The 72,089-nt window shown below is 31.8% G+C and overlaps 1 long non-coding RNA gene across 1 annotated transcript; it reads right to left on the bottom strand.

Moving 5' to 3' along the window:
• Positions 1 to 53,647: 53,647 nt before the first annotated feature.
• On the bottom strand, positions 53,648 to 55,701 carry LOC143051244 (uncharacterized). The gene is made up of 2 exons (XR_012970668.1): positions 55,601 to 55,701; positions 53,648 to 54,069 (listed from the first exon to the last, which is right to left on the bottom strand). It is a non-coding gene; the product is annotated as an uncharacterized LOC143051244 (long non-coding RNA).
• Positions 55,702 to 72,089: the final 16,388 nt, after the last annotated feature.

Here is a 72,089-nt window from a genome sequence, read left to right as displayed (position 1 = left end):
AAATTTACGGGAACTTTTGTGGTGATAGTTAAGTACTTGCTAACAAATGCCATTGCAGTTGGAAAGCAAGTCCTTGGAAACGTCCGTTGTCGTCAAGCTTTATCAGCAACAATAGCAGGGGGGATTAATTAGGTGGCGCTACAGTCGTCCGTAACGTCAAAAAGTCCGCCAAATCAATCGGCTAAAAGATTGACGTTTAAAGTATTTTTTGCAACTTGTCATGCTTTTATTACAATTAAATTTTAAAATTTGTAGGTTTTGTGACCAATATAATTTCTTTACGACATACAAACATTACAAAAAATAGCTTGTTATTGCTATTCCTTTATCCTGTCCGTTCTAAAAAAAAATAGCCATCTTTTTTGTTCGCCAAAAAAATCGATTTTTCCTAATTTGACGTTTGCGTATCCAAATATAGAAAAGAACGGTTATAATCTTAAATGAAACCGGGAAACCTATTTCAAATTTATACACTGTTTTGAAGCCATCATTTTTTACTTTTATACATCAATTTTAGTGACCACCAGCCATGTCAATTTTTATCTGGTTTTAGCTACGTTTCTACTTCAAAACAGTAAAGTTTAGCTTCTTTTCATTGTACCTGTTTCAAAGTGCTCTAAAATACTGATTTTATTAAAGACATGAATGAAATTTTGATTAAAAGTTGTGGATTTTCACAATTCCATACGATACTTGTATTTTAAAGTAACTAAAACCCCTTTTGATCCCCTACACAAATTGACGGTGACATTGTTTTCTTTTTTCAACATACGTCATGTAACGTTTATAACTAAATATGTGTCAGGGTCATGTGCATAGTAAAAATTTACACATTGGAAAAGTGAAACAAGAAACAAAGATCTTCTTTATTGCGTTTAAAGCTAAACGTCTTGGAAAATTCTGACAGATCTGACAAATTATTGATAGCCTACTGTATGGATGGACAAAGGCACAAAAATAGCAATAGAAAATGCATTGCAAAGAAAATTCTGTAGGAAAAAAACATATGAAAAAAGAAAATGAAGGTCAGTTAATAAAATCTTGCTCATATTATTATCTCTTTACTTAGTAAGCTATATTTCCATTCTCAATTTTATGGTAATAAGAGCAAAAACTAGCTTATCAAGCAAAGTCAGCCAAACAAGAAGTTTATTCATAGAGATGTGTTCTTACAAAATTGAATTTAAATTCAAATGGCAAATTCTTGTCAAATTTAAGCATCTTTGATCATTATTGAAGTAAAATGCACAAAATTTGTCCCACCAGTTTCATTTCATTTCCTATTAGAATCTACTAGTATTCAGGTAAAGTATATACACAATACTTTGTTTATAAATATGTAATTATTTAAAGAAGCTGATACAGCAACCTGTTCAAGAGAAGAAACCCCATTTTTTCCAAAAAGTTTACTTTCATAATCTATAAAATACCCTGAGAAATAAGACAAAGGGCTACTGTGCAAGCTAATCTAATAGTTTAATTTTACAATAATAATGATTCTGAAATTCAAAATTGTGTCACTTTCACTTATAATTTAAAGAATATTTTTTTACAGAATATCTGTCAATATTTTTGTATCAAACTTATAAATCCCTTTTTTGTATTTTACTGTTCAACTAAGAAACATAGGCTTGAGTTTAAAGGCTCTCTTAATTTGAAGAAATTTGATGTGACTCTTGGTCACACTTTATAGAATATAAAATATATATGATCAGTACTATTTATTTAATAATTATATCAATTTTCAGAAAGATTATTGAAATTGTATAAACTATGTTTTATTGCATTAAATATAATCAGAAGTGTTTATAAAAAAATTCTGCTAGGAGTGATCCCACATATAAAAATTACATGTAGTATATTTCATCCGCCAGATCTAATTTCTTTCAATATAGCTAGGTTTTTAATTTTACATGTATAGGTGTCATTATCCACATTTCTGAATTGTTTTGTTTTTTTACTGCAGTAATATTTTGTCTTTTGATATTTACATTTAGTCCTTCTCTGAAAAATAGGGGGAAGTATCTCTTCTTTATATTATCATAACATAGTTATAACTCGAGTTTCGTTTATTTTCTTTCTAATTTTTGTAAAGTATGCATTTTGCTGGGTTTTTATTTTTGACTGGTGATATTAAGGGGAGATAACCACTTGCACAAATCGGCATAAAAACCACCGCTTCGGATTGAAATCAATTTGACGTTTGCGTATCCAACATTCTATTGCCGAGATATTCATATCGAATGTTTGTCTTAATGAGATGCTTTATTAACTTTAAATTCAGCCCATCATTTTTAGTTTCCTCGTAAATATTTAGATTTTTCGTTCAGGAGACTTGACAATTTTCACCCAAACTCCAAGTTTGCAGATAAAATAAAGAATAAAGGACTTTGATTTGATGTGTGAGCTTTGACGAGAATAAACTATGGATACTCAAGATTAGTTAGGTCAATAAGTTTTTATTACGACAATAGTATTTAGTGAGTTAAAATGAGGTTTGTCTCATCCGTTTTTTTACTGAATTTTCACGGTCACGTGACTCTATTGTTGCTGATAAACTTGGGGTCAAACCGTGACCTGCTTTCCAACTGATTGACAATTATGAATCATTTTATAGTACAACAAACATGGAGTAATAATGATAATAAAACCCTTCCAAATTTTCAATGTTTAAAAATGCCTCTATAGGAAATATTACCATTAATATATGAAGGTAGTGATGTTGTTGTTGGACAATTATAGTATATTTGATTCATAATTTAACTTCCTTATAAAAGTTTTGACTGTTTTAGTTATTGCATTTGTTTATTTGCCTTACATTAAACTATTGTCGGAAGTATATGATAAAGCGATTAATACATGACCTTTTCCATATCAGCCTGGGTATCATCCCTCGACTCCGTCTCGGGCTGATATGGGGGTCTTGGGATGATACCCAGGCTGATATGGAAAAGGCCATGTATTAATCTCTATGTAATCTCAGCATATTAGTTTATCGTAAAATCTTCACGTAAACATATTCACACACTAGTACAACAGAATTTAAAAAAAATGTAAAGTAAAGTTTTTCCCCCTTCGTTTTATTCATGTTGAAAATACTCTTACATGTAGGTCACAGTTATTTGTTTTAAAAATGGAACTTCAAAGTATCGTTGTATTTTTAGGAACATGTATATATTGTTTGTACCATGTGTCTCATAAGCCAAATTAATGTGGGAGGGTATTGATTATTTTATGTATGTTCTAATGTTATGGTATAAACTATATTGAAATCGATATTTGACAGATTCATAAAATAAAAAAAAGATTGTGTCAAGATTTCATGTGTAAGTCAATAAAAATATCTCTTCTACAAATCGCAACGTTGTTTTAGAAGTCGTAAGTGATGTCATACCGTACATAAATTCCACATTTGGAAATCGGAATACGGCTATTTACAAGTCACAAAACTTGGTCTCGTTTAATAAAAATGTATCATTGGCAGTTATAAACATAACAGTTCAGTGATAATGGACGTGATACTAAACTCCACAATATACACAGGAACCTAAAGTTAAAAATCATACAAGACTAACAAAGTCCATAGGCTCCTGACTTGGGTTAGGCGCAAAAATGCTGCGGGGTTAAACATGTTCTTGAGATCTCAACCCTCCCCCTTAACTTCTAGCCAATGTAGATAAAACAAACATACAACAAAACACAGAGTAAAACTCAATTCAAAAGAATTCGGATGTCAAAATAAGTAACAAAAGAAACTAAACAAATGACAATGATAAATAAATTAACAAAGGACTTCTGGAAGTTGCATACATGCCAGATCAAGACCTCAATTAAACTGATTGAAATATTATGTCTTCATCATATGCATATCGAGTACAATGCCTCCCGTTAGGAACTATTGGTTATGGCTATATCTGTGGCTATATGCTATCTTCAATGCTATCAACTGAGTTATTCCGAAAGTGACAACATTGTATATACTTGATGTAATAATACAATTGACTGTGTGCCCAACTAAATGTCAACCATATATGAAAAAAAGACTCCATAACCCCTTCAGAAGCAATATCTTGATTGAAATAACATTAGTTTCTTTTTGTTTTATGTTTTGTTAAATAATCCACAAACAGTAGACAGGATCGAATTACCAAAATAATAAGACAGTACAATGGACCTCTTTAAACAACAACAAAATATACGAACATGGTAAGACCAGCACCAACTAACACTTTCCACGTCCACTTTGTGTTTTTGTTATATATATTTCTATTTGTATCCATCTGATGAGTTTAAGACTTGTTCAACTGAGTTTTTTTAGTTTGTTCTTATGTTGGACAGAACCACAACTATAACAGGTGGATCCCGTTAACATGTTTAAACCCACCACATTTTGTATATATCTGCCTCTCCAATATCAGGAGCCTGTATTTCAGTGGTTTTCGTGTGTTGATGTGTTACATATTTGTTTTGTACATAAATTAGGCCGTTAGTTTTCTCGTTTGAATTCCTTTACATTTGTCATTTCGGGGCCTTTTATAGCTGACTATGTGGTATGGGCTTTGCTCATTGTTGAAGGTTGTACGGTGACCTATACGTGTAGTTAGTTTCTGTGTCATTTCATCTCTTGTGGAGAGTTGGGTCTCATACCACATCTTCTATTCTATATTTACAAAATATGAATCAAATAGCTTGTACATATCACAACTATGATGTGCTTACAAACCTACCATTGCAAATTAATTATTTAAATTTGATAGTTTTAACGGTTGTATGTTTTTTTTTGCCATTGTTAATTTATTAAGTACAGCTATTTGTAAGATCCAGGCAGGGGGTGATTTATGTATGTCTCAGAACTGCTTTATTCTTTTATATAATAGGCAGCTAAGATTGAAATAAAGTTTGCAAGCTTTTTTTTCAAATTTTGTTGAACGGTTGCTATGGAAACATGCAGCCATTTTTTTGAGGAATTTATGATGAAATCAGGCATGAAAATTGGAAAATGTCTACTTTTTGGTTGCAGCAATTTCATGATAATGACAATTTCAAGAAAGAAAAAAAATTTCAACATATAATTAGGCATTATTTGAAGTATATATTTTGATGTTGAGGTTGCGAATTTTTTTTGATATTAGGCTAAAATGGTATTTAAAAAGGTGCAAAAATCTGCATTTTGACATTTTCTGAAAAAAGCTTAAATATCATACTTTAAATCAAGAAAAATTGACATTGAGCAGATAAGTTCATTATAAACTATGATTGCATCTTAAAGTTCATACATTGAATTATTAAAAACAGGAAAAAAACATCTGGTTTTTTTTGAAATTTTTTGTTACCATGGCAACAAAAATTGGTAAAATTCATAAAAATGACAAAGGACAATACTTGTTCATTATCAAAATTTTGCTGTTTTTTTTATATAAATGTAATTTAACAGACAATAAAACTTATGATTTGTTTGAAAATGATAAAAAAAAAATATATAAGGTTTAATTTAAGTGACTGAAAGACCATAGCAACCAAAAGAAAGCCCTAGCAACCGGTCTGAAATTGCTGAATTAATTCAGAATCAGCATCAAATACATGGTTTTCTAGGTATTGGATGCATATAAATAATGGAGTTTGAATAATATACTCAACAGTTAGATGGTTTACCTTAATTTACACTTGATCTGCTTTTGGTTACAATGGGAACAAAAAAGTTCAGATTTGATACAAACCATTATGTACCTTATAATATCTGTTTTGCAGCCCTGTAAATGGACTTCTTTCAACCATAATCAACAAAAATCATATTTCTCTATATTTACAACTCATATCTCTTGATTTCATGCACGGGTCATTTGTTTATTGTGATAACAAAGTATGGCATAGAAATTTTAGATGGAGAGACAGAGTTAATAATGTAGGCCTGCTGAATTTGGCGCATGGTTCCCTCAAAAATTTGTATTCCTGGATTTTTCTCAATATCTCAAAATCAAATTTTATTTTGGTCTAGAATCGTAAAAGAAAACGGTACGTCTAAACACTGCTAAGGACTCCTTAGTGCACTAAAGACCTATACAATGCCAATAAGGACTAGAAGGAGTGCTGTTATATGTATTATGTTTACATATTATGGTAGAGATAGATATTTGATTTATAGAATAATAATCATAAATAAATAAGATATTCAACATTATTCAAACGATTCATTCCTCCTATTCCCACTTTTTTTTTATAAATCTGCTAAAAAAGTTAATTTCATGTGGGAATAGGAGGAAAACTTATGCAAACAAAGGATTATACTTAATCAACTTTTAATTGGCCAATGTTTTTTGGGATAGGAAATAGGTTATTTTTGTATATGTTTGAATTTTGTGTTTTTAATTCAAATAAAAATGAAAGAAATGGAATAAAATTGAGATTTGAAATTCTGAATAAGTGAAAGAGACAAAAACGTGACCATATAGCATAAAACAATCGAAATAAAGAAATGTAGCAAATTATCTAATATTTCTTTTATAACACAAATTCAAAAGTAAAGTCACGCAAGCATTATAATATGAAACAAACAAAACAAGTAAACAACACTTAAGCAAATCACACATTTTAGCACACACATCAGAAGTCCACAGTAGATTAGTCTATTAAAGTTTATAAATCTATTCAATGTGAATAAGGTGGGTGGCTGCATCGCCAAACTGTACTGTTGTTACTTCTTGGTGGGGCATTAAAGCTGCATATATAGTAAATCATGGTTGAGGCCTAGCAGATTTACCTGTACTTTTTAAAAGAAAATATAGTTGATACACTGTTCAGTGGCGGATCAAGCCATTTAAAAAAGGGGGGGGGGTGTCCCAACCCAGAGTAAAAAGGGGGGGGTTTCAACTATGTGCTCCCATTCAAATGCATTGATCGTCCAAAAAAAGGGGGGTTTTCAACCCCGGAACCCCCCTCTCCCCTTTTCCCCCTGGATCTGCCACTGAACAGTGTACCAACTATATTTTCTTTTAAAAAGTACAGGTAAATCTTAGGTGAATTTTTAATTAACCTTGCATTTTGATTGTTATAAAACCAATTTATAATTAATCAAACCATCTATTGAAGGAATAGGGATTTTTAAAAGTGCGAATTAGGAGGAATACAACATTTAGACACGTGCCCGTTTTTCTTTGATATGCCGAAAAAAATCAATGAACCAATTTACATGTGCCAAATAACATAACAACAGTTACTGATAAAACAATCATGATCTTTTTATTTTAAGTAATTTTTTTTTCAACAAGTTTGATATCTGTTTACAAAGCCTTCATATGGTACTATGTGGTATGTGCTTTACTTACTTTTGAAGGCCGTAGGGTGACTTTTGGTTATTTATTTCTGCTTCAATTCGTTTCTTGTGAAGATTTGTCTCATATCATAAGTTTCACCCATGTCCGTCAGTACTTTAGTCGAAGTTGGTTTCCATTTTCTAATTTTAGTTTGCCTCAACCAAATGTTATGAAACATATACATAATGCTTATCACCACAAAACATATTGATTGATTGTTGGTTGCTTAACGTCAAGTGGCAAATATTTCATGCATATTCAGGACGAGAACAAGTTCACAATAAATACAATAGGTAGGTTGACACAATAGAGGCCATATAGGATGATGGTCGGGGAAATTTGGACCATGTGGACTGCCACTGGAAAATGAGGGTATATTGGATAGGGACAGAAATGTTGCCTTGCAACAGGCCACCTACGGACCCCTCAAAGAGTTGTTGCAAGGGTTCTTAACGTGCAAAGAGCGTGGCACTCTCTTTATACAAGGCATCGGATTTAACGTCCCCCCCTTCTGACCGGACGTGACTGCGAACTTGATACATCCCGCACAGCCAAACGGACGCCCCACTTCGGCAAGCGTTTTACTGCCGGTCGGGAGAAGACCAAGTGACCATATTTCTATACCCCAGTCACCCTTGGGGGGACCACAAAACAGAGATCAATTTGAATTTAGTTGTCACATTAACTGTTCCCGAGTTATGCCCGTTTTGCGTTACTTTTCTTTGTTTCATACTTTAGTACTTTAGTCGTCACAAAGTTGGTTTCCATTTTCTAATTCTAGTTTGCCTCAACCAAATGCCTCAACCAAATGTTATGAAAGATATACACAATGCTTATTACCACAAAGATCAAGTTTGAATTTAGTTGGTGTCACTTTAACTGTTCCCGAGTTATGCCCGTTTTGCGTTACTTTTCTTTGTTTGATACTTTAAATAATTGTTAAAACCGAGAACCAGATCAGTTTCACAGGCCGATCCTGGGGGACACCCCCCCCCCTTTCGTGGGAAAAAAATGGTTGATTATATCGGGAATCACTGAAGTGTGACTGGAGCCTCCTCCCTTTACACAGAGTTCTGGATCTGCCACTGAGTTTAAAACTGTATAGTTTACCTCAAATGACCTGGTTTAGTGAAGAAATATCTAAAAGTGACCAGTTGATATTTAAGGAAAACCTTTCTGAAGCCCTTTTTTTCTGACATACATACCATATAATATTTTTTCGACTTTCATGTATTTACTTTTTTATCATTTCTGTTAAAATGAAAAAAAAAGATGAGGTATAATTGCCAAATTGAAACAATTCTTCACAAGAGACCAAAAATGACACAGAAATTAACAACTATAGGTTATCATACGGCCTTCAACATTGGGCAAAGCCTATGCCACATACAATGTAGTCCGCTATGAAAGGTCCCGAAATGACAATGTAAATCAATTCAAACAAGAAAACCTATGTATTTACAAAAAGTGAGCGAAAAACAAATATGCAACAAATAAACAGACGACAACCGCTGAATTACAGGCTCCTGACTTGGGACAGGCACATACATAGAGAATGTGGCGGGGGTAAATATATTAGCAGGATCCCAACTATAAATAGATTAATCCTCAAGAAAATCTTTATATAGATAAATTAGTAATGATTAAGAATTTGACATATTGTGTAGACATCTATAACTACTAGTATTGTTGAAATCTTTATGTTGCCTGCTAAATGTCATTAGTTGGTTTTTTTTCGGTTGATTGCTGTGTTATTGACGTATAACCTACATCTCCTACAGTTTTAGTTCCATTTTTGTGTACTTTCAAAAAGGTGTATGCAAAATCATAACTAAATATAGATGTATTTCTTTTCTTCCCCTAGGTTATATGTTTAGAGAAAGATGAACCAATGAGAAATGTACCTCAATTTAGAAAGAGAAATAAACTGAAAAAAAGTTTCACTTTCCAATCTTAAACTCTCCCCATTTTTTTCCATTTTTCATTCAATAAATTGTTTATATTTATTGACGAGAGTTCACTTTTAATTTGTATAAGTTTTAGGTCACGGATAAATGTGATTTTAATCATAAAAAGGGGGAATATTCCAATTTTTCAGACAATGCTTTGAGCAGTTATCATGGTTATGAAACTTTGGTGACTCCAGGTTTATATCTATTAACATAACCTCCCATTAGTTTTTCATGAATTTGTGAAATGACATTGAGAAGTTATTAGACTTTTTTTATTCTTTGAAAAAGCGACGGGCGTAACATGCGCTCATGGCGCAGCTGTTTATTTTTATTTTATGGAATTACACCCCTTTCAAAGTCTAGGATCAGTTAAGAGTACATTTGAACTTTGCAGTATATCTGAGGTAGTTAATGCACACCTTAGCTGTGCATGATCCTGATCTGTGAAAGATTCAAACAAAAACTACCCAACCTACACTCCTCTCCCAAAATGCAACATTGTATATATTTAAATTTGTTAAGTCTTTTTAATGAGCAAAGACAGTCATGACAGTACTGAGAGTGAAACAAAGCAAAGCATGCAGTTTTATTCCCATTAGAAAAATGAACATTATAAACATAATTATATGTAATTTTTTACATAAACTATATTATATATCATTTGATTGACTGTTATGGGTGATATTTGTCACCATGGCAACTGTTGTAATAATACTTAACGATTGCAGTTTAGAGCTTATATATGCTTCAATGCATGTCTTTTCATAAAGGTTTGGAAACAATTGAGAACATTGAATTCCCCCATACCGCAGAATTCAATAAATAATAACTCTGTTTCCAAGGGGAAAATACGTTAACATGGTGATAAAATTCAAGAGAGCCCCACGCAATGTTTTATTTATTTTGGTCAGGTAGTATTCAAACTTTGTTACTACAATGCTAGCTATGATTTACATTTTTTCAATTTTCGGAAAAACACACGAGGAAATTTGATAATTTCACAATACTTCATGATTTCGAAAAAAATGAATGTTTTTTAGTATTTTTTAACAAAAAATCTAAAAGTTGGGGTTGAACTGCAATACTAACTATAGTAAGCTCTGAAGCTAAAACCAAGTTATATCGATGTTATACATGCATATGAAATTTCTGAAAATAAAATTGATTCTATTCATTATCATTATTCTATTCATAATCAGGCTCTCCGACCAAACATTATCTTTTCAAGAATCTACATGTATGATTTTTTTTAAATAAACCTACCCCCCCCTTTTTTTTCCCCTTACCTTCGGTTTTAACCTCAATGTTTCATTATATATTATATACAGACAAGACTGTGAGTGAAGCAAAGCATGCAGTCATATTCCAATATGAATATAAACACCGTCTATATATAATATATGTATTTTTTTACATAAATTTCTATTGATACTTTTAAAATAGATGTTACTATGGGTAATATGTATTTCCATGGTAACTATTGAAGTCAGCAACTATTAACGATGGTAATTTAGAGTAAGCTTATGCTTAAATATATATTTTTTTTATCAGTTATGGAACAATTCAGTACATTAAAGCTCTAAAACTGCAATATTCTGCAAATAATAACTCCGTTTCCAAGGAAAAAATCGGTTGCTATGGTGATAAAACTAAAGAAAGTCCCAAGCTTTTTTCTATTTAATTTGGTAAAGTAGTATCCCAACTTCATAACTAAAGTGCTAACTATGCTATACACAATTGCTCTTTTCTGTAAAACACCACAGAAATTTTGAAAATTTTGCAAAAATCCAAAATTCAGAAAAGTTGAAAATATGCATTTTTTGCCAAAATTTTAAAAATATTTCACAAATTTGGTTTACATGCAATCTGAACTAAAATGATGCTAAAACCAAGTTGTATCAATGTTACATATGAAAATTAATGAAAAATGCTTGATTCTATTCCTAATCAGGCTCTGAATTGTAGTGATTTAGCTGATTTTTGGAAGATTTTACTATGCTTCACAACCAAAAAATAGAGTGTCCGTTACCATGGCAACCACTCGTATTTTCCCACTCATATTTATTTTTTGAGCAGTATTCAGTTACTGCTTCTTCTAGGCCATTTATAGATAAAATCTGAAACCCTCATAAATCACATGTATATGGCACCCTGCCTGGTTCTTACAAAGAGCTGTACTTAAATGTTCTCTGAAGTACAGTCACCGATATATGAAGTTAGAGGTGAAATGATTACATATGTATCAGTTAAGTATTTGAACTTGCTTTTAGTACCTACGAGCGTTTCTAGATGTCTTTGAAATTGTGTTATTAGAAATGTTGTGGCCGTGCTCCCCTTAATTATTACTATTGTATGTGTTGCAAGCCCTACAAAGAGAAAAGACACACTTGACACTAAATAGAACATTAATCTTGATAAATATTCTGAAGCCACACAAATCTGAATCGTCTTCATACTTCTCTTGACTATTGAGGGGGGTCCGAAATTTGATTTTTTTTAGGCAGCTAGTTTTATTTGGTAGAGGAAGCTTGGTGTCTGGAGAAAACAACCGACCTTCCGTAGATAGAGTCAAAGCCCATTTCCAAGTGCGGGATAACTCGTAATTTATTGAAATGTATAAGTGTTATCTTATAGATTGTCAGAACTTTGTGCACTACTGTCTCACAGTGAAATATTTTCCTCCGGATAAAAAAAATCACAAGTTCTGTAACATTTTATCCGCAGGATTGAATTTTGCTTTGCATACACAGTACGCGCAATATGATATACGTTTAATGATTATTTCCACTCATAAATAAATATTTCAATTTGGTAAGTTTCCAGAATTATATAGACATTAATGTATTTCACGATATTACGATATCATTTAAAAGTAACGTTTCGATGTTGTAAATAAGATTTGTTATACTAATGAAATAATTCGTGTATGTATACAAACAATTTACAAAATTTTATTGGGTATCATGGTGTATATGGATCTTAAATAGTAAATTGAGAAACACCTATTCAAATAGACAGACGCGTAATTTCGACCGCAGATTTCCACCATAGAAGTAGAAAAATTATCTCTCAATACTGGCACCTAACAGAAGAATTGCTTAACAAAAGCAAAATAAAAAAACAAACGAAGAAGACGGAACATTTAATAATGCATAAAAGGGAAGGTGCAAACGGTTTACTTTACGTCAGTCGTTGATTCTTTTTAGTATTGTGTGTTGAATCTTTTTGAGAGTAATCAACTGTGAAACGACATGCTATCTAGTTTTAGAGGAGACATCTGAATGTAGAGCTTATTTGCGTCATCATGATGGCAATTGGTAAAACCTATATAAAAATACCCTGTGTGTTCCTATGAAAATCCCGAGACATTTGATGTTTGTATGCCAACTTCGAGACTACATCAAGGTAAACACCATTTAAATGGAACGACCATTTTGAAGTATATCACATTCAAAAAGGTAACACTATAGTTTCAATAAATGGGACGATTTATAGTAGTATTACAAATGTATTGGATTCACAAAATTAATATAACATGTAAGTATAAAAAAACAAAAATGCAATTATTCTTTTTACATGTACACATATAACCGTGTGAAGGAGCATGCCTTACACTGGACAGTAACCTTTTAAGCTAGCATATTATAAATCTGAAAAATCGTTAGCCCATATATCCCATTGTCACTTGATGCTCAGCAAATTGTTAATTATGTGAATACGTGAAACTTAAGATTGAGTTTTTGGTGGCAGCATCCCCCTCATTCTCAAAAGGGAAAGAAAACACCGTTTTAACACAAAAATTTGAACCTAAATTACTTTGAAGTAGTATTTCGTATCGAAAGATAATACACGAAGGAACACTGTCTTTGGTTTTATCCCAGTTTTATCCCAGTTTTAAAATGACATTATCTTATGATTGCGTAAAAGGAAGAAAAATGCATGTTCTCAAATTTTTCATACAACATCTAAATAGTAAACATCTGTCTAATGTCCGATCGTATCGCGTTTACAAATAAAGATCTGTAATACGTCAGGAATATGACAATTGTTAACCAGTGCTTTTTTACTTTGCTATTTGCCTAGTAACTCTCCGTTTTGAATTTTCCTCGGAATTTGTTATAATAGTTTTTTGACTTTTTTCAATGAATTACTTTTTCTGACAACATCATTGCTTCTAACTCTCGCTAGTTGATGCCCACAAATTAAAATGAGGTAAGGCAATCAAAATTTGTTAGTGTTGGTCAATAGTTATATAAACTACAACGATAAAGTACGAACCACACGTTTGATATAGATGACGGGAAATCCATTAGTGCTTCAATGTGTAAATACATAGACAAGTGTAACTATTATTTGTTTAAACATATCAACACAAATTGAGTTTACAGTTTCATTAGAAGGCAGATTTCGATACATTATTCCAAGATCTTAATCGTCCTGAGTCTACAACATCTAACTATATATACAAATCTAAATGACACAATCAAAGATCTGCGCTGAAACACTGAGTTATCCAATTTTCGTACAACAACAATGTAGGATATTCGACAACAACTCTGGGTTTGGAACAGATGCATTCAAATGTGACTCGCTTACATTTTTTTTTAAACTTAAACCGTCATATTTTAAACATGTTAAATGTCAATCAGTCTATAATAAATAGATTTGAAACCGTACACAAAAAATAAAATTGTCGCTTATAATGACACAAATACTTTGAAAAAAATATTTATTTAGTTTATTATTTGTCAAAATATTCATACATTTTTCATACAAACCTTTCGACAATTTGTACATTAAACAATAAGACAGGATAACCCTGTACTCACGATATACAAAATTTTATTCAACAAATAATTACCAATCCTCAGTAAATAATTGTTTGTTTTGTTTTATTTAGACATTTTAATACATACACATGATATATGTAATGGTAAACAAACATTTAATACTCTGCTTGTCAATTAAAATTAAGTCAACTTATACAATATTCAATTATTGAATTTCAGCTTATCAGCTTGAAATGTCCACAAATTTAAATCAAATTGGAGGTAGGTATATGCTTGATTATTATCTCTTTTGTAAATCATATGACTTATAATGTTTCATTATTTTAATTGGATCTGTAGGTCAAATTGTCAACATGTTATAATAATTTGAACTGATTGAAAAAGAGTAATACTTGTTATAATATTAATTGTCGGTCAGTCGGTTTGTTTCATATATACTTTAATATAATTTGCATATTACAAAATATCATTCATCTATACGTCATGATAAAGGAAATTAGTATGCCCCTTTAAAAGTTTGTGCTTCAAGTGATAAAAGCCTAACACTCTTACATCTTATGTTAGGTTTTACATTTTATTTTGAAGTTATATCGGTTTGTATGCAATTATTTTTTTTAAAAGAGGATGTATTCCATCTGTTAATTTCTCATGAGAAATGAGTATATTGAAATTTATTTTGATTTATGCATTCATCATTTTTCTTACAACAAGTTCAATCATTTTTCGAGGCAATAAGGAATGAATAGATGGAACATATTCATTGTTATACTGACAAATATTCAAAACTTTGAAAGGGAATACTTGCACTTGTTTTTCATAAAAAAAAACGATTAACTATGTTTTAACAAAGTAATCAAGCGTCAGCACATATACTAAGTTTCTGACATGTTATTATTTCAGGTGACGACAACGGAAAACGTATTGGTTTTATAAAGGGTACTCACAGTTCATCTTGTTTCGGTTGTCGATTAAAATTTGAAGACATTAATATCAACTATGATGATTTCGATCAAGATACCAGACAACATGCAAGTCTTTATTATTAAATTGCTATTTCTTCTTGTACCGTGTAACTAAAACTCAAACTAAACTTTATGCAATGTGAACACAGATCAACAACTACAAGATTACAGATATATACTGAACCACAAAAGGAACGTCGCAGTAATTTAAGGCAAACATAATGAAAGAATAAATGCTATATTTTTTTTATAAATACCCTTGTTATTTCACTATTTCACATCATTTCAGTTTATTTACTGTTCTTTGATACAGTTTATTTACCACCATATCACAGATTTAATTAATTCAGGTCACCATTAGCGTTGAGTACGGGGACGATTATTTGTATTGTTTGTTGCATTGTGGCGTTCACGTAGACGTTAGGTGGTGCATAAAAATGCGACTTGAGGACGCTTTCCAGCATTCAAACGTCTTATTGCCTGTTCTCTTTGTCGTGGGTTAAATCGTGGCATCAGTACTGCATCAAACAGATTATGATGACACAAAAACTTCACCTCTTAAATACCCTTATAGAGGCACGAATTCAACGTGCATCTCTTCATCGTGAAAATTGACCGCAAAACGTGTCCCACGGACCCAGCGAAACCACTATTAGAACGCCCAAATTAATGAACGCAGTCAGCCGTAACGGAGATTTAAACATAATCCTAGCATCTAATGAAGGTAATTTACATAAACCAAAATGAATAAATATTTTTTTGAATGCAAATGAAAATTTTAGTTTTCGAAAAATACGACGTTCGTGGATTTCGTAGGTAAAGTTAACCATATTTTACACCTCACTAACGCTAAGTGTCAAATATTGACAAATATAACGCCTATCCATGTGAAAATGAGCATAGAGCATAACATGAATAAATTATCTATTAAGTAGATAGACCATTTAATTCTCAAACATATGCATATGATTACAAATAGTGCAAGAAGCACTACTTGCTCCTACTAACACTTCGATTACAATACAAAATACCAAACGGTCACTATCTATGCTTTATACATCACTTTCCCTATATGGTTGGTTCACTGTGATAGCTGCTCGCGTTTAACAAAAAAATGGTTGTAATGTATAAATAGACGCTGTGAAATTTACATCGAACAATACTTCCATGCAATATTGACTTAAAAACGGAATAATATCAAATGAAGGAAATTTTGTTCTAAACTTAGTTAGATAGTTTGATAAGTTTAAATGTGTTTATAGAAAATAAGTTTCGGTTACAAGTACATTGATATAGTTAATTTTGCATTCAAAATGATGGAAGAATATTATCATAATGTATATTAATTCATAGTTAAAAAGTCTCCCTACCTGTGTTTATACATATATATTATATTAAAAACTCAGTAATAAACACTATGCGATTATCATTTTTTAGATAGAGACGATGTGTCTCGATATAATGGATACACTAAGTTCAAAACCCGTTATGAGATGTTATGGTTTTTTCACACTGCGTCGAGAATGTATTGGAATGCTCATAATTCATTTCATCAATCAGTTATTACATTCGGCACCATAGATATCGATTAAAATAGGTTCAGGGAAAGAAATATAAACTTTTGAAACGTTAGATTGCCTGATAGACCAGACTTGTTTTATAAATCAAAAATATAATAATAGGCGTACCAGGAAAAAATAAGTGTTTATATTGTGTCTTAAAAAAAATTACTCAATGAATCGATTGCAATTCATTGTTCAAATTTTACGCAAAATTAAAATAGAAACCTTTTCACACTGGGTCAATGTATGACGGTTGATTATCATTTACACGTGTCACTCTAATTATTTAAGACCGTATCATTCATATATGTATGCGCTGCACCTATTGCAGTTAAAAGAAATTTAATTTAATGATTTTGTCAGGGCAATTAATGTTTGTTAAAACAAGTGAAGCAGTTAGAAAATCACCAGGTTAATGTTTTTATCAGCTTCCGGACTGAACAAAGAAATAACACGACGGGTGCCGTATACGGTACAGGAATGCTTACCCTTCCGGAGCACCTGATTTCACTCCCGGTTTTTAGTGGAGTTCGTGTTGTTTCTTAATTATTATTTATAACTGTTTATGTAAATGTCTTAAGGTTTTTGTGAGTCTTTGTTTACTCCTTGGTTTTGATTGTTATTGTCTTTAAATCAGTAAGGAATCCTTGAGGTAAACTTTAGGTTGAACCGAGCATAATCAAGGTTATGGATTTAAGGGGTATTAGGATTATTTCAGATATGAGTTATAATCAGCATATTTCATGTAGTTTGTCAGGGAAAATTTGTTTCTAAATTATTTTCGTCGGAGGTTCATTTCCAAAAAAAAAAAAAAAACAGTTGCAGAAGATTACTAGATAGTCTTTATTTTAATTTCCTCACTAACTCTAAAATAAGAATCAGCTTCAAAGATTCACATATTTATATTAACTTATAATATGTTTCAATAAAAACGTAAGTTTATCTTGGTATCGCGTTGTTGTTAGCTATCGGTGTACATCTTATCCATAGTATTGTTGCTAGTAGATTTGTAAATATTTGATTTGGATGTGTACCACCGTTAAAAGAACTTAAATCAGCCAATTGTGTCTTTTAAATGAAAACGTACATCATGAAGCTCAGGAAAACTTGTTATGATATATGTTTTTGTTAAAATGAAAAAAAAAAGATGAGGTATAATTGCCAAATTGAAACAATTCTTCACAAGAGACCAAAAATGACACAGAAATTAACAACTATAGGTTATCATACGGCCTTCAACATTGGGCAAAGCCTATGCCACATACAATGTAGTCCGCTATGAAAGGTCCCGAAATGACAATGTAAATCAATTCAAACAAGAAAACCTATGTATTTACAAAAAGTGAGCGAAAAACAAATATGCAACAAATAAACAGACGACAACCGCTGAATTACAGGCTCCTGACTTGGGACAGGCACATACATAGAGAATGTGGCGGGGGTAAATATATTAGCAGGATCCCAACTATAAATAGATTAATCCTCAAGAAAATCTTTATATAGATAAATTAGTAATGATTAAGAATTTGACATATTGTGTAGACATCTATAACTACTAGTATTGTTGAAATCTTTATGTTGCCTGCTAAATGTCATTAGTTGGGTTTTTTTCGGTTGATTGCTGTGTTATTGACGTATAACCTACATCTCCTACAGTTTTAGTTCCATTTTTGTGTACTTTCAAAAAGGTGTATGCAAAATCATAACTAAATATAGATGTATTTCTTTTCTTCCCCTAGGTTATATGTTTAGAGAAAGATGAACCAATGAGAAATGTACCTCAATTTAGAAAGAGAAATAAACTGAAAAAAAGTTTCACTTTCCAATCTTAAACTCTCCCCATTTTTTTCCATTTTTCATTCAATAAATTGTTTATATTTATTGACGAGAGTTCACTTTTAATTTGTATAAGTTTTAGGTCACGGATAAATGTGATTTTAATCATAAAAAGGGGGAATATTCCAATTTTTCAGACAATGCTTTGAGCAGTTATCATGGTTATGAAACTTTGGTGACTCCAGGTTTATATCTATTAACATAACCTCCCATTAGTTTTTCATGAATTTGTGAAATGACATTGAGAAGTTATTAGACTTTTTTTATTCTTTGAAAAAGCGACGGGCGTAACATGCGCTCATGGCGCAGCTGTTTATTTTTATTTTATGGAATTACACCCCTTTCAAAGTCTAGGATCAGTTAAGAGTACATTTGAACTTTGCAGTATATCTGAGGTAGTTAATGCACACCTTAGCTGTGCATGATCCTGATCTGTGAAAGATTCAAACAAAAACTACCCAACCTACACTCCTCTCCCAAAATGCAACATTGTATATATTTAAATTTGTTAAGTCTTTTTAATGAGCAAAGACAGTCACGACAGTACTGAGAGTGAAACAAAGCAAAGCATGCAGTTTTATTCCCATTAGAAAAATGAACATTATAAACATAATTATATGTAATTTTTTACATAAACTATATTATATATCATTTGATTGACTGTTATGGGTGATATTTGTCACCATGGCAACTGTTGTAATAATACTTAACGATTGCAGTTTAGAGCTTATATATGCTTCAATGCATGTCTTTTCATAAAGGTTTGGAAACAATTGAGAACATTGAATTCCCCCATACCGCAGAATTCAATAAATAATAACTCTGTTTCCAAGGGGAAAATACGTTAACATGGTGATAAAATTCAAGAGAGCCCCACGCAATGTTTTATTTATTTTGGTCAGGTAGTATTCAAACTTTGTTACTACAATGCTAGCTATGATTTACATTTTTTCAATTTTCGGAAAAACACACGAGGAAATTTGATAATTTCACAATACTTCATGATTTCGAAAAAAATGAATGTTTTTTAGTATTTTTTAACAAAAAATCTAAAAGTTGGGGTTGAACTGCAATACTAACTATAGTAAGCTCTGAAGCTAAAACCAAGTTATATCGATGTTATACATGCATATGAAATTTCTGAAAATAAAATTGATTCTATTCATTATCATTATTCTATTCATAATCAGGCTCTCCGACCAAACATTATCTTTTCAAGAATCTACATGTATGATTTTTTTTAAATAAACCTACCCCCCCCTTTTTTTTTCCCTTACCTTCGGTTTTAACCTCAATGTTTCATTATATATTATATACAGACAAGACTGTGAGTGAAGCAAAGCATGCAGTCATATTCCAATATGAATATAAACACCGTCTATATATAATATATGTATTTTTTTACATAAATTTCTATTGATACTTTTAAAATAGATGTTACTATGGGTAATATGTATTTCCATGGTAACTATTGAAGTCAGCAACTATTAACGATGGTAATTTAGAGTAAGCTTATGCTTAAATATATATTTTTTTATCAGTTATGGAACAATTCAGTACATTAAAGCTCTAAAACTGCAATATTCTGCAAATAATAACTCCGTTTCCAAGGAAAAAATCGGTTGCTATGGTGATAAAACTAAAGAAAGTCCCAAGCTTTTTTCTATTTAATTTGGTAAAGTAGTATCCAAACTTCATAACTAAAGTGCTAACTATGCTATACACAATTGCTCTTTTCTGTAAAACACCACAGAAATTTTGAAAATTTTGCAAAAATCCAAAATTCAGAAAAGTTGAAAATATGCATTTTTTGCCAAAATTTTAAAAATATTTCACAAATTTGGTTTACATGCAATCTGAACTAAAATGATGCTAAAACCAAGTTGTATCAATGTTACATATGAAAATTAATGAAAAATGCTTGATTCTATTCCTAATCAGGCTCTGAATTGTAGTGATTTAGCTGATTTTTGGAAGATTTTACTATGCTTCACAACCAAAAAATAGAGTGTCCGTTACCATGGCAACCACTCGTATTTTCCCACTCATATTTATTTTTTGAGCAGTATTCAGTTACTGCTTCTTCTAGGCCATTTATAGATAAAATCTGAAACCCTCATAAATCACATGTATATGGCACCCTGCCTGGTTCTTACAAAGAGCTGTACTTAAATGTTCTCTGAAGTACAGTCACCGATATATGAAGTTAGAGGTGAAATGATTACATATGTATCAGTTAAGTATTTGAACTTGCTTTTAGTACCTACGAGCGTTTCTAGATGTCTTTGAAATTGTGTTATTAGAAATGTTGTGGCCGTGCTCCCCTTAATTATTACTATTGTATGTGTTGCAAGCCCTACAAAGAGAAAAGACACACTTGACACTAAATAGAACATTAATCTTGATAAATATTCTGAAGCCACACAAATCTGAATCGTCTTCATACTTCTCTTGACTATTGAGGGGGGTCCGAAATTTGATTTTTTTTAGGCAGCTAGTTTTATTTGGTAGAGGAAGCTTGGTGTCTGGAGAAAACAACCGACCTTCCGTAGATAGAGTCAAAGCCCATTTCCAAGTGCGGGATAACTCGTAATTTATTGAAATGTATAAGTGTTATCTTATAGATTGTCAGAACTTTGTGCACTACTGTCTCACAGTGAAATATTTTCCTCCGGATAAAAAAAATCACAAGTTCTGTAACATTTTATCCGCAGGATTGAATTTTGCTTTGCATACACAGTACGCGCAATATGATATACGTTTAATGATTATTTCCACTCATAAATAAATATTTCAATTTGGTAAATTTCCAGAATTATATAGACATTAATGTATTTCACGATATTACGATATCATTTAAAAGTAACGTTTCGATGTTGTAAATAAGATTTGTTATACTAATGAAATAATTCGTGTATGTATACAAACAATTTACAAAATTTTATTGGGTATCATGGTGTATATGGATCTTAAATAGTAAATTGAGAAACACCTATTCAAATAGACAGACGCGTAATTTCGACCGCAGATTTCCACCATAGAAGTAGAAAAATTATCTCTCAATACTGGCACCTAACAGAAGAATTGCTTAACAAAAGCAAAATAAAAAAACAAACGAAGAAGACGGAACATTTAATAATGCATAAAAGGGAAGGTGCAAACGGTTTACTTTACGTCAGTCGTTGATTCTTTTTAGTATTGTGTGTTGAATCTTTTTGAGAGTAATCAACTGTGAAACGACATGCTATCTAGTTTTAGAGGAGACATCTGAATGTAGAGCTTATTTGCGTCATCATGATGGCAATTGGTAAAACCTATATAAAAATACCCTGTGTGTTCCTATGAAAATCCCGAGACATTTGATGTTTGTATGCCAACTTCGAGACTACATCAAGGTAAACACCATTTAAATGGAACGACCATTTTGAAGTATATCACATTCAAAAAGGTAACACTATAGTTTCAATAAATGGGACGATTTATAGTAGTATTACAAATGTATTGGATTCACAAAATTAATATAACATGTAAGTATAAAAAAACAAAAATGCAATTATTCTTTTTACATGTACACATATAACCGTGTGAAGGAGCATGCCTTACACTGGACAGTAACCTTTTAAGCTAGCATATTATAAATCTGAAAAATCGTTAGCCCATATATCCCATTGTCACTTGATGCTCAGCAAATTGTTAATTATGTGAATACGTGAAACTTAAGATTGAGTTTTTGGTGGCAGCATCCCCCTCATTCTCAAAAGGGAAAGAAAACACCGTTTTAATACAAAAATTTGAACCTAAATTACTTTGAAGTAGTATTTCGTATCGAAAGATAATACACGAAGGAACACTGTCTTTGGTTTTATCCCAGTTTTATCCCAGTTTTAAAATGACATTATCTTATGATTGCGTAAAAGGAAGAAAAATGCATGTTCTCAAATTTTTCATACAACATCTAAATAGTAAACATCTGTCTAATGTCCGATCGTATCGCGTTTACAAATAAAGATCTGTAATACGTCAGGAATATGACAATTGTTAACCAGTGCTTTTTTACTTTGCTATTTGCCTAGTAACTCTCCGTTTTGAATTTTCCTCGGAATTTGTTATAATAGTTTTTTGACTTTTTTCAATGAATTACTTTTTCTGACAACATCATTGCTTCTAACTCTCGCTAGTTGATGCCCACAAATTAAAATGAGGTAAGGCAATCAAAATTTGTTAGTGTTGGTCAATAGTTATATAAACTACAACGATAAAGTACGAACCACACGTTTGATATAGATGACGGGAAATCCATTAGTGCTTCAATGTGTAAATACATAGACAAGTGTAACTATTATTTGTTTAAACATATCAACACAAATTGAGTTTACAGTTTCATTAGAAGGCAGATTTCGATACATTATTCCAAGATCTTAATCGTCCTGAGTCTACAACATCTAACTATATATACAAATCTAAATGACACAATCAAAGATCTGCGCTGAAACACTGAGTTATCCAATTTTCGTACAACAACAATGTAGGATATTCGACAACAACTCTGGGTTTGGAACAGATGCATTCAAATGTGACTCGCTTACATTTTTTTTTAAACTTAAACCGTCATATTTTAAACATGTTAAATGTCAATCAGTCTATAATAAATAGATTTGAAACCGTACACAAAAAATAAAATTGTCGCTTATAATGACACAAATACTTTGAAAAAAATATTTATTTAGTTTATTATTTGTCAAAATATTCATACATTTTTCATACAAACCTTTCGACAATTTGTACATTAAACAATAAGACAGGATAACCCTGTACTCACGATATACAAAATTTTATTCAACAAATAATTACCAATCCTCAGTAAATAATTGTTTGTTTTGTTTTATTTAGACATTTTAATACATACACATGATATATGTAATGGTAAACAAACATTTAATACTCTGCTTGTCAATTAAAATTAAGTCAACTTATACAATATTCAATTATTGAATTTCAGCTTATCAGCTTGAAATGTCCACAAATTTAAATCAAATTGGAGGTAGGTATATGCTTGATTATTATCTCTTTTGTAAATCATATGACTTATAATGTTTCATTATTTTAATTGGATCTGTAGGTCAAATTGTCAACATGTTATAATAATTTGAACTGATTGAAAAAGAGTAATACTTGTTATAATATTAATTGTCGGTCAGTCGGTTTGTTTCATATATACTTTAATATAATTTGCATATTACAAAATATCATTCATCTATACGTCATGATAAAGGAAATTAGTATGCCCCTTTAAAAGTTTGTGCTTCAAGTGATAAAAGCCTAACACTCTTACATCTTATGTTAGGTTTTACATTTTATTTTGAAGTTATATCGGTTTGTATGCAATTATTTTTTTTAAAAGAGGATGTATTCCATCTGTTAATTTCTCATGAGAAATGAGTATATTGAAATTTATTTTGATTTATGCATTCATCATTTTTCTTACAACAAGTTCAATCATTTTTCGAGGCAATAAGGAATGAATAGATGGAACATATTCATTGTTATACTGACAAATATTCAAAACTTTGAAAGGGAATACTTGCACTTGTTTTTCATAAAAAAAAAACGATTAACTATGTTTTAACAAAGTAATCAAGCGTCAGCACATATACTAAGTTTCTGACATGTTATTATTTCAGGTGACGACAACGGAAAACGTATTGGTTTTATAAAGGGTACTCACAGTTCATCTTGTTTCGGTTGTCGATTAAAATTTGAAGACATTAATATCAACTATGATGATTTCGATCAAGATACCAGACAACATGCAAGTCTTTATTATTAAATTGCTATTTCTTCTTGTACCGTGTAACTAAAACTCAAACTAAACTTTATGCAATGTGAACACAGATCAACAACTACAAGATTACAGATATATACTGAACCACAAAAGGAACGTCGCAGTAATTTAAGGCAAACATAATGAAAGAATAAATGCTATATTTTTTTTATAAATACCCTTGTTATTTCACTATTTCACATCATTTCAGTTTATTTACTGTTCTTTGATACAGTTTATTTACCACCATATCACAGATTTAATTAATTCAGGTCACCATTAGCGTTGAGTACGGGGACGATTATTTGTATTGTTTGTTGCATTGTGGCGTTCACGTAGACGTTAGGTGGTGCATAAAAATGCGACTTGAGGACGCTTTCCAGCATTCAAACGTCCTATTGCCTGTTCTCTTTGTCGTGGGTTAAATCGTGGCATCAGTACTGCATCAAACAGATTATGATGACACAAAAACTTCACCTCTTAAATACCCTTATAGAGGCACGAATTCAACGTGCATCTCTTCATCGTGAAAATTGACCGCAAAACGTGTCCCACGGACCCAGCGAAACCACTATTAGAACGCCCAAATTAATGAACGCAGTCAGCCGTAACGGAGATTTAAACATAATCCTAGCATCTAATGAAGGTAATTTACATAAACCAAAATGAATAAATATTTTTTTGAATGCAAATGAAAATTTTAGTTTTCGAAAAATACGACGTTCGTGGATTTCGTAGGTAAAGTTAACCATATTTTACACCTCACTAACGCTAAGTGTCAAATATTGACAAATATAACGCCTATCCATGTGAAAATGAGCATAGAGCATAACATGAATAAATTATCTATTAAGTAGATAGACCATTTAATTCTCAAACATATGCATATGATTACAAATAGTGCAAGAAGCACTACTTGCTCCTACTAACACTTCGATTACAATACAAAATACCAAACGGTCACTATCTATGCTTTATACATCACTTTCCCTATATGGTTGGTTCACTGTGATAGCTTTTAACAAAAAAATGGTTGTAATGTATAAATAGACGCTGTGAAATTTACATCGAACAATACTTCCATGCAATATTGACTTAAAAACGGAATAATATCAAATGAAGGAAATTTTGTTCTAAACTTAGTTAGATAGTTTGATAAGTTTAAATGTGTTTATAGAAAATAAGTTTCGGTTACAAGTACATTGATATAGTTAATTTTGCATTCAAAATGATGGAAGAATATTATCATAATGTATATTAATTCATAGTTAAAAAGTCTCCCTACCTGTGTTTATACATATATATTATATTAAAAACTCAGTAATAAACACTATGCGATTATCATTTTTTAGATAGAGACGATGTGTCTCGATATAATGGATACACTAAGTTCAAAACCCGTTATGAGATGTTATGGTTTTTTCACACTGCGTCGAGAATGTATTGGAATGCTCATAATTCATTTCATCAATCAGTTATTACATTCGGCACCATAGATATCGATTAAAATAGGTTCAGGGAAAGAAATATAAACTTTTGAAACGTTAGATTGCCTGATAGACCAGACTTGTTTTATAAATCAAAAATATAATAATAGGCGTACCAGGAAAAAATAAGTGTTTATATTGTGTCTTAAAAAAAATTACTCAATGAATCGATTGCAATTCATTGTTCAAATTTTACGCAAAATTAAAATAGAAACCTTTTCACACTGGGTCAATGTATGACGGTTGATTATCATTTACACGTGTCACTCTAATTATTTAAGACCGTATCATTCATATATGTATGCGCTGCACCTATTGCAGTTAAAAGAAATTTAATTTAATGATTTTGTCAGGGCAATTAATGTTTGTTAAAACAAGTGAAGCAGTTAGAAAATCACCAGGTTAATGTTTTTATCAGCTTCCGGACTGAACAAAGAAATAACACGACGGGTGCCGTATACGGTACAGGAATGCTTACCCTTCCGGAGCACCTGATTTCACTCCCGGTTTTTAGTGGAGTTCGTGTTGTTTCTTAATTATTATTTATAACTGTTTATGTAAATGTCTTAAGGTTTTTGTGAGTCTTTGTTTACTCCTTGGTTTTGATTGTTATTGTCTTTAAATCAGTAAGGAATCCTTGAGGTAAACTTTAGGTTGAACCGAGCATAATCAAGGTTATGGATTTAAGGGGTATTAGGATTATTTCAGATATGAGTTATAATCAGCATATTTCATGTAGTTTGTCAGGGAAAATTTGTTTCTAAATTATTTTCGTCGGAGGTTCATTTCCAAAAAAAAAAAAAACAGTTGCAGAAGATTACTAGATAGTCATTATTTTAATTTCCTCACTAACTCTAAAATAAGAATCAGCTTCAAAGATTCACATATTTATATTAACTTATAATATGTTTCAATAAAAACGTAAGTTTATCTTGGTATCGCGTTGTTGTTAGCTATCGGTGTACATCTTATCCATAGTATTGTTGCTAGTAGATTTGTAAATATTTGATTTGGATGTGTACCACCGTTAAAAGAACTTAAATCAGCCAATTGTGTCTTTTAAATGAAAACGTACATCATGAAGCTCAGGAAAACTTGTTATGATATATGTTTTTGTTAAAATGAAAAAAAAAAGATGAGGTATAATTGCCAAATTGAAACAATTCTTCACAAGAGACCAAAAATGACACAGAAATTAACAACTATAGGTTATCATACGGCCTTCAACATTGGGCAAAGCCTATGCCACATACAATGTAGTCCGCTATGAAAGGTCCCGAAATGACAATGTAAATCAATTCAAACAAGAAAACCTATGTATTTACAAAAAGTGAGCGAAAAACAAATATGCAACAAATAAACAGACGACAACCGCTGAATTACAGGCTCCTGACTTGGGACAGGCACATACATAGAGAATGTGGCGGGGGTAAATATATTAGCAGGATCCCAACTATAAATAGATTAATCCTCAAGAAAATCTTTATATAGATAAATTAGTAATGATTAAGAATTTGACATATTGTGTAGACATCTATAACTACTAGTATTGTTGAAATCTTTATGTTGCCTGCTAAATGTCATTAGTTGGGTTTTTTTCGGTTGATTGCTGTGTTATTGACGTATAACCTACATCTCCTACAGTTTTAGTTCCATTTTTGTGTACTTTCAAAAAGGTGTATGCAAAATCATAACTAAATATAGATGTATTTCTTTTCTTCCCCTAGGTTATATGTTTAGAGAAAGATGAACCAATGAGAAATGTACCTCAATTTAGAAAGAGAAATAAACTGAAAAAAAGTTTCACTTTCCAATCTTAAACTCTCCCCATTTTTTTCCATTTTTCATTCAATAAATTGTTTATATTTATTGACGAGAGTTCACTTTTAATTTGTATAAGTTTTAGGTCACGGATAAATGTGATTTTAATCATAAAAAGGGGGAATATTCCAATTTTTCAGACAATGCTTTGAGCAGTTATCATGGTTATGAAACTTTGGTGACTCCAGGTTTATATCTATTAACATAACCTCCCATTAGTTTTTCATGAATTTGTGAAATGACATTGAGAAGTTATTAGACTTTTTTTATTCTTTGAAAAAGCGACGGGCGTAACATGCGCTCATGGCGCAGCTGTTTATTTTTATTTTATGGAATTACACCCCTTTCAAAGTCTAGGATCAGTTAAGAGTACATTTGAACTTTGCAGTATATCTGAGGTAGTTAATGCACACCTTAGCTGTGCATGATCCTGATCTGTGAAAGATTCAAACAAAAACTACCCAACCTACACTCCTCTCCCAAAATGCAACATTGTATATATTTAAATTTGTTAAGTCTTTTTAATGAGCAAAGACAGTCATGACAGTACTGAGAGTGAAACAAAGCAAAGCATGCAGTTTTATTCCCATTAGAAAAATGAACATTATAAACATAATTATATGTAATTTTTTACATAAACTATATTATATATCATTTGATTGACTGTTATGGGTGATATTTGTCACCATGGCAACTGTTGTAATAATACTTAACGATTGCAGTTTAGAGCTTATATATGCTTCAATGCATGTCTTTTCATAAAGGTTTGGAAACAATTGAGAACATTGAATTCCCCCATACCGCAGAATTCAATAAATAATAACTCTGTTTCCAAGGGGAAAATACGTTAACATGGTGATAAAATTCAAGAGAGCCCCACGCAATGTTTTATTTATTTTGGTCAGGTAGTATTCAAACTTTGTTACTACAATGCTAGCTATGATTTACATTTTTTCAATTTTCGGAAAAACACACGAGGAAATTTGATAATTTCACAATACTTCATGATTTCGAAAAAAATGAATGTTTTTTAGTATTTTTTAACAAAAAATCTAAAAGTTGGGGTTGAACTGCAATACTAACTATAGTAAGCTCTGAAGCTAAAACCAAGTTATATCGATGTTATACATGCATATGAAATTTCTGAAAATAAAATTGATTCTATTCATTATCATTATTCTATTCATAATCAGGCTCTCCGACCAAACATTATCTTTTCAAGAATCTACATGTATGATTTTTTTTAAATAAACCTACCCCCCCTTTTTTTTCCCCTTACCTTCGGTTTTAACCTCAATGTTTCATTATATATTATATACAGACAAGACTGTGAGTGAAGCAAAGCATGCAGTCATATTCCAATATGAATATAAACACCGTCTATATATAATATATGTATTTTTTTACATAAATTTCTATTGATACTTTTAAAATAGATGTTACTATGGGTAATATGTATTTCCATGGTAACTATTGAAGTCAGCAACTATTAACGATGGTAATTTAGAGTAAGCTTATGCTTAAATATATATTTTTTTATCAGTTATGGAACAATTCAGTACATTAAAGCTCTAAAACTGCAATATTCTGCAAATAATAACTCCGTTTCCAAGGAAAAAATCGGTTGCTATGGTGATAAAACTAAAGAAAGTCCCAAGCTTTTTTCTATTTAATTTGGTAAAGTAGTATCCAAACTTCATAACTAAAGTGCTAACTATGCTATACACAATTGCTCTTTTCTGTAAAACACCACAGAAATTTTGAAAATTTTGCAAAAATCCAAAATTCAGAAAAGTTGAAAATATGCATTTTTTGCCAAAATTTTAAAAATATTTCACAAATTTGGTTTACATGCAATCTGAACTAAAATGATGCTAAAACCAAGTTGTGTCAATGTTACATATGAAAATTAATGAAAAATGCTTGATTCTATTCCTAATCAGGCTCTGAATTGTAGTGATTTAGCTGATTTTTGGAAGATTTTACTATGCTTCACAACCAAAAAATAGAGTGTCCGTTACCATGGCAACCACTCGTATTTTCCCACTCATATTTATTTTTTGAGCAGTATTCAGTTACTGCTTCTTCTAGGCCATTTATAGATAAAATCTGAAACCCTCATAAATCACATGTATATGGCACCCTGCCTGGTTCTTACAAAGAGCTGTACTTAAATGTTCTCTGAAGTACAGTCACCGATATATGAAGTTAGAGGTGAAATGATTACATATGTATCAGTTAAGTATTTGAACTTGCTTTTAGTACCTACGAGCGTTTCTAGATGTCTTTGAAATTGTGTTATTAGAAATGTTGTGGCCGTGCTCCCCTTAATTATTACTATTGTATGTGTTGCAAGCCCTACAAAGAGAAAAGACACACTTGACACTAAATAGAACATTAATCTTGATAAATATTCTGAAGCCACACAAATCTGAATCGTCTTCATACTTCTCTTGACTATTGAGGGGGGTCCGAAATTTGATTTTTTTTAGGCAGCTAGTTTTATTTGGTAGAGGAAGCTTGGTGTCTGGAGAAAACAACCGACCTTCCGTAGATAGAGTCAAAGCCCATTTCCAAGTGCGGGATAACTCGTAATTTATTGAAATGTATAAGTGTTATCTTATAGATTGTCAGAACTTTGTGCACTACTGTCTCACAGTGAAATATTTTCCTCCGGATAAAAAAAATCACAAGTTCTGTAACATTTTATCCGCAGGATTGAATTTTGCTTTGCATACACAGTACGCGCAATATGATATACGTTTAATGATTATTTCCACTCATAAATAAATATTTCAATTTGGTAAATTTCCAGAATTATATAGACATTAATGTATTTCACGATATTACGATATCATTTAAAAGTAACGTTTCGATGTTGTAAATAAGATTTGTTATACTAATGAAATAATTCGTGTATGTATACAAACAATTTACAAAATTTTATTGGGTATCATGGTGTATATGGATCTTAAATAGTAAATTGAGAAACACCTATTCAAATAGACAGACGCGTAATTTCGACCGCAGATTTCCACCATAGAAGTAGAAAAATTATCTCTCAATACTGGCACCTAACAGAAGAATTGCTTAACAAAAGCAAAATAAAAAAACAAACGAAGAAGACGGAACATTTAATAATGCATAAAAGGGAAGGTGCAAACGGTTTACTTTACGTCAGTCGTTGATTCTTTTTAGTATTGTGTGTTGAATCTTTTTGAGAGTAATCAACTGTGAAACGACATGCTATCTAGTTTTAGAGGAGACATCTGAATGTAGAGCTTATTTGCGTCATCATGATGGCAATTGGTAAAACCTATATAAAAATACCCTGTGTGTTCCTATGAAAATCCCGAGACATTTGATGTTTGTATGCCAACTTCGAGACTACATCAAGGTAAACACCATTTAAATGGAACGACCATTTTGAAGTATATCACATTCAAAAAGGTAACACTATAGTTTCAATAAATGGGACGATTTATAGTAGTATTACAAATGTATTGGATTCACAAAATTAATATAACATGTAAGTATAAAAAAACAAAAATGCAATTATTCTTTTTACATGTACACATATAACCGTGTGAAGGAGCATGCCTTACACTGGACAGTAACCTTTTAAGCTAGCATATTATAAATCTGAAAAATCGTTAGCCCATATATCCCATTGTCACTTGATGCTCAGCAAATTGTTAATTATGTGAATACGTGAAACTTAAGATTGAGTTTTTGGTGGCAGCATCCCCCTCATTCTCAAAAGGGAAAGAAAACACCGTTTTAATACAAAAATTTGAACCTAAATTACTTTGAAGTAGTATTTCGTATCGAAAGATAATACACGAAGGAACACTGTCTTTGGTTTTATCCCAGTTTTATCCCAGTTTTAAAATGACATTATCTTATGATTGCGTAAAAGGAAGAAAAATGCATGTTCTCAAATTTTTCATACAACATCTAAATAGTAAACATCTGTCTAATGTCCGATCGTATCGCGTTTACAAATAAAGATCTGTAATACGTCAGGAATATGACAATTGTTAACCAGTGCTTTTTTACTTTGCTATTTGCCTAGTAACTCTCCGTTTTGAATTTTCCTCGGAATTTGTTATAATAGTTTTTTGACTTTTTTCAATGAATTACTTTTTCTGACAACATCATTGCTTCTAACTCTCGCTAGTTGATGCCCACAAATTAAAATGAGGTAAGGCAATCAAAATTTGTTAGTGTTGGTCAATAGTTATATAAACTACAACGATAAAGTACGAACCACACGTTTGATATAGATGACGGGAAATCCATTAGTGCTTCAATGTGTAAATACATAGACAAGTGTAACTATTATTTGTTTAAACATATCAACACAAATTGAGTTTACAGTTTCATTAGAAGGCAGATTTCGATACATTATTCCAAGATCTTAATCGTCCTGAGTCTACAACATCTAACTATATATACAAATCTAAATGACACAATCAAAGATCTGCGCTGAAACACTGAGTTATCCAATTTTCGTACAACAACAATGTAGGATATTCGACAACAACTCTGGGTTTGGAACAGATGCATTCAAATGTGACTCGCTTACATTTTTTTTTAAACTTAAACCGTCATATTTTAAACATGTTAAATGTCAATCAGTCTATAATAAATAGATTTGAAACCGTACACAAAAAATAAAATTGTCGCTTATAATGACACAAATACTTTGAAAAAAATATTTATTTAGTTTATTATTTGTCAAAATATTCATACATTTTTCATACAAACCTTTCGACAATTTGTACATTAAACAATAAGACAGGATAACCCTGTACTCACGATATACAAAATTTTATTCAACAAATAATTACCAATCCTCAGTAAATAATTGTTTGTTTTGTTTTATTTAGACATTTTAATACATACACATGATATATGTAATGGTAAACAAACATTTAATACTCTGCTTGTCAATTAAAATTAAGTCAACTTATACAATATTCAATTATTGAATTTCAGCTTATCAGCTTGAAATGTCCACAAATTTAAATCAAATTGGAGGTAGGTATATGCTTGATTATTATCTCTTTTGTAAATCATATGACTTATAATGTTTCATTATTTTAATTGGATCTGTAGGTCAAATTGTCAACATGTTATAATAATTTGAACTGATTGAAAAAGAGTAATACTTGTTATAATATTAATTGTCGGTCAGTCGGTTTGTTTCATATATACTTTAATATAATTTGCATATTACAAAATATCATTCATCTATACGTCATGATAAAGGAAATTAGTATGCCCCTTTAAAAGTTTGTGCTTCAAGTGATAAAAGCCTAACACTCTTACATCTTATGTTAGGTTTTACATTTTATTTTGAAGTTATATCGGTTTGTATGCAATTATTTTTTTTAAAAGAGGATGTATTCCATCTGTTAATTTCTCATGAGAAATGAGTATATTGAAATTTATTTTGATTTATGCATTCATCATTTTTCTTACAACAAGTTCAATCATTTTTCGAGGCAATAAGGAATGAATAGATGGAACATATTCATTGTTATACTGACAAATATTCAAAACTTTGAAAGGGAATACTTGCACTTGTTTTTCATAAAAAAAAACGATTAACTATGTTTTAACAAAGTAATCAAGCGTCAGCACATATACTAAGTTTCTGACATGTTATTATTTCAGGTGACGACAACGGAAAACGTATTGGTTTTATAAAGGGTACTCACAGTTCATCTTGTTTCGGTTGTCGATTAAAATTTGAAGACATTAATATCAACTATGATGATTTCGATCAAGATACCAGACAACATGCAAGTCTTTATTATTAAATTTCTATTTCTTCTTGTACCGTGTAACTAAAACTCAAACTAAACTTTATGCAATGTGAACACAGATCAACAACTACAAGATTACAGATATATACTGAACCACAAAAGGAACGTCGCAGTAATTTAAGGCAAACATAATGAAAGAATAAATGCTATATTTTTTTTATAAATACCCTTGTTATTTCACTATTTCACATCATTTCAGTTTATTTACTGTTCTTTGATACAGTTTATTTACCACCATATCACAGATTTAATTAATTCAGGTCACCATTAGCGTTGAGTACGGGGACGATTATTTGTATTGTTTGTTGCATTGTGGCGTTCACGTAGACGTTAGGTGGTGCATAAAAATGCGACTTGAGGACGCTTTCCAGCATTCAAACGTCCTATTGCCTGTTCTCTTTGTCGTGGGTTAAATCGTGGCATCAGTACTGCATCAAACAGATTATGATGACACAAAAACTTCACCTCTTAAATACCCTTATAGAGGCACGAATTCAACGTGCATCTCTTCATCGTGAAAATTGACCGCAAAACGTGTCCCACGGACCCAGCGAAACCACTATTAGAACGCCCAAATTAATGAACGCAGTCAGCCGTAACGGAGATTTAAACATAATCCTAGCATCTAATGAAGGTAATTTACATAAACCAAAATGAATAAATATTTTTTTGAATGCAAATGAAAATTTTAGTTTTCGAAAAATACGACGTTCGTGGATTTCGTAGGTAAAGTTAACCATATTTTACACCTCACTAACGCTAAGTGTCAAATATTGACAAATATAACGCCTATCCATGTGAAAATGAGCATAGAGCATAACATGAATAAATTATCTATTAAGTAGATAGACCATTTAATTCTCAAACATATGCATATGATTACAAATAGTGCAAGAAGCACTACTTGCTCCTACTAACACTTCGATTACAATACAAAATACCAAACGGTCACTATCTATGCTTTATACATCACTTTCCCTATATGGTTGGTTCACTGTGATAGCTGCTCGCGTTTAACAAAAAAATGGTTGTAATGTATAAATAGACGCTGTGAAATTTACATCGAACAATACTTCCATGCAATATTGACTTAAAAACGGAATAATATCAAATGAAGGAAATTTTGTTCTAAACTTAGTTAGATAGTTTGATAAGTTTAAATGTGTTTATAGAAAATAAGTTTCGGTTACAAGTACATTGATATAGTTAATTTTGCATTCAAAATGATGGAAGAATATTATCATAATGTATATTAATTCATAGTTAAAAAGTCTCCCTACCTGTGTTTATACATATATATTATATTAAAAACTCAGTAATAAACACTATGCGATTATCATTTTTTAGATAGAGACGATGTGTCTCGATATAATGGATACACTAAGTTCAAAACCCGTTATGAGATGTTATGGTTTTTTCACACTGCGTCGAGAATGTATTGGAATGCTCATAATTCATTTCATCAATCAGTTATTACATTCGGCACCATAGATATCGATTAAAATAGGTTCAGGGAAAGAAATATAAACTTTTGAAACGTTAGATTGCCTGATAGACCAGACTTGTTTTATAAATCAAAAATATAATAATAGGCGTACCAGGAAAAAATAAGTGTTTATATTGTGTCTTAAAAAAAATTACTCAATGAATCGATTGCAATTCATTGTTCAAATTTTACGCAAAATTAAAATAGAAACCTTTTCACACTGGGTCAATGTATGACGGTTGATTATCATTTACACGTGTCACTCTAATTATTTAAGACCGTATCATTCATATATGTATGCGCTGCACTTATTGCAGTTAAAAGAAATTTAATTTAATGATTTTGTCAGGGCAATTAATGTTTGTTAAAACAAGTGAAGCAGTTAGAAAATCACCAGGTTAATGTTTTTATCAGCTTCCGGACTGAACAAAGAAATAACACGACGGGTGCCGTATACGGTACAGGAATGCTTACCCTTCCGGAGCACCTGATTTCACTCCCGGTTTTTAGTGGAGTTCGTGTTGTTTCTTAATTATTATTTATAACTGTTTATGTAAATGTCTTAAGGTTTTTGTGAGTCTTTGTTTACTCCTTGGTTTTGATTGTTATTGTCTTTAAATCAGTAAGGAATCCTTGAGGTAAACTTTAGGTTGAACCGAGCATAATCAAGGTTATGGATTTAAGGGGTATTAGGATTATTTCAGATATGAGTTATAATCAGCATATTTCATGTAGTTTGTCAGGGAAAATTTGTTTCTAAATTATTTTCGTCGGAGGTTCATTTCCAAAAAAAAAAAAAAACAGTTGCAGAAGATTACTAGATAGTCATTATTTTAATTTCCTCACTAACTCTAAAATAAGAATCAGCTTCAAAGATTCACATATTTATATTAACTTATAATATGTTTCAATAAAAACGTAAGTTTATCTTGGTATCGCGTTGTTGTTAGCTATCGGTGTACATCTTATCCATAGTATTGTTGCTAGTAGATTTGTAAATATTTGATTTGGATGTGTACCACCGTTAAAAGAACTTAAATCAGCCAATTGTGTCTTTTAAATGAAAACGTACATCATGAAGCTCAGGAAAACTTGTTATGATATATATTTTTGTTTCAGATATCCAGAAAATATATCGAAACGACCATGTGGGAATTATTTAAAGAGCATTACAAGCAATCGAAGTGTTTTATTTTCTACGACAAATTGCCAATTGGAACGTTAAAAGTATCCTTTAACTGTGTACTAATGCAAACAACATTTATTTGGAAATAGGTTACGTGTTCATGTAAACTGCCAAAACGTTTACATACCTACATATCATCATAGGTCCCTTAAACGGTTACTTCTAACGACTTCATGCAAATCAGTGATAGATATTTGTAACCATACATCGTTTCAAATTATATTTAAGAAATAATTGATGCAAGCTATACTTTATTGTAGTTTTAACAGGCATTATATTCGTGATTATTTTTACCCGAGCGATAGTGAGGGCTAAAAAACACGAATATAATGCCTAGACATGTTAAAACTATAAATAAAGTATTGTGTGCATCAGTTATTTCGATTCTAATTAGGACAATTAAGGTAATATATATGTCCAATATATATGTGTACAGCGTTTGAGTAAGCTCTTCCATGAACCTCCCTCTTTTGTTTGTAAAAAAGCAAACGACTGGCAATGTGATTTTTCAAAGGCCTTAGGGAGGAGTGTTACCAGCCAGCATGAACGGTTGTCGTATCTAGGTCAAATTTTGCAACACATTACAGTCATAGTAAATGAATTAGGAACAACATGTGCATCATTTAAGTGTTTGAAAGTGTTTTAAGTAAATGAAATATATTAAATGCATACCAATTTGATAAATTTCATTATTCTGCAGTAGTCAATATACGCATATGCAAACAAATTTTATTGATTTTAGAGCATGGGTTTATTCACAAAGCGAAAGAAGCACGCCAGCTGGTTAGAATCATAATTACAGAACGTTAGCTTATGCTTAGATGCATTCAGGAAATAAATTAGAAACAAGGTTGAATGAGGTTATATTATATAATTTAATTGAAAATGGCTAGATAAAAACAATTTTATACGAAAAATGTTAAATTAACAGATGTGATCATTATGCTGCCGATACCGGCACTGTAAGCTGTTTTGAAAGTATTAAAAAGTTGTATTTTATATGCTACCCTGTCAATTCCCGTGTGTTGATTTTATTATTCTATCGGTGTCCAATAAAGAAATTTTTGTTAAGACAACGTTGAAATTGTCATTTTGGTCTTTTTACCATTTTGTACCAAAATTTATTTTCATTTAATTTCGTTGGTTCTAATTTTCGTTGATTGCAGAAATCTTGCCTTTTCGTTTATATGTGATTTCAGTGTTTTGTCAAATTCTGTATACAACTTGATACAAAATCATTGAATATTAAAATTCTGGGTTCACCTGTTCCCACGAAAACAACAATATTTTGTATCCATTGAATGATAATGATGATACAGTATATAAAAGTTTTACATTAATTGCGCACCAATGTTATTAAGATTTTAATCTAATTGGCAATAAGTTCTCAAAATTTCAATTATCATTGACTCATTCATGTCATTTGACAATGTGTTGTTCTACTTTTTTTCTTTTAAGTTTTTCGGAATCAGTTCTTCACGAAAATTTCTAGTGATTTGTTATGACACACAACCTTGTAAGGTAGGTACATGTGTGACTTGCGTCAGTTGTTGCTATCATAAATTTGTCAATATTTGTAGTCATCGACAGTTGATTTTTGTTTTTGTAAAACCATGTAACATATAACAACCAAACTTATTTGTATCCTGTATATGATGATCTTTTGGGGTCGTATTTTAGGTTTTCATTTTGTTTCTTTTTGACAAGGGAAATCGAGAAGCAAAGAATAACAAATGGACTTTCAAAATTACAAGTACAAAATAAACTGACAACGCCGTGGCTAAACAGAAACACAAAAGACAAACAACAGAACACAAACAATCACATAGAAATCTAAAAACATTTGGCAAGATTTCAGGTGCGGCGCCGGCAGAGTAAGCAGATCAAGATGTTTCGGTGTTTCAACTTAACAGCGTTTGAAAATATTGACATGGCGAGTGAAGTCGTTTGGTCTTTTAATTATTTGGTTGTATCCTTTTTGCAGTATTCTTGTTATGACGACGTGATGCATGCATATCATAAAACGTTCACACAGTTTACGCACCCGATAAGAGGGGCGATAGATATCAGAGGGACTTTCAAAATCATAAATCAAAAATAAAATGACAACGCCATGGCTTAACAAGAAAAAGACAAACAGACAAATATAATAGTACACTTGAAACACCATAGAAAACTAAAGACTATTCATTCTTTTATAGAAATATATATTATACATTCAAAATGATATTTCTGAAACTAACAATGTTAAGTTTGGAAATTAAATTGACAAACCATTTCATTCTCGTACTGTTTCATTTTTAGGAATTTGTTTTGCTGTATCTCCGGAATAAGTTTCCAGAGTTTGCCGATAACGATTATGAGGTACAATTTATGAGCGCCACTGATGAATCTTATGTAGACGAAACACGCGTCTGGCGTACTAAATTATAATCCTGGTACCTTTGATAACTATTATATAGAAAATGAAACCCCTGCATTAATTCGATCATTGAAAAATTCCAAAATAAAACAATATTGGTATACACGGGGGAGAAATTCCATTGGAACACAAAATTTACAAAAAGTCTTGTGCAGAACAATCATGAATCACAAAAACTCAGTATAAATCTTAAGCTAAAAGGGTTTAACGTTTAACAAGGCGATTGCAAGGGATTTTCTGCTTGTAGCAAACAAGTAATGTAAACTATTTGGTAGTAAGTTAATATATTTATGTCTTGGTTCCTAAAAAGTCTATGTTGAAGCAATTATAATTCCATGAACAATGCCAAATTAAACTGCTACAACTTACTGTAAACTCCCAGAAAATCTAACAGCCGTACTTAAAAACAGAAGAATGCCATCAGGCACAAAACACAAAACAGTTTTTTTTTAATAGATGTAATATTCATTAATAATTAAATCTGATAAAACTAAATCTGATGTAATTAAAACTGATATAATTAAATCTATGCTTATTTTAAGTATGTCTTTATATAGGTATGGGCGGATAAACTAATCGAGTGTACAATTGCATACTATTCACACGATATCATTCACTGGGAAAATATGCCAAAATCTACATACAACAGACATGACATTTGAAAACAACGAGAATGCATTTGTCAGCTAGTCGAACCACATCTTAGCGAACTGGCTTTAGGGCAGGGTGTATGGTTTACAAGTTTAGGCAAGCGTGAACACAAGACATTTTCAAATGGAACCGTAACGTATGGAAGGACTATCATTCTCTAAAACGATTTTATAATATTAGTTTGATATATATGTATGTGTTATACTATGTTTTATTCAATGAAGAAGGAACAATGGAGTATTCTAGTTAAAAAATATTATTTAAGATTAATACAACATCAATACAATCCTTCATCAAAATCATTTATCTTGATATCAAACAAGCATGGCCCTATGTTGACGTCTTTATTTGCATGCAATGAATATAAATAGTCAGGAAATTTTGTAGTGCAGTGACTTCATTTCCATTTTAGTCTAGTGTATTTGTGAATACGTGTTCATTTCAATAAGTGTAATGTAACGTCGTGTATAAAGCGACCGTGCATGTACTTTGACTTAATTTTTAAATAATGCTTTGTAATTTAGTCCTTTAACATTATTCCATTGTAAGTACATCTATAATATATATATAAGTACGTCTGAGTCAGTGACAACTCTACAACAGATTTATCCATCGGATCACCAGCAATGATGTGTGTACATAATGTACATACAACTCGTCTAAACATCAACCCAACAATGTTAGATCTGTAAATTTGCTTTCGCAAATGATATTGTATATTGAGTTTTTACCATTTGACATTTACTGGTTTTACGTAGAATTTTTATTTTCTGACTTTTTGCAATCATTGTACATTTTATGTTTATTTTGTGTTGTCGAGTCCTCTGTGTAAAGTATTACCAGCAATTATAATTTCTCGAAAAACGTACAGGTAGAAAGTATAAAACAGTTTTTACACAATCAAAGACGTTACTTTTCGACAAAATAATGTATGCATCTACCTTTTTCTAAATGTTTATCTACTAAGTTCATATAATGCAAATTAGATATTCGACTGCGATTAAACATATTTTGCAAATACGTTTCAATTAGTGCCATGGAAAATACCCTCTAACAAATTACGTTTCATCACAAATGAAGTGTGTCGTGCTATCAAGGTAAAAAATACAAGCCAATAAGATGTATCAAAGTTATTAAATAAACCCGGGAATGCATCTTACCCCTACCTCACATGTAGAAATATTGTTGTGTATATAGAACACAATATAGCAATATTTACAAGGTAAGTAATCCGCAAGAACGTGCTGCATACGAACGTGTTCGTAGTTTGTTCTAGGTAAAATCTAAACGTGTTTTATCTCTTGATGCATTTAGCGTGTATTGTATAGTGATTGCGTATACATTTAATTTGTTATACCAACAAATGAATTAGCAATTTGGTTAAACATTCATTGGCTATTCCTTTTAAATTTCCTTTTAAGTCAGTAAGCTCCTATCTTAACTTCTTAATTATACTTCCCGGGCTTTCAAATATTTATTTTTTTGCGTTCTCATGAACACCAACCGGACATACGAGGTGCATAAAGTGTTATATACATAGTTTATCTACGATTCAATGAAAAAATAACGTAATGCAATGATAAGAAAACAAATGAATGCTAAGTCTTATGGATTTGTTTTTAAATATACAATTCATCACATGTGTTTTGTTACTCTTAGTTTACTCAAATTATTTGTTTTCTCTATACTAATGGAGAAATTTTGTAATAGACCGTCTTACAATCTGTTTTGCGTGTTGTTACTACGGGGAATCGTATTTAACTACTTTGACTAGCCCTTGTACGACCGGTATTGTTATAATTGTGTAGAATAATCTACTTAAATATTTAAGGATAACTAGAAAGGCTACCCATCTATAGCAGGTGTAGTGCCACCATTCTTTTTTAATTTGCACTTTCAAAAATATTGTGTGGAGTTATCTTTGTTTTAAATAAAGAACTATTATATACGAGTCGAATTTCATTCTGCCCTGTACTACAGACAAAATGTTACATTAAAGAGGGACAAAAAAACCAGAGGGGCAGTCAAGCTGATAGATTGAAATTAAACTGACAACCTTATGGCTAAAAACGAAAAAAACAAACAGACAAATACAAGTTTCAAGACTAAAAATAGATAAGCAATACGAACCCCACCAAAAACTGGGGGTAATCTCAGGTGCTCCGGAAGTGTCAGCAGATCCTGCTGTACATGTGTCACCCGTCGTGTTGCATAACATATCTTTGTATATAATATAATTACCATCTCTGCAAGTAAACCCTTTCTTCCCTGTTTAAAAGCTTTACTAACAATGTAACTTCAAGTTTTCAATTTTTTTACAGAAACACCAAATGAAAAACATTTTGCTTTGAAACGTCTCAAAAAACTGTTTATTACTTGGAAATGTTTTAATGCAATGACATGTATGATTAGTTTCAACAACTGTCAAATTCAAGGGAAAATTTTTCCAATCATTTTGGTTTGTAACCGGATGTGACGTTATATGATTCTGTTGTGTTCTACATATAACACATGTGTGGGTTTTAAGGCTACCAAATTTTCCCCCATGGAGGCTCCCAATTGGAAATTTTTAAATAGCGACTATGTCCACAATCTAAAACAAAACAATCAATTTTACTATAGGTATAACATTATGAAAGTATGAAGAAGCAAATAAACAACATAAAAATAAATTTGAAAGCCCCCTTTGTAGGACCATGGCAATCATCTTGCACGTAAAACCCACATTGACAGAAGAGCGCTTCGGACACATGAAATTTATAATATGTTGTTTTTCTCTTTTTTTGTCGGTTCTTATAACGTGTGATCATTGAAACAATTGTTATTTGGATGGAGAGTTGTCTCATTGGCACTCACACCACATCTTTCTATATCTATTGGTATTCTTCAAGGAGTTTATCAGTGTTTACATTTCGAAAAAAATATTCCATTGAGCTTGTTTTCGCTCTGTATCCAAGAGTACAAATACAAAACATAATAAAGTCGAACCCACTCCTTGATCAAGTAACATTTATCTTGAATGATTCAGATTTTAGATAAAACCATCATGACATAATCACTATTAAAAACAATCCAAGGACATAAAAGATAAGAGAACAAATGTTTTGTAAGCGTATTATTTATCATACATCGCTAAGTACCGTGAGCATACGTGTCCTCTCTCTCCATGATAATGACAGACGGCTATTGTATTGTTCAACTACAGTATTAGACATGCAAACACCATAAATGGAGTTGCCTATCAATAACTTTGTTTTGTTCTAAATACTTTATGAAAAACAAATATGTGGAACTGCATAGAAATAATGTGCTTTCTTTATCTTTGCATTATGGATCGTTGAAGTAAAATAATTACCCTATCATGTTTCCTTACAACACAATATGCAGCGGTTTAAACTAAAACCTAAATCCGGCAGGGTATCCATTAGATGACCTGTATTTAAATCCATATACAACAACCCCATATAATGCATTCCTTGACACATGACGTATTTTGTAAACTGAAAGACCAGTCATCTTCTTTACAACAGTTGTAAAACTTTCGTTTTGCGCCATTATAACAGTGGATTCCACAGTTAAAAGATTGCCAACAAATCGAAGTCCGTCTACGTCCGATGATTTGATCATTATCGTTATATAATTTGTATAAGACGGATTTTTTGGTGGTGCAATAACATACTCTTTAGAAAAATGTTCGATTCCCGGAACAATCATCATGCTTATACCCAGGTTTTCAGTTAATGCATACAGGCATAATAGAATTGGATTGGAAGCAGATACATAATACGACTTTGGTGATAATTCAATCTCTATCTGATCTCCACGTTCAGCAATCGACCATGATGAATTGTCCTTTATGGTTATAGTTGTATTTTTATATCGGCTTATTATTCTAATTCTAAAACTGGATGCTTTATGAATTGGTGGGATTATGAAATGTCGACACCATTTATCAACAGGAATCATACTTTCGTACACACTATCTGAATGATGTCTGCGATAAGGATAACGTTCAGTGACTTCTTTTAAAGACGAATACTTATTCCCTGATATAACAGCTATTGGTTTATTTGCATAGATTTTCGTTGCAGTCAAATTGCTATGAGTCTGAATATTAAAACCTTCTAAATAGTCAAGAACCATATTAATGTTTTGTCCAGGTTGGATAGTAGCACTTCCAACTGATATTGTGCTCTTTGGATCAATGTCTATAACAACTGTAGTATTTGTAGCTGTGGCTATGATCCCACAGTTTTGTTTGTTGTTTGGTTGTGTGATTATAGAGTATTCCTTGTCCAAGACAGTTAACGGCAAAACAATAAAACTTGATGAATTACAATCACTGTCACAATTAAATTCACTTATAAGTCCAACAACAGTAATTAGTTGATCAGCCGAAATAAAAAAAGGTTGTATATGTTCTACCCGTTTCCAAATTGACAACTAAGCTTGGAATATTTATGTATTCAACACCCGTTGTAATGATCATCGTTCTATTAATTTCTGCGTATTCTGAGATGATTTCAACACTAGTGTGTGTGTGTGCTGTGATGATGATCTGCACTTTAAACATGTATGAGGTGTCTTGTATTGGAAACATTGTATAAAATAGTTTCCCTTTGTGGTCTGAAAAAGAGAACATGTGAATTTAGATTAGTATGAAAAACTTGTTTTCCTGTAAATAATCAAATGCATGTTTTAACATGTTGCTTTTGGGTTAAGTTGAATGGTATTTTTGTATTAAAGTATTAAGGTGGATAACTCTTATGATGTCAAATTAGCGTTTAAACTTAGTAGTTATTGAAAATTTTAAAACTTTAAAAGGAAACTAACCTTATGTATTCATGCAAGATACGTAAATTTTTTCCAAAGGAAATTGTTTCTTTCTGAGTATAACATTTACATAAAATTCATCAATGTTCATTACATCACACACACAAAATTCACGAATAAAAAAGAGAGACCGAAGAAACTTTAATTAAAACAGCAAATAGCTGGCAAATTCATAATCACTAATCTGATCAAAATTCTCATAGTTGATTTATAACATACTAAAACGTATATCCAAATTATAAAAAAGTCTAAAAAAACAAAACAATTTACAATGCTCGGGCTCGATAATATGTATCAGTAATCCGTGTACTTATAAATACTGGTCATATTCATTATATTTTATAAAACATAAAAGGGAACGATGATTCAAGAATTTGTTACATCATGCATGGACCGCTTCACATTCAATGTTGTAAATATATGACAAAAATAAACAATAGAAACATATTTGGATTACCCTAGGCCTTAGACAATAAAACAGTGTTGGTGTATTACCTTTGCCATATGAGGACAGTTCATCATCATTGATTGTCTTGTTAATCCAAGTTCTGTTATATGATGGATCTAAAAATAAGAAGATTTTTATTTCATTTATTAAGTTATCAAGTGTGTATTATATCATACAAATGGTTTGTTGATTCTATGAATAATGTCCTTTCCATGCATGTTACTGATACAGTTTCATAATTTGCTGAAACGATGTGGATAGCAGTTTTAGATACATGTGTTTTAACAATAAGTCATCCAATTGTGAGACCTCAACACACACGATCCTGTGAAACTGTAAAATTTATTTTAAATATATGCATGTGTAAGATATCTTGACACAACATGGTATATGTATGGACAACCATCTACTCTTAAACACCGTATTCCAATTTTCAAGATATGTCATCTGCTTTTGATGTTGTTTGGTTACGGACTAAAATTGTTATGCATATCATAATTTCAGAAAATACAGAATGTATCCAGTTTTAAGTATAATATACCAACACTTATTTCTAACTAAATATCAATGAATTCAAAAAGATATAGAAAACACAATAATGATTAAGCTGTGAATATAAATCGAAAGTGAACATATGAGCTATTGGTCAAAGTATGACAGACTATATCGTGGTCAAAGATAATATAAACTTTGAGATAGCAATCATGAAAGAAATAAATGAAACACGCAAGATAAAATCAGTGCTACAAAATATATGAAAGGGAAAAAAATAATACTCAATTTATATAAAATTCTGCGTAATACGAGGAAAAGAAACGCATAAAGGAAACGATCTTCTGCGATAGGACAAATAAACTCTCTTTAATTGTCAAACATCGATTAATCGAAAACAAATCTGGTTTACAATCTAACCTCCGCGTTACACAAATGTATTACTGCCACAAGAAGTGACGTATATATATCATCACATGTTAATGTCTAAAAATAGAATAGATTTGTTTTATTGTAGACATGTACAATATAAAATTGGGATTTAGTTTGTAATGATGTTGTTATGCCCCACCTACGATAGTAGAGGGGCCTTATGTTTTCTGGTCTGTGCGTCCGTTCCTTCTTCCGTCCGTTCGTCCCGCTTCAGGTTAAAGTTTTTTGATGAATTTGAAGTCCTATCAACTTGAAACTTTGTATACATGTTCCCTGTCGTATGATCTTTCTTATTTGAATGCCAAATTAGAGTTTTTACCCAAATTTCACGGTCCACTAAACAAGTACTTCATTTCAATGATTTACACAACGTGACTTTTGTCCTTTTTGATTAAATTATTGCCAGTAGTTTCAGATTGATAATCCATTCTTTTTCCGTCATGAATTTAAAACTAATGTGTCTTCAAAAACTTCCATTGTTGAAAATATACAAATTTGTTGTGTAATTGTGGGGAAAATGCTTAGATTTGACTTTTTACGAAATGGTAAAGTTGAAATCGACATGTTTTTAAAAGAATTTGGCCAAAAACATAAGAAAGCAGGTAACTTGAAACTTATTTAACTTTAAAATAAAACTATTCGGTGTTTCCCTATATGCATACAAACCATGAAAAAATATCTTGTTGTTTCTTTATTTCAAATTTGAACATTACGTTTTTACGATTTTTCGTTATTTTATATAGCAATAATACTATGGTTACGCTTCCGATTTTGAAACTTAAAAGGCCGGCAGTTTTCAAAGTAAATAATGTTCATTTGAACACGAGCAGAATCTAAAAACAAACGTGTACAGTTCACCTATTTGCGGACACAGTGTTAATTAGACATAAAAATTAGCATATTGTCATTTTTATCAAGGGACATGTATAATCCTATGACGTAACGTCAGATATTGCTACCATTTAGTGTAACAGAAAAATAACGTTAAATTAGAAACGCGCACTATCAAGTTTTTCCTGTTTTCCTTGTTGGGTGAATAAAAAGTATAGCACACATGTAGAAATGCCGAGATATTCCATTCAAATATGATTTTTTAATTTACATAGGATATTAACAAGAGACAATTAAATGGCTTATAGTTATGACACTGAAGTTTTCTTAAATTTTATCGTCTTAAAGATGTGTATTTTTGTAATATATGCATCATTTCGTTTTGTTGAAAGTAGGACATTTACATTTTACTTCTAGCAATAATGTGTTTTTCGGGGTAATATTGCTGCATTATATAAACAACCCTAATATGATTTTATTCAAGCAGTGGAACAAGAGACAATTAAATGGCTTATAGTTATGACACTGAAGCTTCTTAAATTTTATCGTCTTCTAGATGTTTATTTTGGTAATATGTGCATCATTTTGTTTTTTTGAAAGTAGGACATTTACATTAAGTGGAGGAAGGAACCCCCGCATGACTTTCATGCCGTCCCATATTACGCTTGTGGCGACGTCGAATAATGTTAACGGACAACCTTGCAAGACATTTTCGTTAATCCTTAATTTGTATAGGTAACCCTTTAATCTTAATACAATTTGGTGTAAAGTACTTTTTATTGGTATAGTAATGAAAGCTGAAAAATAATCTTCATGAAATCAAATCTCTGTTTTTTGGCAGTAAAAGTTTTGTGAAGGCAAAAAAGTTTAACTCGGACATTACTGCAAGACATTGCAAACCAATTGTTTTGAATTGAATTTGTAGCTCAATTCATTCATTAATTTGAACTTTTGGAGCTACCACTAATAAATTATATGTCAAATTCTTTTTTGTAACTGAAATGTTTCAAGTTTCCAAACTAAATTTCTCCTGGGACACTCATTTATACATATTCTTTTCAAAATATCTATGCTAATTTTATATTGAGACGGCCATGTAAACCAGTACTGAAATATATCACGTCATAGAACATTAATGCAAAATTTCGATGAGTTGTGTGTACATGTCGCGAATTGTTCGATTTTTTTTGTTTCGAGTTTGTTACATGGGACAACGCCAAGTGAACGTTTTTTTCTGATAATCTGTGTCTTCCGAAGCCTATGAGTATTATATTTTTATTCTTCCTTTATCATAATGTGAAAATTAAAGAAGCAATCTTTATTTTCATATATAATTTGAAATATTCATTTCAGCATTTCTCAGAAAATATAAATGAAATAAATGAATTTATTATCTCAAACTTTACATACACAAAGAAGATAAAAATAATAACGCTGTTATTTAAGGCAAGATGATATAAGACCAAACAGTAACCACGAGTAACTCGACAACCATATGGTAAAATCAAAAGTTCTTCATTTCTATGATTTGCACAACGTGACTTTGGTCCTTTTGATTAAATTACTGCCCTTAGTTTCAGATTGATAATCCATTCTTTTTCCGTCATGAAACTAAAACTAATGTGTCTTCAAAAACTTCAATTGGTGAAAATGTACAAATGTGTTGTGTAATTATGGGGTAAATGCTTAGATTTGACTTTTTACGAAATGGTAAGGTTAAAATCGACATGTTTTTAAAAGAAATTTGGCCGAAAACATAAGAAAGCAGGTAACTTGAAACTTATTTAACTTTAAAATAAAACTATAAGGTGTTTCCCTATATGCATACAAACCATGAAAAAATCTTGTTGTTTCTTAATTTCAAATTTGAACATTACGTTTGTACGATTTTTCGTTATTTTATATAGCAATAATACTATGGTTACGCTTCCGATTTTGAAACTTAAAAGGCCGGCAGTTTTCAAAGTAAATAATGTTCATTTGAACACGAGCAAAATCTAAAAACAAACGTGTACAGTTCACCTATTTGCGGACACAGTGTTAATTAGACATAAAAATTAGCATATTGTCATTTTTATCAAGGGACATGTATAATCCTATGACGTAACGTCAGATATTGCTACCATTTAGTGTAACAGAAAAATAACGTTAAATTAGAAACGCGCACTATCAAGTTTTTCCTGTTTTCCTTGTTGGGTGAATAAAAAGTGTAGCACACAAGTAGAAATGCCGAGATATTCCATTCAAATATGATTTTGTAATTTACATAGGATATTAACAAGAGACAATTAAATGGCTTATAATTATGACACTGAAGTTTTCTTAAATTTTATCGTCTTAAAGATGTGTATTTTTGTAATATATGCATCATTTCGTTTTGTTGAAAGTAGGACATTTACATTTTACTTCTAGCAATACTAGTAATGTGTTTTTCGGTGGAATATTGCTGCATTATATAAACAACCCTAAATTGATTTTATTCAAGCAGTGGAACAAGAGACAATTAAATGGCTTATAGTTGTGACACTGAAGCTTTCTTAAATTTTATCGTCTTATAGATGTGTATTTTTGTAATATGTGCATTATTTTGTTTTGTTGAAAGTATGACATTTACATTAAGTGGAGGAAGGAACCCCCGAATGACTTTCATGCCGACATATTACGCTTGTGGCGACGTCGAATAATGTTAACGGACAACCTTGCAAGACATTTTCATTAATCCTTAATTTGTATAGGTAACCCTTTAATCTTAATACAATTTGGTGTAAAGTACTTTTTATTGGTATAGTAATGAAAGCTGAAAAATAATCTTCATGAAATCAAATCTCTGTTTTTTGGCAGTAAAAGTGTTGTGAAGGCAAAAAAAGTAAATTCGGACATTACCGCAAGACATTGCAAACCTATTGTTTTGAATTGAATATGTAGCTCAATTCATTCAATAATTTGAACTTTTGGATCTACCACTAATAAATTATATGTCAATTTTTTTAATTTTTTTTACTGAAATGTTTCAAGTTTCCAAACTAAATTTCCCCTGGGACACTCATTTATACATATTCTTTTCAAAATATCTATGCTAATTTTATATTGAGACGGCCATGTAAACCAGTACTGAAATATATCACATCATAGAACATTCATGCAAAATTTCGATGAGTTGTGTGAACATGTCGCGAATTGTTCGATTTTTTTGTTTCGAGTTTGTCACATGGGACAACGCCAAGTGAACGTTTTTTTCTGATAATCTGTGTCTTCCGAAGCCTATGAATACTATATTTTTATTCATCCTTTATCATAATGTGAAAATTTAAGAAGCAATCTTTCTTTTCATATATAATTTGAAATATTCATTTCAGCATTTCTCAGAAAATTTCCTTATCAAATATTTAATTAGCGCTATTTTTCGTGGTTGTAGCAATATGTAACGTTGCGTCTATATTAATGTCTGCCGTCATGATCAGGCAAAAAGGCCGCTATGCAAATTAGAAAGGAACCCCTAATTTTGCCATATGCTGACATTTAAGACGTACGAATTGTAGGTGAAATGTACCAAAATACAGAATTTCGACCACAAACTAAAAGACATAACATAATATCCAACCAGACTAACAAAAGAAAAATCATAACTTGGGAACAGGTCACAATTGGTAGCTAACGGACCAGACGTCGTAGATGGTAAACCATAATTTAAGACGTGATAAAACTGTCGTTATTTTAGACACAGACTTATTTTCAAATGTTTTATTTTTAACATTATTCAAACTTAATAAATATAAACAGATTTACCTTTCATATGTTTTGACAGTCCCAGTAGCTTCCCCGACAGTTTTCGCAATTTTCTCCTATCTTTGTAATACTCATTGCTTCTGTTATAACTCGTCGAAAGAACAGAGTCTATTTCTCTTTTTACACTTTGTATATTAGATCGGATTTCAGAATGCATGATAGTCCGGAAGCGACGCACTCGCCTTGCGAAAGTATTATTAAGAGTCCGTTCAATTGTCATTCGCATTTTAATCGACGTATTATTAAGCACATCATCAGTGTAAGCTTCTACGGATGTTTTGAAATTTTCTATTGCTGCATTAAGTTTATTTTCAAGCTTATTGTGAATGTTTTTAGACTCTAGTACAATCTTTTCAGTAATCACTTTCCTAATTTCAATTTCCATAAATGATTTAAGTTGTTCTCCAAGCTTGGACAAGTCAAGTTCCGCCATCACAGGTGTTCTGACATTGCTGAGGAGAGGAACATATTGTATATCGGTTAAATTAGACGAAAATGCTGTATTCAAATATCCTATTTTTAAATACAATACAATACAAAGAAAACATGTACGCATCCTTTAATTAAAGCCATGACTTAAATGACTTGTATTGCTGTACTGTACCACAAATATATGTTCTGTGTGTTGTGTTAAGAAGTCGGAATATGATGTGCAATTGTTTATAGAACATTGAGTGTTAATTAGGCATAGCTTGAGATGACGGGTCTGTCTCTACTAAATCAATGCCAATCACTTCCTGCGAAAAAAATAATCTTTAATAAACACATTTTTGAAATTTAGAAGTAACGCAATATTGTGAACATTTATGACATGTTTATGTAGTACATCGGTACATACGATGCAAGATTTTAGTTATGCGCAAAAAATTGAACATTAATCATAGTTAATTATATTACAGCTAGAAAACACTCTTCTATCAAAAAATTCTATAATCACGCTTAACTGTAAATATAGATAATGGAATTTACCAAAAGAACTCTCTTTGAGGCTAAAGTTTTGGAACTTTTACTACGTAAAAAAAGTATATTCCAAATCCATACCAAAACCGCAGATAAAAAATTATGTTTTGGTAACTGAGAAAATTAAAAAAAAAAAAAAAAAACATTGTGCAATTTTCCGAATATTTACAAATTGTCCCGTGGGTTATGTCAAACTGGCTTTATAGGAGACATGTAATTTTGACAAAAATCAATCTGTAGATCCTTCGACATGTGTAAAAGTTACCAGTCTTGTGTATAAAACTACTGATATTTGTCTATGATTCAATATTTTGAATAAAAAGAGGACATGCTCATTGGAGGATCAAGGGATGGGGGTCCAGGCGTTGGAACCCCACTTTTATTTTTACGATCAATGCATTTGAATGGGAGGATATAGTTGGAACCCCCCCCCCCCCCCCCCCGCCTTTTTTAAGATGGCTGGATCTGCCCCTGCATGCTAGCACTTTAAATTGATGCGAACAAAATAGTTTTCCAATATTGCTGTAACTTGTATATTACAGTCCCTCTACAACTAAAATTAAAACTGAAGTACTGTGCAGCTATATAGATTTGCAGAAAGAAAGTGCAAATAATGTCAGTTTAGATTGATGCGGTCAAAATTGTTTTTTTAAACCCGGGTCTGTCCGAGGTATGAAAACTACTCGTAAACAGATATTACTGTTGGTAGAACTGTCCAAATTAGTTCTAGGTAAAACTGACCAAATCAGATCTAGGTTAGAACTGTTCTAGCTAGAACTGACTAAAAGGTGTCAGGCTGACAGTTCTACGTACTGTCCTATAACAGTTCTCCTGACAGATTCTGACAGATTTAATGAGAGGTTAGAAGTGATCTCCACTGTATCTATCAAAAGAGTATGCATTTAGGTTTCTCTGTAAGTACATGTACATTATGAATATACGGTATAATTGTATATTATATCATCACACGGCAGAAGCCATGAAACCAGATACTCTTGTTACATTCTTTATGCGCATGTACCAAGCCAAGTACCTTGATTGAATTTAGTGTGTCGTGTTTGTTTTCGTAAATCAATTTGTTATAAATTTGTCAACAAATTATCCTATTTAGTTTTGTTCACATTTTGTTATGTCGTGGTGTTTTTATCTGATCATTTGATCTCATTTATGAAGGCCGTATGGTGACCAATACATGATGTAAACGTGTAAAAGTAATCTTGTTACAAATATTTGAGGGGTCCCCAAGTAGCTATTGAAGGAGGAACTAACTTATTATTTTTAAATTGCACCACCTGCCTTTCCCACACGAACCAGTATTGCACTTCGCACAGAAAACTGAACAATGATCTTGTTATAAAAAAAACACCAGAATAATGAAATCTAGGGGACATCGTACCTATCATTCTTGTGGTTATCCTTTAGAATTTACATCTTCAAACGTTATGCATTACTGTATGTATTATTTTTTCTAATATTAAGCATATTTTGCAATAATTAAAAGTTAAAAGCGTATCATATGCGGAAAACATATAAATAACTTAAATATGGACAATGCAAATTCGAGAACATCTCCCTCGTAGTGGTTTTTTTTTCTTTAAAAAATATGTAGCAGATTGCTGATCTTCGATAGTTTGTTTCATTTTTCCATCTGGACTTTGTTTCGGATGTATAAATACGCAACCACGTCTAACCGAAATGAAATGTCTCTTGTGGGGAGAATGTCTCGCTATATGCGCGTTTAAGACCCCATACAACAACTCGCTGATGGGTAAACATATAACCTACTGCAAAGCCAAACTTTTGTTCCTTTCAAACAAACTTTCATTTCCAGTCATTATCTTGTATTAATTGTTGTATGAAATAAACAAAATCATCTCGTAAATCTACAGACTCTTTTTGATGAAGACTATTATGACCTCAAGAAATATGTGGTGTCCTTTGATCATAAAATGTCACTCGTGGTGATTTATATCATAAACATAATTAAATGCATACTAGTCCAATTGTAGGGAAGGGTTAAGCACTGACAAACAGGATTAACTTCGCCACATTCAATACATGTATGTACCTCTCCCGTTGGGACCTGTAGTACAGTTGTTGTCGTTGGTTCACATGAAATTAAGAAGATGTGGAATAAAGGCCAATGTGACAACTCTCCACTTAAGACCAAATGACAATCAATGAAGTTAATATGTCTGTTATATTTGCTTTTTGTAAAAAGAAAAATTTATAAACTACTCTGTTGGTTTCACATTCTTCATTTGGGGGCATTTATAAATGTCTATACGGTATGGATTTTCTCATTGATGAAGGCTGTACTGTTGCCGATAATGTTGCTAACATTCACTTTACTCTGGTGGATAGCTGTCTCATTTATAATAATACCACATCTCATTATTTATATATTAAATAAAACATGTGCATCCGTAATGATCAAAATTGATTGCTTATTAGAATGAAGAGCAAACATGCATACTTTTAATTTATTTAGGGGGCCTCGGTGGCCCAGTGGTCTAAGTAGTTACTACTGTAATCACAAGCCAGTCAATACTGAGGTTGTGAGCTAACACCGCTCGTGCAAGTGCACGCGACTCCAATCTTAATTGACTAGGATTGTCAGTTTCCCTATCGAAGGTCGGTGTTTTCTCCGGGCAATCCGGCTTTCTCCGCAAAAAAAATGGCCGCCACGAAATAGCCCAACAGCGGAACTTAAAATTGGCGTTAAAATACCAAAAATAAAATAAATAAATAAATATAATTTATTAAGATGATAATTAATAAAAGTATAATAATACATGCATTACACAAATAATGCGAATAACAAATATCTATATAAATAATTATATGAACAAATATTTACATATAGCATAACAAGCATGAAATCTTCGTCACTTATTCCATTGAAAAATATCAACAAATAGGTTTCATATCTATCATATTCTGTGCGCATGTCAATGGAAGCTGCAATATGCGCACTAATTGTTCATTAATTGATCTGATAGGGTCTATGCATGCTCCAAATGGCAACAGGAATATGTAAAACCATGCTAGTAAAAATGCTAATGGCCACGCCACAAACCATATAAGAAGAAACCATATGATAGCTGACAGGCAACCTTTAGCCCCGCCTCCTTCACCTTTACCCATAGTTCTTTAACGGTGATTTTCTGAAAAAGATACCAAATAATGTTAAAATTAATAACCAAGCAATATATATTTTTTAAGAAAAACAAGAAGAATTTGGGAATCAAACAATACGCAAATGAATTAGATCACGAAAAGAAGTGAAGCTGAATTTTTGTTTATAGTATGCAGAATAGCAGTAATTGGTTTATGGTATCTTTTGAAAACAAATTGCGTTGGGTTTTTTTTTTTTCCTTTTCACTCATTCGGCTACTTTTTTTTTTATTAAAATCATAATACAGACCACCCTTTTTATTAGGGTCTGGATGAGGCTAACAGAAAAGAGAAAAATGGACAAAAGGCACGGAATGAATAACAAAAAAAAAAGAATAGATCATAACGGGCAAGTTAAATAAAATAAAATAGTTTGAAAATAAAGAAATAAGAAACCCCATTCCGACATTCATTCGTCAATTTTTTTTTACTGTCAATTTGTCTAAATTTGATCTCTATATTATTGTCCAACTTCGTTTTTCCTTGTAATTTGCCGTCACGTTATCGTTCATTTTTTGACAGTACATTTGTGTTCTTAAAAAACAATTTCATTTTACAACTGATGGCAAATTTTTACAATACCCCGTACAATAAAGTCCACTAGCTGACTGCTTAAGAAGGGACTAAATTTAGTCATGCTTCAGTGATGCCCTATTTAATTAATCTTAAGTTTCCACAAAAATTATCCACCAAAGGGGGGATCTAATTTCAAATACAATTGAATAAGACTTTGCATCTGTCCAGTACTCTTTGGCAATTATACATCTAAATATTTGTATGCTTAGTAAGGGAGCTACCATTTGATTTTTATGGGGGGGGGGGGGGGGGCTAGGATGAAAAATGTTGTCCTGCCTTTTTATTTTTCACTCTGTTCAGTCCTGCCTTTTTTTTTTTAGTTTATCCTGACTTTTATTTACCTAAATTGTCGTCCTAACTTTTTTTTTTTTTGCAAGTGTCTCATCCTGCCTTTTTTTTTTTACTCAAAACTCCTGTCCTGCCTATTTTTTCAGATTTCATCCTAGCCCCCCCCCCCCCCCCCCCCCATAAAAATCAAATGGTAGCTCCCTAATATAAAAAAAAATCGTTGATACATAACGATATATAGCTTATAATATAACTTTAACTATTAGTTTATCATGTTTATATGTTTATATCCTTTAAACATATACGCCTACATTATACCAGGAAGGATTAAATGTACATCATGTAAATGCATATAATTGATATACCTTGACTTTATATTTTTAGATACGAATATATAGTGTTCTGTGCTTTTACGCATTGGTTCAAATACACGAGAAATATATATCAGGATACTGAAATCTGCGTTTCGCTAATTTTCATTGACACAGCTTAACTTATATCAAGTAACTTTTTGTTAAGCATATATGATATTTAAAAAAATGTCTTACACTTTTCCATGTTTACTAGTAAAATGAATAATAGGTGACGATGATGAAATTCTTTAATTTACTTTTCAAAAGATGTAGAAGTTTTATGAGTATCTATAAACGATCTTACCTTAAAGTATTATAGTTTTACGCTAAAACAAATACATAATGTATTCTTACTAATACACAACTCATGTGATGTTTTGTGAATCATTGTCACGTGGGTTCAGATTTTACTATATACTATCATTATAATGTGTCCTTGTAGTATATTTAAAATGATGAATTAAATAAATTGTTATGAATGAAGTGGTTGTGTGTTTGTGATTCACCCAATAAAGACAAAATTTCCGAGGATATCACATCGTAAGTAGCCATAACTCCGGTGCTGGCATAAAAATTCCAATATTGTTTGCCTGAAATTTGCTTTTATAAATTTTCAAATTATATAAATTTCCCCTAATGCGAATGCTCTAATTTTGTACCAATTTGTCTATCCTTATTTCCGTTTTGTTTTGATCAGCTGTTACATTTTTAATTTTGAATAGTTTAGGATTTTAGATATTTCGGCCTCGAGCATCACTGAAGAGACATGTATTGTAGAAGTGTCGCAGTAAAATTGATAATTTTGATGTTATTTTCAAACTGCTTTACAGAAAAACTTAAAAGATAATTTAAAAAGATTTTGTCAAACTGTATGTAACATTTTAATCGTTTAGTCTTAAATCATTTTTTTTAAAACATTTTTTTTTGCGTTCGAAAAAAACAAGAAAATGCACCTTAAAAACACACAAAGAGTGCAAACAAACTAACGAAGATTGCAATGAAATCGGTATCATTTAGATATTCAATATTTCTGGGGGTTTTTGTGGCCTCCTTAATTCGAACGTCAAGTATTTTAAAAGCAAGAAAAATACCTGACCTTGAACATTGCGAATATCATAAGCTTAGTACCGTAGAAAATAAAAGTTTACATAGATATTTAAGAGATATGACGGTTGTAATTCACTCGAATAAATCTTTTTCATGGCTTGACGTTTCCAATTCACGCATAGGGCAACAATCCCGGTACTTTCTTAAAACCAACGCCCTTAATCAGTATGTGTGCTTATCTATAATAAGGGTAAAAAGGTCTCCAATTCATTCGTCTATTCTCTTTATCATCTTCATTTTTTTCAATCCACAATGTGCAAAATAATAAAGTGGATTTTTTGAATCATAGAAATATGATGCAAGATGGGTAATCTCGTTTTAAAATATTCCTGGCTTCAAATAATATCAAACTAAAAAAATCTTACTAAAGCATTTATATTTTTAAGGATTATTGCTTTCAAAATATAATTCTATAGCAGAAATAAGAGTGGCTTTAAATTTGGAGGATACAATTTAATTGGATGTAGTTTTAACACTCCTTCATCCTATGTATATGTACACGTATCCCCTAACGTTAAAAATTATATTTAAACCATCGAAAAATATGAAGTTAACGACACTTTATCTAAAAAGCACTCTTGTCCCTATCTAAAGCAGATATACGTATTTACAATATGATATAATGTAAGTAGATGATTAATAGATTATAATCGACACCTAAATGCACTGATTTATTCAAACTATGTGGTAGGTCAAGGATAATTGTCTGATTGTATTCGAATAAAACGCAGTTGATGTAATCATATTTTATGACTGCTCGAGGACAACTATCTGATACAAATAGAACCTTATCTTTTGCGATGACAGGACATTGAGAGGCGTTTTGAATATTCTTTGGAGATTGAGGATGATAATTAGATATAAAAATATGTAGTATGAGCAATGAGGCAACGCTCAATCCAAGTTTGTTTTGAATTAAAATATCTGTTCGGTACATGTCAATGAGACTTCAATCAAACGTCCAAACTAATCTGTCGAGTTCTATATGAACAGACATAGCTAAAAGAACGCATTCAAACATATGTACATTGTAAGAGTTGTTTAAATTGTGCAGTTAGTTGTTAGGTTTTGTTTTTATGAGGGTTTCACTTTTACCTTGACATTTCCCTTGGCCTTTTCATTTTGGTGTGTACGTGTCGTCATTATGTGTCATGGGTCGATACATCATGTACATGTATTTTTTTTTTCAACTATGTATAAATATTTGCTTTGGAAATTCGAGACATTACCCGTCTGTTATACTGACCATATATTATTACATGTACACATTTATTCATAATAGTTTTAAAGACGAGAAAGGAGTAAACGAATATTACTTTAGGGTATAAACCAGTGGTGAATAAGTGAGACAATAGACACCAAAGGGAATCCAAACTCATAAGTCGCGATCGAAAATAAACTAACAATGCTATTGCTAAACAAGAAATGACAAACAGACGAACAACAAAACATGACATATGAAACTAACGACTGACTAACACGAAATCCTTCAAAAACTGGGTTTGAATTAACAAACTAGCAAATAATTTTACTATACTTTGAAGTGTTAAATGAAAAGGCTTTTCAACCTCATGAATAGATTACCGTAGCTGTATTTGGCAACACTTTTATGAATTTGTGGTCCTCAATGGTCGTCAAGTTTGTAATTTATTTGGCCTTTTTTTTTTTTTTTTTATTTGAGCATTGTGGCACCGTTAAAGTCAAAAATTCCTCTAAAGTCCACAACACCGCTAAAGTCCACAACAAATCTCCGCTACAGTCCACAACGCCGCTAAAGTCCACAAACTTTCCGCTAAAGTCCACAAAATGACCTCCGCTAAAGTCCACAAGAAAACGCCGTTAAAGTCCACAATAACAAGTTCCTCTAAAGTCCACAAAAAAGCACCGCTAAAGTCCATACATTTTTTTATTTATTATCAAAAGATTAATTCGTTGTGTTTTTACTCTCCATAATATAGATCTAAGAAAAAGCATAGAGCTTTGTTCTTGTAAAATATTTCTTATCAGCTTGAATTATATTTTTGATAAATGAAAAGATAATAGTACTTAGTAGGTCGGTCCGTGTAACACTTATCAATTCAAAATATTAAAAAGTTTTCGAATTTTTGATTTTTGAAATTTTGATCAAAGTTCCAAATATTTCAAAAATTTAGAAATTTTGAAATGTTTACCAAATTTTTAAAATTTTAAAAATTCTAAATTGCATTTTTTGATAGTTTAGATATTTAACCAAACTTTGAAAGTACTAATCGTAACGTGCCGTTTTGATTATTTCGCTTTTAGAAAGTTTGATTTATTAAATTTTTGATTAAAATATCAAAAATGGAAAAGGGGCGAATAGAGGGGTACCTGTAAACTACTAAAGGGAATAAAAGCGAAACGAAACGAATGCTTCAGAACTATTTAGTTTTCCCAGCGGCCATTTAGGAGAAACAGTGAATACGGATGAGTTCACAGTTAGCCAAATAGTATGTTAGGGTTGTGTATATATTTCTACTGAACTGTAAGCAATAAAATGGCTTAATATTTACGTGCAATTTTTAAATGGTTATTATAATACATGTTTATAACTTTGTAATATATTTTTACAGTGTCTCATAAGTCAACTTGTTTGGCTGGGTGATTATTTTAAATATTGTATATTCACGGTGGGTATGGTTGTCCTGCGAGAGAACGTACTGTGCTGGTGATTTGGTCCTGACGGGTGCTGGTGATCAATGAAAAAATGTAAACAAAGACGAAAATAATGATTTTTGACGTTTTCACTCATAAAAAATGGAAGAAAACGGTTGAGATTTTTCAATTTTGTTTCTTATGGGTTCATATGTAAACCATTAAAAAGTTGACCCTCTAAACTTTTTCAGTAAGCGTAACACAAAAATGCTCATTTTCAGAAAATCTCGAACTGAAAAAATAAAACAAAAATGCTCATAGAGTCCGCTTTCTATACCGCAATCCACGCGACAAAACTATTTTGTGAAAAAACATTGCAATTTATTAAAATTTAGCATTTTCTCAATTTATTCATGTCCTGATACTGTGCTGGTGGGTCCTGTCATTGTGCTGGTGGGTCCTGATACGGTGCTGGTGATTTTGGATAAGAAGTTGGTCATATTTGAAACAAATGTTACAAAATCAATAAAATTGGGCAGATAATTGTTGTCAATAGGATCTATGACTCCTATTTTAGCTCTTGTGCATCCATTTGGCTGTTTAATATGTGTTTTGAAATGATCGTAACTTGTATTAAATAATTACATAAAAGGGCAACATCTTTCGTCCAATATCAGATAACAATATATAGTATCTAAAATAAGAATAGTTTTATTAAGATATTTTAAATGCCCCTTACATTGATGCTTCAACAATGATCAAAGCCAATGCCGCATAGACATGTTTGTTAGCGCTCCGCATACCCCTCCCCACTTCCACCCAACCAACCCTCCTCATTTCCTCCTTCATTGTTACAGTGGTGTATCAACACAACAATTTATTACATAAAATAATAACACAAAGACACACATTATTGAATAACGAATGCTTACAGGTACTGAAAGCTAGTTCAAAGCCGCATTTTCAACTAATAGATAAACCATGTTCTCATATATACAAAAATTCCAATCGTGTAGATTAAAAAAGTCTCAAAACTTAAGTTCACATTTTAATGTTTGATGAAGCAGAACTTTAAAAGTGTGCAGTGAATCTTGTTCTCACAACAGTTATTGTCATAATTATGTTTACATAAGACTCATAAAGGAATTAAGAAGGTACCAAGAAATATTTTACAGTTCAATTTAATGATCATGAATGGAAGGAAATGGTACGGAAGTTTAAATAGGACAAACAGAAATTGATAGTATTTTTTGGCGAAAGACTTAAACGCTTCCTTGCATTATATAGTACAGCTCTTCTATAAAAGCATGCAAAAAAAACTTTGATTGACTTGCTTGCTATGTTCGCTTGGATGTTTTCAAACAATCGTAGGCGGAGTTTCAATACATACTGGGATTTGATTGGACAAATACAAACTGACAGGAATTGAAGTTAATGTTTATTTTCCAAACAAATTGTAGTATGTAGTAAACAGACTACTTACCTGTCGTTTACAAACATCCAAACAATCATAGCAAGCAATTTATTCAATGGTTTGCTTTGCATATATTTATAGAAGAGCTGTAAATTCTAAAAAAAAAAAAAATTGTTGTCGTAGATGGTTAAATCCTCAATAAAATCTCAATATCTTTGTTGGAACGAATAAAGGTTTTAAATCAAATTTTCGTGGACTTTTTAGCTTCCACCCTGACGAGACATGTTAGCTGTTCGTATGCTGTTGCACCTGACGCACGGAAACTTTCACATTTCCATCTTTTTTCTGAAATATTTTACCCAGCTCATACTTGACAGGACTGTTATCCTAGTAAAAGGTGTAACCAATGAATTGAACACAAGTTAAAAATTCTAAAATACTATATAATTAATTTTATGTGTCAATTTGTTCGAAAAAAGTCGAAAAGAAGAGAATTTTTTTTTAATGTCATGATTATCTGCCGCTTTCTAGATCTATGCTTAGCATTTATTTCAGATGACATGGACTCCTCACCCTGGTGACCCTGCTACCTTTCATAACTTTATCCGTATACATATATTAATAGATAAACAAAAGGCTGCAACTGGTATTTGATTCGTTGTAACGAGAATATTTGTGGTGAATGGAAACTGTGAGGGTCAAAATCTTAAATTGCTTATAAATGTTGCTGGACCCAGTTTCGTTATCTGATCTGAATTTTCTGAACGTGAAAGGTAGATAGACGTTTTGATTTTTTTTACTCGGTAAGTTTTGCCCTAATTGCTTGAACATTTGCAATATTAAAGCCGATTTCAATGAGCGTGTAGACAAAGGGAATATCTTTGGTTATCTTGCTTGCTGAACAGAAAAGTCATTGTTAGGTTATGTAAACTACCCTACTTTAAGAGTAGACTAGTCCGACAAATGACACATCTTTCTGTCTGTAGGACCAGGCTTATTCGAAAGGAGGGTATAGACCTTACCTAACAATGACTTCACGGTTTAGCTAACAAGCAAGCTAACCAAAGATATAACCTTTGCCTACATACTCAATGGAATCGGCTGTAACTAAAAGCTCGAATACATTTTAACAGACAGTGGTCTGGTTTGTTGATGAATATTGTTTTTCCTAGATTCACTCTTGAAAAATCATTTGGTAACATTTGGTCATTGTAATACGGACGCCAAGACAATAAATGAACCTCATACGATCCCTCGACACAGTTGAGCTTATATATGATCTTATAGCGATTCGGGTTGAAAATCAGTTGAAATTAAGCCAGTTGTTTGTGTGTGTAGATTTGTATTGTTTTAAACTGTTATGACTTTTTAAAGTTAAATCTAGGTGTTTAATTTAAGAATTTCTTTTTTAAACTTATATACTTGTTTTATACTCAATTGGTAGTATGAAGTTACGAGATATTTTAATTTTTGAAATTGAAGGCACAATTAACAAAGCAAACGTTAGTTTCAAATACTTTTAAATAGATTTTTAAGGATAATGTACCCTTGTGTTGATCCCATGCTAAACATAACAAAAATCTCTGTACAAAGGTCTGTGAATTTTCTACAAAAATAGTGATCCCATGCTAAAGACATATGATTCAAACGCTCAGAAAGTCCTTTCTTCTATATTTTTGCTCTCCATTTTTATACAAAACCTTTTACATTTTTATTTTATGGCCCGGGTTATTGTTGAAGGTCGTACAATGACGTATGGTTGTTAACACATACTTTCTTTGGTTTCTTATGGAAATTTGTCCATTGACAACAAACATACAACATCATCTACTTTATATAAGTATTGTATAAATTAAAACGTATTTTGGCGATCTTGCAAAATGATCGTAATCCCGAAAATCGTAAACATATTTTCTTATCTTAAAAGGGGCCAAGAAGGGTTCCATTAACAGGCCAATAAATAAAATCACAGTTAATTTTAAAAAGAATAAAAAATAGGTTTTTTTTCGGAGTGGCTATTTGTCCGGCTAGCCGGACGAATAGTGCCAGGGCTATTTGTCCGGCCATTGTAATGCGCATGTCATATAATGTGCGTTCGGAAGTGCGTGTAACATTGTCTTCAGTAGCACCAAGGGGGCGCGTGTAATCTGATCACTGATTTTCAATTTTAAGATCATGGCTGAAATATTTGTGATAAATTTTGCAGTTTTCGGAATTTGACAATGGAACACGATATTATGAGCTTCCAAGAATGATATAATCTTATGAAAGGGACTCTAAAAAATTGAAATCACAAGGAAAATGGGAAATAAAAGATAATTATATATAATTGATCGGAGAATTAGTTTTACAAAATTACTTGATTCGCCATGTACAGCTGTGTATAGGCGGAAAAGATGCTCAAAGCAAGTGTAGTTGAAAAAGGCATTTACAATTGCAGGTCTAACTGAATGAAATTTAACTTAGTTATAATCCAAAAATTAGTCTTGCAAGACAAGAAAAGAAAAGGAGTACACTGTGACACCCGATCCCCTCACTCAAAATATGGATAACTTTATGTCAAGAGGTCTATAATTCTCTTTGACAGCTACAGACATAATAGTTTTGTACCCTTTTCAGCTAGACAAAATCCTTTACGTTAACTTAAAATGCACGAGTCAAACACTACCCAAGTTTGTTTTACAAGTAAATTCTTCTCTCTTCTTATATAAAAAAATATGGGATATATCAAGGATTTGTATAGTAAGACAATTTATATATTACTATACAAATCCTTGGATATATATATATGATTTTATTCTAATCATTCGTTATCCACATTGGACTATATACTAGTATGAAGAAAACAATTTCAATTACCAGTAACAAGATTAGGCGCTAACATTAAAGATTTCAAACATGTGCTACCCCCTGGTGATGCTAAAGATAATATTACACGCACACACAAATATTATAGTGACATGCGCATTGTATTGGCCGGACAAATAGTAACTGCCTTTCTTTTTCTCTCATAATAACAGTAAACAGATTCATAACAATGTCAATTTCAAGAAAGCAGACAACAGTTAATTACTAGTAGTCAATAACAGTACAGCATCAATGATCTTGAATATTTGCCACTTTTAACTAAAATATAAAGGCACAGAACCAGGACATAGGAGCACAGAACCAGGACCGTTTTTCTTATCACCAGCACATCGTCAGGACAATTCCGTTTAACGAACTTGCACGACTTTTGCAATTTTATATTGTTGAAATATACTTTGCATGGTACTTATGACGCATCAGAGAAAAATTAAGCAACAAAACAGTCGTTTTATTGCCGTTCTGATACAATGTAAACAAACCCACCAGCACAGAATCAGGACCCACCAGCACCCGTCAGGACCAAATCACCAGCACAGTACGTTCTCTCGCAGGACAACCATACCCACCGTGATATTATTCAGCTGTTAATCAATACGTGACACTTTTGTTTAACATTTAATCAACTATTTCGGTTCTTTATAAATTGATGGCCTTCTAATATTCGGCTTTGAGCGTGCCTGAACTGAAAGGTAGATCCCGAAAGGCGCTTCGGACACATGCAACATTATTTTTAACGTTTTGTTTTAATTTTTTTTATCGATTGCATGACGATCATATATTGCCTTTTATAATTGATTAAAGTTGATATGGAAGGAATACTGAATCCTTGGTGTCGCAATGAACGGTTGTGCTATCCACACATGTGGGAGGTTGTTGATATAATTTTGACAATACTATCCGGTATTCACGCTGAATTTAAGAGTAAGATCAATTATCAGTAGCTTGAAGGTTGATACATTTTTAACATTCATATATACCATTTACTAGTAAACGTAAACCAAAAACATTAAGCCTGTATATGTATGTAATAGTTGCCGCTGTACGTTAAGTCCTCATCTATCCATTTGTAGGTGTCGACATTTTGAAATGGTAATTTGAAAACAATTTAAAAAAGTCAACGATAAGCATAGGATCAAGTTGAAGTGACCAATCGAGACCAATCGAAATCGGAAATATAAAGGTGACACTATATTTTACTTTAATACCTCCACGAGGGGCTTCAATGATGGTACATTTTAGGTGCAGAACCGTGAATTTGAAAATGTGGCCTGGGGCCTAGTTAGAAAACGTTAGGATAGATGCTTGTAAAAAGGATATACATTTATCATATACTAGTATGTAGCTCCGTTACGTGTCGGTGGCCCCCTAAATCCACCTCTGTTTTTAAAAGGCGACTAAAAGGAAGCAGAATATTTTGGCATCAATGGATAGGTCCGTATTTGTTATTTGCGCATTTAAGTTATCGTATTACAATCAATTTTGAGCAAAGTACAAGTACGTTCAGTCAAAATGGGGTGTGTAAAGAGAGTGCCACGCTAGCTTTTCTGAGCGATAAATTATGCCGTTTTGGCCATACACCAATGTTGCTGTCGAAAAACCAGGATATATAAACGCTGAATTTTAAGTTTAGAATTTACATGCGAAACGCTGAAAACCGAATATTTGAAAGTCAAGTAAATATAAGAACAGAAACTATTAGAAAAATGTAAGGTCGTACGATAACTTAAAACAGCATTAATAACAAATACGGAACTATCCCTTTCCTTTTATTTGCTATTTGTAAACATTGGCGGATTAAGAATCCCTAATAGAGCTACATATATGATAAATGCATATACTTTTTACAAATACACACGTAGTCTAAGAGAGCAACCATTGGCCTTCAAAAAGGGGGATATTTTTTTGCCGATGTGAGCACCTGAGATCACCCTTAGTTTTTGGTGGGGTTCGTGTTGTTTATTCTTTAGTTTTCTATGTTGTGTCATGTGTACTATTGTTTTTCTGTTTGTCTTTTTCATTTTTAGCCATGGCGTTGTCAGTTTGTTTTAGATTTATGAGTTTGACTGTCCCTTTGGTATCTTTCGTCCCTCTTTTGTTATCGCGCGAAAAATTTCTTCTAGTTTTTCAACGCTATCAATCAAATTATTTGGTTCAAAATTTAAAACTAATCCGGATTTTGGTTTGTCATCTGCTTTAACAGATTATGTCTTTCAGCAAATTGGGGATCAAATATTAAAAAAAAAAAAAAACCCAAAAAAAAACATACCCCCCCCCCCAAAATGTCGACACCTACAAATGGTTAGATGGGGGCTTAATGTACAGCAGAAACTATTAGATTATTATGCAGACTGAAAATTATGTTAATGGTATACGTTATATATGATATGAATGTATTCAACTTTTACAAAACCAGAACGATGAGTTGGATGTTAACGTTTACTTTATTTGACATTTTTAATCAAAGATCACTTTATTTGACCTTTTTTCAATTTGATTCGAGCGTCACTGGTGAGTCTTTTGTAGACTAGCGTCTGGCGCAAATACAAAATTTACATCCTGGTATCTATGATGAGATTATTTAGATACCTTACAACAGTTTCTTAGCTCCAAGCTACTTATATTTGATCTTTTTCTTAACTTCGTCGTGTATAGAGGGTAGCAGTGTAAATTAGAAATCAATAATCTCCAACAGTCGCAAAGTTCATTACGACACCATGGATTCAGTATTCCTACCGTACCAATACTTTGAACTGAGGCCCTTTATAGCTTGCTGTTAGGTTTGAGCAAAGGATCAGTGTTGAAGACCGTACTTTGATCTATAATGGTTTACTTTAACAAATTATGACTTGGATGGAGAGTTGTCTCATTGGCACTCATACCACATCCTCTTATATGTACAATATATGATCGTCGTGCAATTGATATAAAATGAAAACAAAGCGTAAGAAATTGCATGCGTCCGAAGCGCTTTTCTATAACTTTCTTCATCAGTAATGATCCAAGGTGATTATTACACGGCCAACATTTTATAAAGAAGAAGTTGATAAAAGCTTAGAGGATGATCTTTCAAAATGTACATGCAATGATTTCATCTGTCGACATCATTGCAGATAGTAAGATAAAGCAAAACAAAAAGTAATACACGTGTATATTAAGCCATTTTCAGTATTGCTTAAAGTTCAGTAGAAATATATACATACTCAACCCTACCATACTATTTGGCTTACTGCGGGTTCATCAGTATTCAATGTTATTCCTAAATGGCCACTGGGAAAACCAAATAGTTCTGAAGTATTCGTTTCGTTTCGCTTTTACTCAGTTTCGTAGTTAACAGGTGCCCCTTTATTCGCCCCTTTTCTATTTTTGATATTTTAAAACTTTCAAAAAGCGAAATAATCAAAACTGCTCGTTAAGTTTAGTACTTTTAAAGTTTGATCAAATATCTCAGTCAAATATAGAAACGTAATTTAAAATTTTCAAATTTTAACTATTTGTTGAAAATTTCAAAATTTCAAAATTTTTCAAATGTTTGAAATTTTGATTAAAACTTTGATCAAAATTTCAAAAATCAAAAATTTGAAAACTTTTTAATATTTTAAATTGATAAGTGTTACACGGACCTTAGTATCTACTTTTGATCCCAATAAATTTGATCAGACAATATGAGTATTTGGATCGTACGCATACGGTCTGGACCGTATAAGTATACTCGTTTGAAATGGCTAAATGGAAGACTAGTATGAAGTTTTGAGCTGAAATCTTTACGAAATATATACTATAATAGTATCAATGTTTCTGTTCTTTTCTATACAACTTTATAGGTTAATATAGAACAGATTTAGCGTTTTGTGAGTTTATAAATATGAATCTTTATGTAATTTTGCATGTGATTAAAAACCAAGTTAAACAACTAGTGTATGCATAATTTTTTATGCCCCATTTATGGGCATCATGTGTTCTGGCCTGTGCGTCCGTTTTTCTGTTCGTCCGTCCGTTCGTCCGTTCGTTATTTACCTTGCAAGTCGGTATACATATATGCTTTATTCTACACGGCTCGGGTGACCTTAATTAACAAGAACGACGTAGGACATCGGGTTAAAGGGTCATCCCAAGCCGTGCAGGTTAAAACATATATACCGATCTTATGGGCATTATGTTTGCTGGTCTGTGCGTCGGTTCGTTCGTTCGTCCGTCCGTCCGTTCTTTATAGTTATTGACCAAGCAAGTCGGTATATATGATTTATTCTACACGAATCGGGTGGTCCTAATTACCCAGAAGGATGTAGGGGTTCGGGTTAAAGGGTCATCCCGAGCCGTGCAGATTTAACCATATATACCGATCTTATGGGCATTATGTTTTCTGGTCTGTGCGTCCTTTCGTTCTTTCGTCCGTCTGTCCGTCCGTTCGTTATAGTTATTGGCCAAGCAAGACGGTATATATGATTTATTCAACACGGCTCGGGTGACCCTAATTAACCAGAACGACGTGCAGACTTTTCCTAAATAGGATTCTACCTTTCCCTAAACACTCAATGAAATCGGCTGTAAATAATTTCAGAGGCCTGGTATGCCGACCGATTAAAGAAGTATATCTACAGTAATCACTTACTTGTCGATGAGATACTCCTCTACTAGAGAATTTCACAACTATTATAGATCACCATACTGCCCTCAATAATGAGAAACAATCAATATTTCACGGTAATCGTAAAAATACCCGGAAAAAAAGGTTAAACAAATTCAAACGAGAAAAATAACGGCCTGGTATATTTACATAACAATAAACTGGAAACTATTATTATATACAGCAACAAACGACCAACGAGTTACAGGTTCTCAACTTTGGACATGCACATTCAGAAAGTGGTGAAGTTAAATACTTTTCAGGCGCAAAATACTTCCCTAATCTGGAACAGTGATGAAACAGTACAGCACATACACTGTTGTGCGAAAGTTAATGTAGATTCATTTAGGTCAAAAGCTAATCAATAGACTATTAACTGATATTAATGTGATAAAAGTCTGATGCAAGTAATATTTTTGAAAATTTCCACTTTGGTTTCCGGAAGAGTGGTGTAAATATGTATTACATTTATTGTTGAGTTGCTGTCTCATTGAAATGTACAAAATCAGGTTGTATCATGACATTTTGGTAGACACCATTCAACGCATCGATACCCGATAATAATCGATACAAATATAATTTAAAGCATAGAATATGTTCTTTTTCATTTAGAATTTATCATACTGGCTTCATTTTTCAGTTCTGAAAATCATAACACATTATTTGTAACCAACACCGAATTAATAACGTCGTAAAACGTCACACAAAAGTTTTGGAACAGGACCCCTTTGAGGATTCATATACTTAGTATTTTTGTTTGTTTAATGATATAATCAAGATTGTCCGAATGAATGCCGTTCAAATGTTTCAGATTAGGAGGCACGTTTGCTTTGTACATTAGTTACGTCAAAAAGTGATTATATGCAAAAAATAAGAAAGAAAAAACAGTACTTTGAAGAATGCAGTTATAATGTAATAAGTTTTATAAATAAAAAACCAACGAATTTACGAAATTTTCAGGAAATGATGTCCAAATTGTCCCCCATCATCATAATACAAAAGATCAAAATTAATGGAACAAAATCATCTACAGATACTGTACTTTTTCATTTATCAAACTGATAAACAAATAACTACCGAGAAGAAAGGCCCATGGTTTGTATTATTCTAACAAGATAAAAAAAAAACTAAACAAATTGATGTTTTTAATAATAAAAAAATATGTGTGGACTTTAACGGTGCTTTTATGTGGACTTTAGCGGAACTTGTTATTTTGGACTTTAACGGCGTTTTCTTGTGGACTTTAGCTGAGGTCATTTTGTGGACTTTAGCGGAAAGTTTGTGGACTTTAGCGGCGTTGTGGACTTTAGCGGAGATTTGTTGTGGACTTTAGCGGTGTTATGGACTTTAGAGGAATTGTAGACTTTAACGGTGCCACAGAGCGTCACTGATAGGTTTTTTTTGTAGACGAAACGCGCGTTTAACGCAAATGAAAAATGTCTATCCTGGTACATGTATCAATGATGAGTTTATTTACCAGTTGGTTATCCTATGAAAAGACTAAATTAACGTACAAACTGACAAAAACACTACCTAGACTCATTGCAGTTGAAACCCAAATGTTATCTTAATCAGTGGACTACATACAAAACACAATGAAGTGACAAAAAAGGATGAACAACAAATGCACCATTCCTTAATTTGAAAACTGATACACTAATTACATTATACATTTACAATGTGTACGGATGTTCGATCAACATGTTATTACATGACTGATTTAAATCATGACATTGTCCGGAATTTATAAATGCAGGTCAGTCTATAAATATAGTGGACGTTTTATTTAAGTATCAAAATTATTTAAAATTTTGAATTAAGTAATTTGTACGCATCAAATACAACATGTACAATGTAAACAACATATAATATCCGGCAAGAAGACTATACCGTCGACAGTGGTTACTATAATATAAGACAAGTCACTGTCGATTGACGGAAGTTACACGAAAGGCCCCAATAACAATAAAATATGTTACGATGGAATTCAGATCTACTTCCGGGAAATATAAACTCATAGTAAAAACGCTAAACTAAAAGATGTACTGATATATAGAACATGACTTATAAGACTCGTGTCCTATTTCGTTAACTGTTCAATGTAATCTGATTATATTTCATATCTTTCATGACTCAATTAAGGTGGTACCCAACACTTTCACTAAAATTAATTTGGCTCGTTTAATTTTCATTAACTTTTGACAATGTATTTACTTTGACCCTTTAACAAAAATATAATTTTTTATAAATATAATTTTTTTTTTTTTTTAACCAACCGTTTTGTCAGAAAAATTACAATGGTAATATAGCAGTTTGACAAATACCAATTTTGATCATAGAGAAGCTTAAAATTCCCTTTACAACACAACGTAATTAAAACGTTTAGATGACTTTACGGAGTTATCTCCCTGTAGTGTTAGGTACCACCTTAATCGTCGATTTTATGATCAAATTGCAATCAGAGATCCTAGACATAAGTATTCAAAGAATAAAATGAAAACTGTACTACATGTAGTTGTCTCATTTGAAATCATGCCATTGTTACATCAAAATCAGTTTATAAAGTCGACCATTTTGTGTTTTTATGTAGATTGAATAATTACTTCAATCGGTTTACGATCTTTCCAATGTGTGGAAACGACCATTTAGGTGATGGTGCTTCCATTTCCGCTTCAAGTTCGACATGAATTAAATAATTCCCACAGAGTTCGGGTGATGCAGGCTATGCCGCTTAATGGCTTACATGCATCCTTCCTGATAGTTTGTGGGTGTCATTGGTCGTGTTGTACGATTGAATCCCCGTCAACGTTTTATTGGGTCTCAATAGATTTTTATTACTGATTGTGACACCAATATGTACCAATACTTTGATAGATTTCTGATCAATAATGTGTTGCCTGCCTTCCTTATTGTTCAAGATAATTTATTAAGACAACGTTATTGACCCATGCTGCGTTTTTGTGGAACTTGGTATAATGGGGACTTGAGGTTGCTTCTGAAAATAAGATATAGTTACGGATACCAATATTTTTATGAAAGGTCTCACTCTAGAGTCTATACCTTAATCGACCTTAGTGTAAAGTTCGGGTTGGTGAATAGCAACTGTCGCTTCAATAAGATAATACTACTGCTCGATAGAGGCAACTGGACATAGTTGTGGTCAACAAAGAGGTGTTAGCTGGGGGGATGGAGCCTATCAACTTATACAATTATATTGATCTGACGGGAGCATAGACCAAGTTGTACCTTATAGAATCATAAACGGTTCGCTCAACCAAAAAGCAGGAAGTAGTTGTGAGGTTAACAATTTATGAGATATAACGAGGATGTATTGCTTTTATTACATTGGTCTTAATTTGCTTCGGAAGATCTATAGATGTGTTCGTTATATAAAGCAGTTATGATGCAAAAACGAAATAGATGTGACTTTGCTTCATCTTACTATCAACGTAGCGTAGCAAGGACGACGTTATCGTTGTTTCGGTGTTTGTTTATGATGATAACACGGATACCGTCACATTATACGTCGCATGGTAAGCTCAAATCTTAGGGTATTATTGCTAAAGGGAATACCTTGTTCCACTTCCAAAGCCTATGCATGTTTTATTTTATAGAATCAAATACCTCTGAGTTCAAATATTGATGCCAACTCGCAGAGAAACGTTAATGAAGCAGACGGGGATCACATCATTGTGATTTTTGTGTATCTTGACAGCTGACTTGCAACTCATACACATCTTATTGTACGCTTGTAGATACTACTACAGATGGATTATAGTCATAATAACATGTCTACTGATAGGCAATTTTGACATACTAGTAACTAACAGCTCGTGTTGCTAAGTGTTTTGTTTTCTATGTTGTGTCATGTGAACTATTATTTGTCTGTTTGTCTTTTTCATTTTTAGCCATCGCCATTTCCAGTTAATTTTCGATCTATGAGTTTGACTGTCCCTCTGGTACCTTTCGCCCTTCTTTTATAGAACATTTCATAAATACTGATATCCGGAAGATTTGCACACCTTAGCTTCAAAACTTTTCTCAGTTATCAAAATACATTTCCCTGTCGATTTGATATGGATTTGGAATATTCATGTACATGTACGCGGTCAGCTTTAAACAAACAGTTATATACTATTTCATGTTGTTTGCATTCCAAGTTAAAAA

Source organism: Mytilus galloprovincialis, chromosome 11 (genome assembly GCF_965363235.1).
Source record: "Mytilus galloprovincialis chromosome 11, xbMytGall1.hap1.1, whole genome shotgun sequence".
Taxonomy (NCBI): domain Eukaryota; kingdom Metazoa; phylum Mollusca; class Bivalvia; order Mytilida; family Mytilidae; genus Mytilus; species Mytilus galloprovincialis.
This window is presented reverse-complemented; position numbering and strand designations above follow the sequence as displayed.